The sequence below is a fragment of the Phyllobates terribilis genome, unplaced genomic scaffold, assembly GCF_046119375.1.
Source record: "Phyllobates terribilis strain yellow unplaced genomic scaffold, ASM4611937v1 Scaffold_12__6_contigs__length_324123572, whole genome shotgun sequence".
NCBI lineage: Eukaryota > Metazoa > Chordata > Amphibia > Anura > Dendrobatidae > Phyllobates > Phyllobates terribilis.
The window spans coordinates 24,258,975-24,331,063 of record NW_027362772.1 but is presented as its reverse complement, the minus strand read 5'-3'; the positions used below and the strand labels follow the sequence as shown (position 1 = coordinate 24,331,063).

At 46.4% G+C, this 72,089-nt stretch overlaps 1 long non-coding RNA gene across 1 annotated transcript; it reads left to right on the top strand.

Annotated features, from left to right (window-relative positions):
• The first annotated feature begins 24,300 nt into the window (after window positions 1-24,300).
• Window positions 24,301-67,960, top strand: LOC141172965 (uncharacterized). Its single transcript, XR_012252563.1, has 3 exons — window positions 24,301-24,434; window positions 67,741-67,801; window positions 67,913-67,960. It is a non-coding gene; the product is annotated as an uncharacterized lncRNA (long non-coding RNA).
• The last annotated feature ends 4,129 nt before the right edge of the window (window positions 67,961-72,089 follow it).

Below are 72,089 nucleotides of genomic sequence, written 5' to 3'. Positions count from 1 at the left end.
CAGTAGTGTTTAACTTTGGCGGCAAGATCAGTGATTGGTCGCGGCACATTTAATCACCGATTTGTGTGGCACATTTAAATAGCGGCCGCGACCAATTGGATGTCAGCACCGCTCCCCGGTCCTCCCTTCACACCCTAGCCGCATGGATGTCAGCGGCGCTGTTAAAAATCGCTGATTGATCGCTGGCGCTGCCCGCAACCAATCACCGATTTGGGCGCCAAATTTAAATATCAGCCGCGACCAATCACCGATTTGGGCGCCAAATTTAAATATCCTCCGCGACCAATCACCCATCTTGGCTCCACATTTAAACACCGCTGTACTGATTGGTCGCGGACGCTATTTAAATGTGGCGCCAAAATCGGTGATTGGTCGCGCCCAGCGTCGGCGACCAATCAGCACAGCGGTGATTAAATGTGGAGCCAAGATTGGTGATTGGTTGCGGCCGATATTTAAATTTGGCGCCCAAATCGGTGATTGGTCGCGGGCAGCGCCAGCGACCAATCAGCGATTTTTAACACAAATGTCCGGATCTTTGTAACACCATGCGGATACTGTGGGGACATCAGCGGCTAGGGTGTCAAGGGAGGACCGGGGAGCGGCGCTGCGGGTCGGGATACTTCTGCTGCGAGCAGTCGCTCATCTCCCGGCTTCTCGCAACGGAAGTATCCGACCAGGCAGCGGCGCTCCCCGGTCCTCACCAATACGATTAGCTGATTGGTCGCGCTCTCCGCACGCGACCAATCAGTGATCTTGGCGCTAAAGTTAAACACCGCTCTGCTGATTGGTCGCGGACGCTGCCTGCGACCAATCACTGATTTGGGCGCCACATTTAAATAGCGGCCGCGACCAATCAGCGAGCTTGGCGCCAAATTTAAACAACGCTCTGCTGATTGGTCGCGGACGCCAGACGCGTCCAATCAGTGAGATTGGCGCCAAATTTAAACAACGCTCTGCTGATTGGTCGCGGACTCCAGCCGCGACCAATCAGCGAGATTGGCGCCAAATTTAAACCCCGCTCTGCTAATTGGTCGCGGATGCCGGCCGCGACTAATCAGCATTATTGGCGCCAAATTTAAACACCACTCTGCTGATTGATCGCGGTCGCCGTCCGTGACCAATCAGTAGTATTGGCGCCAAATTTAAACCTTGCTCGGCTGATTGGTCACAGTTGCCTTCCGCGACCAATCAGCGATTTTGACGCCAAATTTAAACACCGCTCTGCTGATTGGTCGCGGCCGGCAATTGCGACCAATCAGCATTATTGGCGCCAAATTTAAACCCCGCTCTGCTGATTGGTCGCGACCGCCGGCCGCGACTAATCAACATTGTTGCCGCCAAATTTAAACACCGCTCTGCTGAATGGTCGAGGTCGTGACCAATCACCATTATTGGCGCCAAATTTAAACACCGCTTTGCTGATTGGTCGCGACCACAACCTATCAGCATTATTGGCGCAAAATTTAAACCCCGCTCTGCTGATTAGTCGCGACCGCCGGCCGTGACCAATCAGTGATATAGTCGCCAAATTTCAACACCGCTTTGCTGATTGGTCGCGGTTGCTGGCCGCGACCAGTCAGCGATTTTGGCGCCAAATTTAAACACCGCTCTGCTGATTGCGCCGGGTCTGCCGCATACATATTCTAGAATACCCGATGCGTTACAATCGGGCCACCATCTAGTTTCATGAAATAATTAAAAAAAAAAATTGACGTGGGGCTTCGCACTATATTTGTGTCCAGCCAGGTACAGCAGGCAGGAACGGGCTGCCTGCAACCACCAGCTGCCTATTTGTACCTGGCCAGACACAACAATATAGGGAAGCCCTTTTTTCCTTAATTATTTCATGAATTTCATGAAATAATTAAAAAAAAAAATACGTGGGGCTTCGCCCTATTTTTGTGTCCAGCCAGGTACAACTAGGCAGCTGGGGGCTGGAATCTGCAGTGCAGGGAGGCCCAAGCTTTCTGGGCCCCACCCGCTGCAAATTGCAGTCCGCAGCCACCCCGGAAAATGGCGCGTTCATAGAAGCGCCATCTTCTGGCGCTGTACCCAACTCATCCAGGGCCCTGGTGCGGTGGCTCACTGGGTTATAAAGGGGTTAGGGCCAGCTTGGCATTATCAGCTGGCCCTAAGCCCGAAATTCATGGGGTCACGCCAATATTAGACATGACCACCATGAATTTCTAGTAAAGTATTTAAAAAAACACAACACCCAGAAAAAAGTCCTTTAATTTAAATAAACACACAATTCTTTATTGTTCTAAATTAAACCATACTTACCGTCACGCCCATTCCATCTGAAGCCAACGATCTCCTGCAATAAAAGTAAAATAATAAAGCAACCTCATCCTTACCTTTCCATGGTTCCCACGACAGCTTCAGCTCTGCTACATCGAGATTACAGGCTGGACCGCAGGAGAACGCTGCCATCCAGCCTGTCATCCCGCAGACACTGAGAAGCGCAGGCATGCTTGCGCTCCTCAGTGTCTGGCTGTGACGGCATCCAGATGAGCCGAGGTCATGTCCAATGAACTCAGCTCACTTCATGCACGTCACTGACAGCGTGGCAAAATTCTCCTGCACTCAGCGCTTCAGCGTGAGAATTCTCTCACGCTCACTGCAAGCGCAGGAGAATTTTCCCACGCTGTCAGTGACGTGCATGAGGTGAGCTCATTCATGTCCATTGAACTCAGCTGACCTCATGTACGTCACTGACAGCGTGGGAGAATTCTCACGCTGAAGCGCTGAGTGCAGGAGAATTCTCCCACGCTGTCAGTGACGTGCATGAGGTGAGCCGAGTTCATTGTCGGCTCATCTGGATGCCGTCACAGCGAGACACTGAGGAGCGCAAGCATGCCTGCGCTTCTCAGTGTCTGCGGGATGACAGGCTGGATGGCAGCGTTCTGCTGCGGTCCAGCCTGTCATCTCGATGTAGCAGAGCTGAAGCTGTCGTGGGAACCATGGAAAGGTAAGGATGAGGTTGCTTTATTATTTTACTTTTATTGCAGGAGATCGTTGGCTTCAGCTGGAATGGGAGTGGTGGTAAGTATGGTTTAATTTAGAACAATAAAGGATTGTGTCTTTATTTCAATTAAAGGACTTTATTCTGGGTGTTTGTGTTTTTTTTAACTTTGACTATGGGGTTAGTAATGGGGGTGTCTTATAGACGCCTCTCCATTACTAACCTGGGCTTGATGTCAGCTGGCATTATAAGCTGACATCAACCCCAGCCCTATTACCCCACTGCCACCGCTACAGGGCAGTGGGAAGAGCGAGGCTAAGTGCCAGAATTGGGGCATTCTATGGATGCGCCATTTCTGGGGCGGCTGACGGCTGGTGTTTCTAGCCTGGGAGGGGGCCAATATTCATGGCACCCTTCCTGGGCTATTAATATCAGCCCCCAGCTGTCTGCCTAGCCTTTGCTAGCTATTAAAATAGGGGGGGCCCCACGTCATTTTTTTGGGGGGGGTCCCCCATTTTAATAGCTAGTAAAGGCTAGGTATTCCGCTGGGGGCTGATATTAGTAGCCTGGGAAGCTCCGTTGGTATTACCCCCTTCCCAGGCTTCAAACATCTGCCCCAGCGGTCTGCTTAACCTCCGCTAGAGCCTAAAATTACGGGGAACCCCACGCCAATTTTTTTTTAAATAAATCCTTTATTTTAACACTAAATGACAAGTACAGTAATCAACACTATCACTGTACTTCTTATATATGTGACTGACATGTTTCTCTCTATTTAATCTATGTGTGATGCTCTATTCCTTCTATTCTAAATTGTCGGGTACCGCTGCTGAAATGCCGGCTGGCTTTTTTAAAGAGACAGTGCATGAAAACACTATTATTTTTTTTAATAAATCCTTTACACTAAATGACAAGTACAGTAAGCAACACTGTCACTGTACTTCATATATATGTGACTGACATGTTTCTATCTATCTAATCTATGTGTGATTCTCTATTCTTTCTATTCCAAATTGTCGGGTACCGCTGCTGAATTGCCGGCCGGCTTTTTTAAAGAGACGGTGCATGAAAACACTAATATTTTTTTTGATAAATCCTTTACACTAAATGACAAGTACAGTAAGCAACACTGTCACTGTACTTCATATATATGTGGCTGACATGTTTCTATCTATCTAATCTATGTGTGAAGCTCTATTCTTTCGGTTCTAAATTGTCGGGTACCGGTGTATGCCGCTGCTGAATTGCTGGCTTTTCATGTTTCACTGTTGGCACTGTTCCCATCGATTTGGGCAATCACTGTAATGCCACAACCACCATGGCTGTGGCATTACAGTGAGTGGCAGACAATCCCTGCATGATTGGTGCTCTAAATAGCGCCAGACATGCAGGACACGCTTTTGGTGCATGAACAGTTATCGAACATAACCTCGAACAGCCGAATTTTTTGCAAATCGTTCGGGTTCGTCGAACAACTCGAACACCGCCCAAAACAGCTCGAATTTGAGATTGGCGAACAGTTCTAGTCGAACACCGCTCATCTCTACTAGTTAACGACATCTTCCGTGACCTCTTATATTCATGAGTGGTGGTGTACCTGGACGACATCTTGATCTTCTCTCCGGATCTACCCACACACCGGAGGGATGTTCGTCAGGTCCTTCTTAGGCTCAGGCAGAATCACCTATACGCAAAATTTGAGAAATGCCTCTTCGAGCAGACCTCTCTTCCATTCCTGGGCTATATTATCTCTAAGACTGGTCTACGGATGGACCCCGAGAAGGTCTCTGCCGTCTTCAAGTGGCCCCGACCGGAGGTGTTGAAGGCGATTCAGCGACTCCTGGGCTTCGCTAACTATTACCGCCTCTTCATCCCACATTTCTCTTCCCAGACTGCACCCATCTCTGCGCTCACCCGTAAGGGAGCAAATCCTAAGGAATGGACGTCCAAAGCGGAGGAGGCCTTCCTCTCCTTAAAACAAGCCTTCTCTTCTGCCCCGGTGCTGCACCGTCCGGATTGCAACAAACAGTTTGATGCTTCCTCTTCCGGAGCCGGAGCGGTGCTCACCCAGAAATCTCCGTCCGGGAAAATGGTAACCTGCGGCTTCTTCTCCAAGCTTTTCTTCTCATCCGAGAGCAACTATTCCATAGGAGACCGAGAACTGCTAGCCATCAAATTGGTGCTGGGGGAGTGGCGCTACCTGCTAGAGGGGGCTCTGCACCCGGTGGTCATCTACACTGACAACAAAAACCTGGCATATCTACAAAATGCCCAAAGATTCAATCCGCGTCAGGCCCGGTGGTTCTTCGCCCATTTCAACTTTACCCTGCATTACCGACCTGCGGACAAGAACGTTAAAGCCGACACTTTGTCCCGATCCTTCCTGTCTTCCGATCAAGAGGAGGAGCCTATGCATATCATCGATCCCTCCAAAGTGATGAATGTGGCTCCCTTGGACCTGTCTCGTCTCTCACCTGGTAAGACGTTTGTAGCGGTTCCAGATCGTAAGAAGGTTCTTCAGTGGGGTCATTCATCTAAACTAGCCGGCCATGCTGGCCAGAGGAAGACCTTCCTGCTCATTACCCGGCATTACTGGTGGCCTTCCCTGCGCAAGGATGTTGTAGACTTCGTCACGGCCTGTTCATCCTGTGCCCGCAACAAGGTTCCCAGACATCTTCCAGCCGGCCGTCTCCTGCCTCTTCCCGTACCTGCTGCCCCGTGGCAGCACATTGCTATGGACTTTATTACTGATCTCCCTGTTTTTGTCGGTTGTACTGTCATTTGGGTGGTCGCTGACCGCTTTTCTAAAATGGCCCACTTTATCCCTCTGCCTGGTCTCCCGTCTGCATCTGTGCTGGCTAAGGACTTCATCCATCACATCTTTCGTCTCCATGACCTACCCCTCCACATTGTGTCTGATCGCGGGGTCCAGTTTACTTCGCGCTGCTGGATGTCTCCATGGATTTCTCCTCTGCTTATCATCCTCAGTCCAATGGCCAAGTGGAACGTATTAATCAGATCCTTACCAGCTTCCTCCGGCACTTCGTCAACGCTCACCATACCAATTGGATAGAGCTCCTACCATGGGCCGAGTTCTCCTATAACAACCATGAGAGCGAATCTTCTTCCAAGTCCCCGTTCTTTGTGGTCTACGGTCAACATCCCCGTATTCCTTTTCCCATCTCCGCTTCAGTGGACAACCCTGCCGCGGAGTCTCTGGTCAGCGAATTTTCCACCATTTGGGAGGACACTAGATCTGCACTTCTTCAATCCTCCGAGCGGATGAAGAGACATGCTGATAAGAGAAGTCTGAATCCGCCTCAATTCCGTCCGGGAGACAAGGTTTGGCTCTCCTCCAAACATGTTCATCTCAAAATACCCTCCTATAAGTTGGTTCCACGGTTCATCGGTCCATTTGAAGTCCTCAAGCAAATCAATCCAGTGGCCTACAAGTTAAAACTCCTGGCCACCTTACGGATTCCCAACTCCTTCCACATATCTCTCCTCAAACCAGTTGTTCTTAATTCTTTTTCCGACAATCCAGGTATCTCCCCAGCTCTGGTCTCCACTGAGGACGTCTATGAGGTAGAGAACATTCTGGCCACCCAGCTCTTAAAGGGGCCGTGCACGTCTTCCTAAGGAGTCCCCGGCCAATGGCCGGAGGAGTTCTCATGTAAAAGGCACCTCCTCCAAAATGGAGGTGCCCGTGCAAGGTTGTAGCTCTGTGTTCTAAACTCTGCTTCAGCCCTCAGGTCCCTCTGCTAGTCTGACTATCAGTCCAGTCCGCCAGCCTGGCTACCAGTCCGGTCCGCCAGCCTGACTACCAGTCCAGTCCGCCAGCCTGACCATCAGTCCAGTCCGCCAGTCTGACCATCAGTCCAGTCCGCTAGTCTGACTACCAGTCCAGTCCGCCAGCCTGACTACCAGTCCAGTCCGCCAGCCTGACTACCTGTCTTTGCCAGCCAAGTACACTCTCCAGCCCGACGGTCTGCCTACGGTCCAAACCCGCCAGTCTGTCTATGGGCCAGGCTTGCCTGCCTACCCAGAGAATGTACAAGTTACCTGCCGTGCCTACCAGCCAGCCTACCTGGAGGCTCCTGCCAGTTACCTGTAGTGTCTGCCAGTCCGTCTACCCGGATCACCCGTCAGCCTGCCTGCCATGCTCATCTGCTGTACCGGTCAGTCCCTGCCTTCTGACCCGTGGGAGTCACCTGCTCTCATACAAGGACTGGCCCAGAGTAGCACCTGGTCCCTCTGCTCGGTCCTTCCCTGGTTCACGGAGTCGATTGAGCCGCCGTGCGACCTTGGTCAGTCTGAGTTGATACCTAGTTACGCCCCTCTGGTCCCTCCTTGCACCGCAGCACAGAGGTTCCACCACGCGGATCCGTAACATCTATGATCCAATGTTTTATTCCCGAGAAATCCACATTTTTATTAATATGTAATTGAACTGTTAAAATCTATGGGCCGGACATAGGTCTCCCTGAGACTCCACCTCCACAGATTATTTTAAATTAAAGGGGGCGTTACCATGTTATGTTTTGCTGAAATGATTCTTTTTTGATGGAAAATCCAATAAACTACTACATTTTTTTTATAAGAATTATTGTGACGTTTGCTTTGGCGTATCACATCTGGTAAGAGATCCTGAATAAATAAATATACAAAACTAGCTTTTACCCGCGGCTTCGCTCGCGTGGAATTTGGTCTGCCACATTAAGTTTCGTGACAGGTCATTTTAATAGTAAAAAAAAAATAATCTTAATAGTAAAAAAAAATAATCTTAATAGTAAAAGAAAATAATCTTATTTAGTTACTCGTACATCCAAAATTTCAAATGTCTAACTTCAGAACTGACGGATTCCATACAATCTTTGAACCCCTATAATATGAAGAGGGAAACTCTTGAGGGTGGAATTATCAAAATTCCTTTCTTAGTGCTCATTTAAGCTATAATAGAACCTATCTGCAAATTTCAAGATGCTCAGTTCAGTGGTTTCGGCTGTGCGTTGACCGCTAGGTGTGTCAGTCAATCAGGTTTACAGTTTTATATAATCTTCGCCTGTATGGTGTGTTTATAAAAAGTAGCCCTATGTCCTTCCCCAGGCTTGAAATTATCCATATCAAATTTCATCACAAACGGATTACTAAACACTGATTAATAAACAGGACGGACTGAAGTTACTTGCGTTTAATATTGTTCGTGTTAGTAAAGAATTAGTATGTAATTGGAATAATGGACATCTGCAGGTAATTTATCTATGTGTTTTTACTGCAATATACTCCTGTAAACTATGTTATTTGATTTCTTTCGTTCAGCGAAAATATGTAGATTTTGCGATTTAGAAACACAGGGCGTGCGTAAATGTATCCCCGCTACCTTCAAAGGTCGCCCTTGCGATTTTTGATGGTCATTGAAAATGCAACTTTAAGTGGGAACTGCAAACGTTTGAAATTAAAGGGTAAGTTATTGGGTATTATTGGGATGCGTGGTATAAGAATATTTTCACCCTTAGCTTCTCCAGTTAAAATTGTGGCCTTTACAATGTGCCTGCCTAGTTCAGTGACTCGCAATCTAGTGCCATTACATAATCTCGGGGCGTCCAAGTTGCGCATTAACAAAACGGGTATACCGACCTTTAATTCGAGCTTATGAGATGGGACTCCGGATAGCTCCAAAGAGTTAAGAAACTCCACGGGGTAGCTCGTACAGTCTTCAGATGACATGACTGTGTCGATGGAGTTGTAGGTTGTTGCATCGCTGGTTACTTGGTCCAAGATAATTTTATTGATTTTCGCAACTGTTTCATTTCTTGGTGCTAGTATAGTTCTTTCACATAGCCAATTTTCATCGTGGATGTTTTGTTGCAAATTTGGAAAAACTTGAGCAATAAGTGCGTCTTCCGAATCCACAACATGACAAAATTGGTTAGTGAATAGAATCATACCTTCTTCGGCAGTTTCGACTCGACCTTCACCGATCTCGAGCAGTTTCTCAGCGTACGCGCATGCATGTTGGTGGTGAGGTGCAGTTTTTCAACTTTGGTCCATAAATATGAGGATTTCAGACATACGTTAATTTCGTCTGCTGCAGTGCCTCGCTCGATGACAGGCAAAGTTTGCCTAAAGTCCCCAGCCAATAAAACAACCACACCACCCATTATTGTTTGTTTACTGTGTAAGTCTTGTAGACAACGATCAAGAGCTTCGATGGCGCGTTGTGTGACATTGTGCACTCGTCCCACACGATTAGTTTGCACTGTTGCAACAGGAGGCCACGGGCGCTGCTCTTGCTGATATTACACGATGGGGTTTCTTCGTTCACCAGATTAACAGCTAATTTAAAGACTGAATGTGCCGTCCGTCCACCGCTTAGCAATGTTGCAGCAATTCCAGAGGAAGCCACAGCTAATGCAACGTTATGACCGCTACGAATTTTTGCTAAAAGTAAATTAAGCAAGAAAGTTTTTCCTGTACCACCCGGGGCATCAAGGAAAAAAAGTCCGACTTCACCATTCTCAACTCTTCCTACTATTTTGTGATAAATCTCTCTTTGATCAGGTAGCAAACGTGGCCGTCTAACTGGTTGGTATCATAGCTTAGCTCTTTTAACAACTCGTTCAACAGCTCTCCTCTACACCGCAGTGAGGGTAGACCAAAATCGGACAATTTCTTTCCAGAAATTATTAATATTTTGTCCTCGATAAGCCCCAACACCTCATTGAAACAGAGATCATCGTTAACGTGATCCATTCTTTCAAATCTGTGCATGATATCCTCTGATAACGCATACTTGTGCCAGAGTTGCAGAGGATTGGATAAACCGCAAGTGCATATCAATATGGCAAACAGCTCTCTTATTTGCGCCGGGGAGCGACATAGCACGGCCTCTTCTAAGGTGGTATCCCAGTGGTTATCATCTTCCAACAACCCCATCTTCTCACACACCTGCCGAAAAGTTGCAAGTTCTTGACCTTCAAATGTTTTTAAATCCGAGAAGTTGGTTGGACCCCTTATTACATTCAGCAGCATACGCAAGCAATAACATTCAAAATTGCTAACGTGCACCGTGTAAATGCGACCTAGAGCGTCTCCTGCCTTCACACCTGGCCAGCCATCGACAGGTGTTCCTTGTAAACGATGTTTCCATTGCTTCCGTGCCACATTCCAAGTATAGTAGCGAGGCACGTCAATGTAAAGTAATGTTTTTGCAAACGTATCACTTTGGCACAACAGGAAAAATGCAGTTAGTGTAGTTTTAGGTGGTGCTTCTAATCTCTCTCTAAAATTATTTTCCGTAAAGTAAACCCTCTCGCCATTGGGTAAATGAATCACGAGATGAGTGACGGTTGGGTGTCTCTCGTGCAGAGGCAGACCTAAGATCCGCCACGCTGCTTTGTTACTACTAACATATCGGCCGGTTCTAAAGGTCTGCACCTCATCTCTTGGGTCAATGTTAACATTCCCTTGCTGGCGGATGTTAAAAATAGCCTGGTCGCTACTAGTGTTGAGCCACCCCCGTAGTGTTCGAGTTCGGTTCGGTTCGTCGAACACCCGTGTGTTCGCCGAACTGTTCGTCGAACTGTTCGTCGAACACCTTCGAACACCGTTAAAACCAATGGCAGGCAAACAAAAACACATAGAAACACATAGAAAACACCTTCAAAGGTGTCCAAAAGCTGACAAACTGCTCAGAAGACACAACTAACACATGGAAAAGTGACAAGTACATATAGTCATGCGAAAAGAAAAGAGGTGGAGGAGTAAAAGGAGGGGGAGACACAGATATAGGCATGTCATGCCCTTCTAAAATCCAAAAAGTGAGAAGCCGAGACGGCCAGTCCGCTCCTGCCCGTGCCACCTCCGTGTCGCCGGGTTTGTGCCAGAGCCGCGGTGAACCCTGACGGCCAGCCCCCCTCTCCCAATACTGGTGCCTGTCCGCTGGTGGGTCGAGAGAGCCCCCCTGTGGTGGAGGCAGCTCTAAGCTTTTTAATTTAAATTGTCCCTCTAATTTGAATGAATACACTTTAAATCCATTTACAAGGATTTATTGGAGGGCAAGTCTCATGCCAGCAGCCGCGTAATTCCAGCTCCAGTAGCGTCCACTAAAGCTGCTGCAGTTAAAAAGCTTTTATAAGGATCGAGCTCGGCTGTCCACCGCAAGGCATCCTAGTGCCAGTCCCAGCCCCTATGCCTTGGGGTGCCTCCTGATGCTCTTCACTAAGTATCCCGTGGTCCCGAAGCATTTCCTTTGAAAAAATTAAGTGTCCAAACTACAGGTGGTGTAGCTTGCTTAACAGCCGGGATAATCCGCTGACTAGCAGACACTGCTACTAGGCACAAAGTATTTCCTGGGCTAGATGCAGTTAAAAATTTGTAAGTAGATACTCTCGTTGGATGCTGAGAAAGCATTCCATAGAGTCTCCTGGCACGCCATATATGATTCTCTTAAAAGGCTTGGGGTAGGGGTCTAGGGGACCCTTTTATAGCCAAAATCACGGCCCTGTATCACAATACGTCACCTAGGCTGAAGATAAATGGAACTGTAGCACCGAGGGCTCGGTTGCTACAGACGTATTGCACCTCACCCAGAGGTGTGATATCTCACTCTCAGATAAGGATGGAGTGTGGATCAGGACCCGACACCTGCATGCATTACACCACATTGCCGTGGGGCAGGGCGACCAATATGCCCCTGAGATGGGCACGACAGTCCCTGTCCCTGGCTGGAGTGGGGGGAGAGAACACTGAGGAAGGGGAACCCTGCAGTGCAGGAGCAGGGAGGAAGCAGTTCCTGGGTGCATTGAGAAGGGAGTATAAAAGGTGGGCACCATCTTAGTTCAGTGCAGAGAAGTCTGAGCAGAAGTGGCAGGGAGCAGGGGCTCTGCATGAGCTCTGCTCCGGAGGCGGGCCTAGTAACAGAGGCCCAGGCCTGCAAGAGGGAGAAGGAAGGAAGAGGAGCGGAGAAGGCTCCAGGAACGAGGAATGAAGGGATCCCAGGGGTGCGGACGGGCGAGTCGCCACCGCACGCCCGAATCCACCTGCGTGGAGGGGTCAGGCCAAAGGGGGAGACCGGTCCCCGAACTAGTGGAGGCAGGAAACGACCCTCAGCTAGAAACCGGAGGCTCTGACATTTTATGTGGCGCAGCCCCTTGCTCCACCCGCTAGGAAGGCACCACATAGGGTCAGGGAAACTGGCGCCAAGTTTACCAAGAGGAGGCCCGAGGCAGCCGGACAGAAGTGTTGGTAAGAAAGGCCAGACAAAGGACACACAAAGGGGGTCCTGTGAAGCGCTCCAAAGTTATCTGGGAGTTGTCTGAGCCCCTCACCTGGTGAGCACAGTACGACGTGGGCAGCCGTTACCTGCAGACGTGGTCTGGATAATAAGAACTGTGAGTAAAGGCCCTGAACTGCATCACTGACTCCGTGTTGTTACTGCTGCTGCCCTGCACCATCACCCCCATCCTCCGCATACACTGCCCTGAGGCTATACTCCTCCCGTGGGGAGTTATGCTACGCTCTGCTGCACCCACAACACCAGCCTTAGCGGTCTGCCCTGTAGCGGCGGTTCACTCTGACCGCAATCCACGGGTGGCGTAGTCGGACATTTAAACATCAAAACCACATAAATAGTTCCGCCACTGGTTTGACCGCCCTGAGCCACGGAACCGGATCGCCGCCACGAAGACTACAACCACCAGCATCCACCAAAAAGGGTCCGGCTCCGGGTGTCCCAAGGCCCAGGGGGTGCGTCAGAACATTTTCATCACCTTTCACAATCACCAATGGGACAAGGCAGGGATGTCCTCTGTCCCCTCTCTTATACATCCTAGTGACGGAGCACCTGCTCTCATCAATTCGCCATAACCCCAATATTAGGTGGATTGAGGTGGGAGGCACCGAGTACAAGTGCTCTCTATTTGCTGATGATGTCCTAGTATATATCACTCAATCACATATATCCATCCATGCTGTTATGGCTGAAATAGATCACTTTGTTACATGGTCAAATTTTAAAATCAATGCAGCGAAGTCTGAGGCCTCGATGTCTCCCTCCCTAAATCCATATAGGATTCCATCCAGTCCAACTTTCCCTTTGCCTGGCCCTCACAGGGTATCAAATACTTAGGAATTCCTATTCATAGAGACCTCTCCCATCTATGTTATCTTAATTTTGGGCCCTTTATTGAACAATTCCATACAGACCACGGTTGGCAAGTTAGAACTGTAAGATTCACTACGTGAACCACTGGTGTTTTGTGGAAAAGCACATGTACACTGCGTTCCAAATTATTATGCAAAAAGTGTTTAGGAGTGATAAGGGAAGAATTTGTTTGTTTGTCAGTTAAACTCATTGATGGTGATGTGTGTCAGGGCTCTTTATATCACTGTAAGCAATTGCAGACACCTGTGCTAATTAGTTTGGCAGGTGTGTCCAATGAAAGGCAAGACTACTTAAGAAGGCTCTCTCACATTATTAAGCAGCCTACATTTTCTGCCAAAATGGGAAAGAAAAAGGATGCTGAGAAGCAACAAATTGTGGAGTGTTTAGGTCAAGGCATGACTACAATCAACATTGTGCGATGATCAGGATGAAGTGTCTTGGCAATCAAGAAGTATGTAGCTGATTCACAGTACACACGTGTGCGTGCTGATAAGGGCAAATTGAGGACTCTTTCCTACAGGCAATTACGTCAGGTTGAAACAGCAGCGGCAAAAAAGCCTTGTCATAGCAGCAGACAAGTTTTTGAAGCTGCTTGTGCCTCCAACGTCCCCCGAACAACAAGATGCAGGGTCCTTCAGAGGTTTGCAGCTGTGCATATGCCATCCTGTCGACCTCCTCTATCCACTTCACACAAGCAGAAACGGCTCCAGTGGGCCAAACATTACATGAAGACTGATTTCAAAACTGTTTTGTTCACGGATGAGTGCCGTGCAGCGCTCGATGGTCCAGATGAATGGAGTGGAGGATGGCTGGTTGATGGACACCCCACGCAAACACGGCTACAGCGCCAACAAGGAGGAGGTGGAGTAATGTTTTGGGCTGGAATCATGGGGAGAGAGATTGTCGGCCCCTTTAGGATCCCTGAAGGCGCTAAAGATGAACTCCATAATGTATGTGGATTTTCTCAAACAGCACTTCCTGCCATGGTTCAAGAAGAAGAACCGTGTATTTCACAGCATGATCATTTTTCTGCATGATAATGCACCATCTCATGCTGCACATAAAACATCTGCATCTCTGGCTGATATGGGCATAAAAGGGGACAAACTTATAGTGTGACCCCCATGCTCACCTGACCTCTACCCCATTCAGAACCTTTGGAGCATCATTAAAAGGAGTGTCTATGATGGCGGGAGGCAGTTCACATCTAAGCAACAGCTCTGGGAGGGTATTCTGTCCTCATGCAAAACAATTGAAGCAGAAACCATCCAAAACCTGACAAATTCAATGGACGAGAGAGTTCAGAAGCTCCTTTCGAACAAGGGGTCCTATGTGAAAATGTAACATCACCTAGAATAAAGTTTTGAGTTGAAAACTGTTTGATTTCAGTTTCTAACAACCTGCTAATGCTTATAATTTCAAAAATGACCATTTTTTTGGTCTTTATTAAAATGAAAAGGTTGATCGAAAAGTTTGGGGGATCTAAGAGTGTGGCAACCCAGTAGTCATGATTACTTCGAATTCTGACAATATGAGGGTCATGCTGCAGGTAGTGCAGCAAGAAGGCACTTATGTGTCTTGCGCATCTCGGAGCCCCAAAATTATTTTCCGGGCTAGATGCAGCTAAAAATTATTTTTAATTTTAAATCTGGTGAAGCTTATTATAGATGGCCTAATAGGATCAGTGCTGCACACTGCTACAAAGCCCAAATTATTTTCCAGTCAAGATACAGATAAACATGATTAGTAATTTGAAAGCTTAAAACGGTTGGTAGGGTGATTTTAACCAATCATCAAGCTTTTACTCTCCCCAGGATGACACAGGGGTAGAAAAGTCGTTTCGGATCCATGATTTGTTCATCTTTATGAACGTGAGTCTGTCTACATTATCAGTGGAGAGCCGCGTGCGCTTATCTGTCAGCACACCACCAGCAGCGCTGAACACACGTTCAGACAGAACGCTGGCTGCGGGGCATGACAAGATCTCCAAGGCGTAAGTGGCTAGCTCCGGCCATTTATCCAGATTGGAAGCCCAAAAAGAGCAAGGGTCCAGTGACACAGTCGTGGCTTCAATGTTTACTTGGAGATACTCCTGTACCATCGTCTCTAGGCGTTGACTATGTGTCAGACTTCTTGTCTCCTGTGGCCTTGCAAAGGATGGGCTAAAAAAGTGGTGAAATGATTCCGCAAAATTGATGTTACCAGCAGATACTGTGGTTCTGTTACGGTTTGAGTGCTGAACACTTGACGGTCCCACGGTTGGCAAGTTGGAACTGTGAGATTCACTACGTGCACCACTGGTATTTTGTGGAAAAGCACATGTAAGATTCTGCAACAGTCTCTGCTGATACTCCTGCATGCGTGCATCCCTTTCTATGGCAGGAATAATTTCTGCAAATTTACTTTTGTACCGGGGATCTAACAGTGTGGCAACCCAGTAGTCAGGATTATTTCTAATTCTCACAATTCGAGGGTCATGTTGCAGGTAGTGCAGCAAGAAGGCACTCATGTGTGTTGCGCATCCAGGAGCACCAAGTCCCTGTTGTGTTGGTGGCGAGGTAGCAATCATGCTTCCTTCCTCTGTCCTCTCCCCCCAACCTCGCACAACAGAAATGTGATCAAGGTCTCCCTCATCTGATGAGTCTTCCATCAGTTCGTCCTCCACTTCTTCCTGGGCTCCTGCACCTTCCTCACTAGTTTGGCTGCTACCATGCGCCCTGGTAAAATCATCTCCCCCACCCTCACATGCCTGCCGCCTTGGTGTTGCCGACCGTCTGGACCTTGCAGATGTTAGCCCTTCCGCATACAACTCCTCCTCCTCTACTTCCTCCACCTCCTCTTGTGCCACCACCTGACTCCGAATTCTGTTTAACATGTGCTCCAGCATGTAAATCACCGGAATAGTCATGCTGATAATGGCATCGTCAGCACTAAACATCTTCGTCGCCATTTCAAAACTGTGCAGAAGGGTGCATAGGTCCCTGATCTGAGACCACTCCTCCAGCGTGATTTGCCCCACCTCTGAATCTCGTTGGCCCAGGCTATACGTCAGAACGTATTGCACCAGGGCTTGTCGGTGCTGCCACAGTCGCTGCAACATGTGCAGAGTTGAATTCCACCGGGTAGGCACATCGCATTTTAGCCGGTGAAGTGGCAGGCCCAACGACTTCTGTAGAGATGTAAGTCGCTGAGCTGCGGGATGCGAACGGCGGAAGTGAGCACACAGCGACCGTGCCCTCTGCAGAAGGCCATCTAGTCTGGGATAGTGGGCTAAAAATTGCTGGACAACCAGGTTCAACACGTGAGCCATACAAGGCACGTGTGTGACATTGCCCCGGCGAAGGGCCGCACCCAGGTTTGCAGCATTGTCGCACACGGCCTTCCCTGGTTTCAGGTCCAGTGGAGACAACCATTCATGAAATTGGTTCTCCAGAGCTGACCACAACTCCTCAGCTGTGTGACTCACATTTCCCAGACATTTCAATGTAAAAACCGCCTGATGACGTTGAGCCCTACTGCCAGCATAGTAAGGAGGTGTGCAGGATCCCTTCTGCGCAGTTAGAAAGCTTGTGGCATGACCAGACAGGCTTTGGGTGCAGGTGGAAGACCGAGAGGAGGTTGAGGAGGCAGAAGCAGTGGAGGAAAAATGACATAAAGAGGATTGACGCACAACTCGTGGGGACGGCAAGACTTGGACAGCAGCCCCTTGTCCTGCTGTCACCATAGTTACCCAGTGCCAAGTCAGCAACATGTAACGCCCCTGTCCATGCCTACTCGTCCAAGTGTCTGTGGTGAAATGCACCCTGTCACACACAGAGTTTCTCAAAGAAGCGGTGATGTTGTGTGCGACATGCTGGTGGAGCGCAGGCACACCTTTCTTTGAGAAGTAGTGCCGACTGGGCATCTGGTACTGGGGCACTGCGACGGACATAAGGTCTCGAAAATCCTCTGTGTCCACCAGGCGGAAAGGCAGCATTTCTGTAGCCAAGAGCTTGCAGATGGTGAAATTCAACCTCTTAGCTTTCTCATGGCTAGGAGGAAATGGTCTTTTACTTGTCCACATCTGAGGGACCGAGGGCTGGCTATTGTGCTTAGACGGGGTTGATAAGGGTGTCCCCGGCAAACTGCCGGTCTGTGAGGAAGATGCAGGCGGACATGTTAGGTTGCCTTGATCCAAAGGTGGTGCTATCGATGTCGGACAGCGCTCAAGACCAGCTGGTGTTACCACCTCCAAAGAAAATGATGACCTGCCAATCACGCTGGCTGTTGCGGGTAAAGAGGTGGCAGGTCTGCGCCCCAAAACAGGTGTGACTGCTGTCCCCCCAGTCACAGAGGATGAAGAGGCCGCGGATGCACAAGATATGGCAGACGGTGGTTGGCCCGGCCGGCTAGACCGCATTGTAGCACACTGAGCTTCCCACTGCAACTTATGCTTCATGTCCATGTGCCGGTTCATGCATGAAGTACTCAAACTATGTATTTTTTGGCCTCTACTTAGCTTTTGCTGACAAATGTTACAGATAACACGAGTTGGGTCATCTTTATCGATCTGAAAAAATGCCCAGGCTATGCAAGGCTTAGCACCCATGCGACCTGAAGAGCCACCACGACTTGTGGTGAGAGGCAGAGTTGTGTTTGAGGATGCAGTTGTTGACGTGCTTCCAGTACTACGTCTCTGTCCAGGAAGGCGCAACCTGACCTCGTCGTCACTAGCATCTTCCTCCACCTCCTCTGCTGACCTCATCTCTTGGCTGACTGTGGGTTGACAGTAAATGGGATCTCCGACCTCATCATCATCACCCTGTGCGTTATCACACCCGTCGTCCTCAGAGCCAACCTGTTCCTGCCCTGACAAAAAACTAAAGTTGTCGCTCCAATCAGGTATTTGAGTCTTATCATCGTCTTCCTCATTGTCTCCACCAACAGGAGTTACAGTTTGGGAATGAGGGTCTACATTATGGTCAGAACCTTCTGCGTCTGGTCCTGGATCCGACTCATAAAGATTCTGGGCATCAGTGCAGATCATTTCCTCGTCTGGATTCACAGAAGCGCTGGAGTCGACCTCTGATTCCCAGGCTATAGTATGAGTAAACAGCTCTGCAGACTCAACCATCTGTTCTACCTCATACTCAGACGGGCAGCTGGAGATTTGGGAGCTGTGAGGAAGCAAGTGCGATTTGGGTGACACCTTTGAGGACTGGAGTATTTGTGATGTTGAAGTTGATGTGGAGGAGAGCCCACTTAAAGGAGCACTTGATATCCGTTGAAGCACCTGCTGTTTTTGTGCCTCATCTGGAATTTGTAGCGATTGGCGTGGCCGTAAGAAAGGGATCTTATCACATTGTCCGCTAAAAGAAGTAGACATTTTAGTTTGGCTGGAAGATGGTCTTTCTTCTGCACCTACCCCACGGACACAACCTTTTTTCCCCTTCCCAACACGCCTATTCCCCTTTCCACCAGCAGCAGGCCTTTTTCCACTCATTTTGGTGGTTAACTAATTCACAACTCTGGAGTTGTTTGCACAAAAAAACAATGGATGGTAACCGAGCAGAGCTGAGTGGCCAAACTGTGGTATTAGGCCAAAACTATTGGCTGGGTTAGATGCAGAAAAAAATTATTTTTAATTTGCAACCTGATGGAGGTCAGTATAGATGGACTAATAGACCAAGTCCCACACACCGCTAGAAGCCCAAATATTTTTTCAGAGCTAGATGCAGAAAATTTTTTTATTCAATTTGCAACCTGATGGAGGTCAGTATAGATGGACTAATAGACCAAGTCCCACACACTGCTAGAAGCCCAAATATTTTTTCAGAGCTAGATGCAGAAAAAAATTATTTTTAATTTGCAACCTGATGGAGGTCAGTATAGATGGACTAATAGACCAAGTCCCACACACCGCTAGAAGCCCAAATATTTTTTCAGAGCTAGATGCAGAAAAAAATTATTTTTAATTTGCAACCTGATGGAGGTCAGTATAGATGGACTAATAGACCAAGTCCCACACACCGCTAGAAGCCCAAATATTTTTTCAGAGCTAGATGCAGAAAATTTTTTTATTCAATTTGCAACCTGATGGAGGTCAGTATAGATGGACTAATAGACCAAGTCCCACACACTGCTAGAAGCCCAAATATTTTTTCAGAGCTAGATGCAGAAAAAAATTATTTTTAATTTGCAACCTGATGGAGGTCAGTATAGATGGACTAATAGACCAAGTCCCACACACCGCTAGAAGCCCAAATATTTTTTCAGAGCTAGATGCAGAAAAAAATTATTTTTAATTTGCAACCTGATGGAGGTCAGTATAGATGGACTAATAGACCAAGTCCCACACACCGCTAGAAGCCCAAATATTTTTTCAGAGCTAGATGCAGAAAAAAATTATATTCAATTTGCAACCTGCTGGACGTCAGTATAGAAGGACTAATAGAACAAGTCCCACACACTGCTAGAAGCCCAAATATTTTTTCAGAGCTAAATGAAGAAAAAAATTATTTTTAATTTGCAACCTGATGGAGGTCAGTATAGATGGACTAATAGACCAAGTCCCACACACTGCTAGAAGCCCAAATATTTTTTCAGAGCTAGATGCAGAAAAAAATTATATTCAGTTTGCAACCTGATGGAGGTCAGTATAGATGGACTAATAGAATGATGCTATGCCCAAAAGATTTTACTTCACTAGGTGCAGTAAAAAAATTGGTATTCTATACACAGGTGGTATATCTTGCAACACAGATAGGCTACTCCACTGACTAACACACTCTGCAATAGGCCAAAAAGGATTAGCTTTGCTAGATTCAGCCAAATGCTGTGAAAAAAACTTGCACAGCACTGGCACAGACCTGCCTGGCAAAAACTGATAGGAACTGATGTAACCTAGTCCTGAAAAGGACTCCAATTACAATTAGTCTTTACTCCCACAATCTATCTATTTAAGAGCACAGACCTGCCTGATAAAAGTCGTAGGAAATGCTGTAACCTAGTCCTTAAAAGGACTGCAATCACAACTATTCCCTACTCCCAAGCTATCTGTATATTTGTGCGAAAATTGGCTTGAAATTAACAAGGTATAGCGCACACAGCAACAGCGGTGCCGTCTAACACGCAGCTGCAGCAGTGAGAAAATGGTGGCGACGGGGAAAATGGCTTGGTCTTATAGGGCAAGGACATGTGACATACACTGCCAATCACACATGCCCTTGCTTGTGTGAAAAAAAGCACTTCGCTCCGTGTGTGCGCTGCTGATAGGCTGACAGATTGCACCTCCCCACTGCAAATGCGGGAAAGAGAAAAAAAAATGGAGATCTTCATTGTTCCTGCAGAGATCCATCCCCTGCCCCTCCCCCCGCCCCGCTGTACACTCAAACTGCGTATTAACATTAATTTTCATCATTACTGAGAAAAAATCCAGTTATGATTTTGGTGCACGAACAGTTATCGAACATAACCTCGAACAGCCGAATTTTTCTCAAATTGTTCGTGTTCGCCGACCGGCTCGAACACCACCCAAAACAGCTCGAATTTGAGATTGGCGAACAGTTCGAGTAGAACAACGCTCATCTCTAGTCGCTACCCTTATTAATATATTTACAAATATATTTTATCGCCTGTACCGTATTACAGAACTCTACATTTAAATGAGAATTAAAATTTTTTGATAAGAGTGGAGAATATTTGACCACCCAGCTATTGTCCACCAATATTTCCTGTGGTCCTCTACGGGTTTTTATAATCGTCGTGCGTCCACCATTCTCTGGTGCTCTGCGCCTGTACAAAGGATAACCTTTGTCATTGGTTTGAGTATCTTTTAAAAGCTTCCTCGGATATTTTTTGGTACATTTTCCTTCCTTCATGCATGGCGATGAAGAATTGAATGTACCACATGGCCCGTGAATCATATTCTTTGTCACTGTATCATAGAGCTTTTGATCGGTTTCTGGGTTTGGTATCTCAGCACATATGATTTCGTCAATTTGGTTCGGATGCAATTTTTCCTTTAACCACAGCACTCGATCGAGTACATGAAGCATTGCATATCACCAAATATGTTACCTTTTGTAAGTAGAGCTACCAACTTCTGTACTTTTATTCTAAATACTCGAGCTGTTAAGTCATGTCTGTCCGTTGAATTTTGACCAGCCATAAGCTCTTTGGTGATTTCTGGCCAAGCGGGGTTGCAAGTCATTGTAATAAATAAATCAGGCCTCCCATAATTACGTACGTATGTGAACGCATCTTGTGTGTATTCGTGTACGTATCTCGGGCTATTTACAAATGATGACGGGAGAATCACCATCTGACCTAAGTTATTTGGATCCAAATCCGCATCATTTCTTATTGCATCTTGCAAGTGAATATAATTTTCTGCGCGCAGTTTTTTTTGATTTAAAGAAATGAACCTTAAGCGCTCACTTTCCATCTTTACATACATGTCGACCAGAAACTGATGAAGTAGGAGCCTACACTTAAGCATCAAATTAAAATCGCTGCGACGGACCATCAAGTGAAAGGCATAAAAATCTTTGCAGGACACCTTGGCATTGCTTGTTTGGTAATTGGATTTATCTGAGGAATATCAATGCTGTACCCCTCTTGTCCTTTCCAAAAAATTATTGGGTACTCGAGAGCGTCATAGAATCTATGTGTATCGGGAACCCTAGTGAGCATGCCATCGCGCGGCTGCACAACGATGTCCCGAGACACAGTTTGTTCGCTACTAACTATTACAGCAGCTATTTCATTTGTAGTAGGGGCATTGAATCGTCTCTCATGTTGACCACGTGGTACACGGTCTGGGTGAATCACTACTTTGAAATGATCGTCACTGATCATTCTGTCTATAGCCGTTTTAAATTCATGCACCAAAATGTTGTGGTCGTGAAGTACTCGTTGTAATTTTTTAACTATGTTTCTATCTACGCTTTGCACGCACTCAGTACGCCTGTTGATTTGTTCTTCTTCGTCATCTATGAAATAAACTTGTAAAAATTGTGGTTGCGAAATGGACGTAGGAATTAAAGAACCGATACGGTGGTATACTTGTCCTTGTATTGTAAAGGTCGGGCAAAACCCTGGCATTGAGACAATTTGATCTGCTCCAAAAGACGTCATATGAAAGCACATGTTGTATTTTCTTATATTATTTAGAAAAAGGCGAGATTCATCAGTTTCATTAGAGAAAAGCTCTTTTAAAGGTTGAAGTGGCTCGTCTATATAAGGAAGAGCTACTTTCCCGCCCAAACAACACATACCTGCTGCTTCCTCTTTCCACTTAAGAGCTCCGCAATATTTGCAATCTATGGTCATTGCTTCTATTTTTATAAGCTTGTGAGTTTCATAATCAAGAGTCTCGTCATACTCAAATGCAGCTTTATTAAACAATATCCATGTATTTCTTGTAAATGTGTAACGTCGCTGTGCTGCCCTTTCAGCAACAGTGCGTCTGCGAGATTCGGCCATTTCACAAGTTTCAGTGGCTCTTTGGGACGCCATGTAAGTCGCTTGCTGCTGACGTCGAGCTTGGGACTGTTCTGGAGTTTCAGCAGCCCGTTGAGACGCCAGATACTCCGCATGCTGTTCACGTCGGGCTTGGGACTGTTCTGGAGTTTCAGCAGCCCGTTGAGACGCCAGATACTCCGCATACTGTTCACGTCGGGCTTGGGACTGTTCTGGAGTTTCAGCAGCCCGTTGAGACGCCAGATACTCCGCATGCTGTTCACGTCGGGCTTGGGACTGTTCTGGAGTTTCAGCAGCCCGTTGAGACGCCAGATACTCCGCATGCTGTTCACGTCGGGCTTGGGACTGTTCTTGAGTTTCAGCAGCCCGTTGAGACGCCAGATACTCCGCATGCTGTTCACGTCGGGCTTGGGACTGTTCTTGAGTTTCAGCAGCCCGTTGAGATGCCAAAAACTCCGCATTCCGTTCACGTCGGGCTTGGGATTGTTCTGGAGTTTCAGCAGCCCGTTGAGACGCCAGATACTCCGCATACTGTTCACGTCGGGCTTGGGACTGTTCTGGAGTTTCAGCAGCCCGTTGAGACGCCAGATACTCCGCATGCTGTTCACGTCGGGCTTGGGACTGTTCTGGAGTTTCAGCAGCCCGTTGAGACGCCAGATACTCCGCATGCTGTTCACGTCGGGCTTGGGACTGTTCTTGAGTTTCAGCAGCCCGTTGAGACGCCAGATACTCCGCATGCTGTTCACGTCGGGCTTGGGACTGTTCTTGAGTTTCAGCAGCCCGTTGAGATGCCAAAAACTCCGCATTCCGTTCACGTCGGGCTTGGGATTGTTCTGGAGTTTCAGCAGCCCGTTGAGATGCCAGATACTCCGCATGCTGTTCACGTCGGGCTTGGGATTGTTCTGGAGTTTCAGCAGCCCGTTGAGACGCCAGATACTCCGCATTCCGTTCACGTCGGGCTTGGGACTGTTCTTGAGTTTCAGCAGCCCGTTGAGACGCCAGATACTCCGCATGCTGTTCACGTCGGGCTTGGGACTGTTCTTGAGTTTCAGCAGCCCGTTGAGATGCCAGATACTCCGCATGCTGTTCACGTCGGGCTTGGGACTGTTCTTGAGTTTCAGCAGCCCGTTGAGACGCCAGATACTCCGCATGCTGTTCACGTCGGGCTTGGGATTGTTCTGGAGTCTCTGCAGCTCTATGTGCCGCACAACGCACCGCCTGCTCAAGCCTTCGTTGCTCGGCTTGTTGAGACGTCTCATCACGTCTAATTATTTTCATAGTTCGGGCTTTATTAGAGCTTTGCGAAATGTTAGACTTACGCTTTTGCGGCATTTTTATTAGTACTAATTACAAAATAGGTACTTAGTAAAGTTCAAACAAAATACTAAAACAATCTAATTAGTTATATTACGATCGCTGTACAGACATATCAGTTGTATATGACTGGTCTATGAGGAGCAGCTGTGGCGCGGTTACCCATAGCAACCATTCCCAGTGCTCTGTGGGAGCTGAGAGCAGCCTGCTGGTGCTGTGGGTGACATGGTCTATGAGGAGCAGCTGTGGCGCGGTTACCCATAGCAACCATTCCCAGTGCTCTGTGGGAGCTGAGAGCAGCCTGCTGGTGCTGTGGGTGACATGCTGCGCTGCACACACACAGGGCTGTGCTGCACACAGGAGGGGAGGACGCCATTTGTATAGCGCTGCTGCCGGTGCTGTCAGGCTGCAGTGTGTGCATCCTCCATGGAGCCGCGCTCAGGTTACTGCCCCTCCCCGTGTGTGAGTCACTTCCCCTCCGCCCAGGTGAGGCGCTCGGAACTTTCCCGGCTGCAGCAGCTAGCGCAGGTGAGCGCATGTTTTATTATACGGTGTTATGTGGAGGGACAATGGCGGCGGGGACCACCTGTGTGAGGACAATGACGGCCCAGTGCCCCCGGGCAACCTGCAGGAGGAAGCCTCACACTCCCCCCGGGCTGTGGGTGCGGGCAGGCCGTGCTGGGACGTGTAGTTCCCTAGTAAGCTGTTCCTGACATATGGGCTGTTTTCTGGGCTATTTTTTTTTTTTTTTTTTTTAAGTCTGAGAAAATGTCATAAATGATCCTTCTCCATTCAGCTGTTTCCAGAGTGTAATGTATCAGGGTGAGCTCATGACTGACAGCTGCCAAAGTTTCTAGGAAATGTCAGTCCCTGGGGGTCGTGTGTGAACCCCCTGTGCCACACTTGTACCTAGCCACGGTATATGATCACCCCTGTATTCTGACTGTGGACAGGCGGCAACTGTGACCTCACTATACAATGATCCACTATGGGCAAATGATTGTATTATCAATCTCTTCTGACTGCTGTAAATCAGCCATTTAAATATCACCTGTGTATGTGTGTATACAGTGGCATGTAAAAGTTTGGGCACCCCTGGTCAAAGTTAGTGTTATTGTGAACAGTTAAGCAAGTTGAAGATGAAATGATCTCTAAAAGGCCTGAAGTTAAAGATAACAGATTTCCTTTGTATTTTAGGCAAAAAATATATAATTTTTAATCTTTTACATTTTAAAAATGACGAAAAAGGAAAATGGACCAATGCAAAAGTTTGGGCATCCTACATGGTTAGTACCTAGTAGCACCCCCTTTTGAAAGTATCACAGCTTGTAAAAGCTTTTTGTAGCAAGACAAGAGTCTTTCAATTCTTGTTTGAGGGATTTTCATCCATTCTTCCTTGGAAAATCCTTCCAGTTCTGTGAGATTCCTTGGTCATCTTGCATGCACTGCTATTTTGAGGTCTAGCCACAGATTTTCATTGATGTTCAGAAGAGGGGACTGTGAGGGCCATTGTAAAACCTTCAGCTTGCACCTTTTGAGGTAGCCTATTGTGGATTTTGATGTTTGTTTAGGATCATTAACCATTTATAGAAGCCATCCTCTTTTCAACTTCAGCTTTTTTACAGATGGTGTTATGTTTGCATCAAGAATTTGTTGAAATTTCATTGAATCCATTGTTCCCTCTACCCGTGAAATGTCCCCTGTACCATCGGCTGCAACACAACCCCAAAGCATGATTGATGCACCCCCATGCTTAATAGTTGGCGAGATGTTATTTTCCTGAAATTTGGTGGCCTTTTTTCTCCACACATACCTTTGATCATTGTGGCCAAAGACTTCTATTTTAACCTTTTCGGTCGACAGAACTTGTTTCCAAAATGTATCAGGCTTGTTTAGATGTTCTTTTGCATACTTCTGACGCTGAATTTCATGGTGAGGCTGCAGGAGAGGTTTTCTTCTGATCACTCGTCCATGAAGGTCATATTTGTGCAGGTGTCTCTGAACAGTAGAACAATGAATCACAAGGCTAGAGTCTGCTAAATCTTTCTGTAGGTCTTTTGAGGTTAAGCGGGGGTTCTGATTTGCCTCTCTAGCAATCGTACGAACAGCTCTCACTGAAATTTTGCTTCGTCTTCCAGACCTTATCTTGACCTTCACGGTTCCTGTTAACTGCTATTTCTTAATTACATTTCAAACTGAGGAAAGGGCAACTTGAAAACACTTTGCTATCTTCTTTTAGCCTTCTCCTGCTTTATGGGCCTCCACCATTTTCATTTTCAGAGTGCTAGGCAGCTGCTTAGAATGACCCATGGCTGCTGTTTTTTGGCATAAAGTTAGAGGAGGCTTGGCTTTTATAAAGCTGGGAAATTTTCATCACCTGGCATCTCCTAACGTTGGTAGTGAACAAGCCATAACCCTAACAGGCTAATTAAGGTCAGAAACCTCGGTCAAAATTATCAAAGCACACAAGTCTCCAAGGGTGCCCAAACTTTTGCATAGGCCCATTTCCCTTATTGTAATTTCTTAAAATGAAAAAAAAAGACAATATATATATTTATTTGCCTAAAATACAACTGAAATATGTCATCTTTAACAATATGCCTTTTAGAGATCATTTCATCTTCAACTTGCTTAACTGTTCACAATAACAGTGATTTTGACCAGGGGTGCCCAAACTTTTACATGCCACTGTATAAGATAGCTCTCAGAGGCCAGATTTTTTTCCGACTTAATTGACATGTATCGTTATATTACGACCAAAATTACATAAAATCATTACAAATTGTAGTCTATATGTTATTCCGATGTATAATCTATATTACTGTAAAGTTTCATGCAAATCCGTCCAGTAGTTTTTTCGTGAAAGAGTAACAAACATACATACTCACAAACTTTCGCATTTATAATATTAGTAGGATAAGCATATCTAACAATGACCTAGACGGCTTAGTGAGGGTTAATCTTACTGACATATTCCCTTAAAAGGTTTCTTGAAATCCAACATGCCCAACCATTCCATTCACCAACATATATTGTTAATGGAAAGACACGACATCCACATACATTTCCCTCATTCTGTTTGGATGGTTCTGTGCAAATATCAACTACATTCAGGTGGTAGAGCAATTTAACCCTTTAATGACTCATATTTTTTCCCTAATTTTTTTACAGTGGCTTTCAAAAGAATTCATCCCCTTGGTCTTTTACCTACTTTGTTACATTACAACCTGTGTTTAAATATTTTTGTATCCTCAGCTCCCTCATATCCTGGGATGTAAATAATAAGCTGAATGTTCATTGTTACTGTGGTTCAATGAATGTTTAATAAATAACACAACCCTTTGTTAAGATTTTGTAGGATGTTTTTGCAGCATCATTTTCACTTATATGAATTCTTTGGGCTAATCCTGACTGTCTCAGTCAGTCCACTAGTAGTTTACCCAACCAGAAAACACTCAGACCATAGAGTAGCCAGTCTGTTACAATGTGCAGGTCAGTTGCTCACTTTTAGGACTGAAGCGCTCACCAAAATTTTACATTTTCTTTGGCTGTAACTTAAACAAAAATGCATTGAAATTGGAATCTATTCTATGATGAACACATCTATCCTCAGCTCCCTGATATCCAAGGGTGTAAATAATAAAATGAAAATTTAGTTCTACCCTGTTTCAATGGATGTTTAATAAATAACAACCCTCCATTGTATCCTTTGATCAGATTTGTTGCATCTTTGTGCAGCCAGAATAAAGTTTTACTTTTAATACCTGTTCACATCACAGGCTGAAGCAGTTTTACAGGAAATATTTGCACATTTGTAGCAGAGTATCTCTGACTCCTACACGTTCCTGTAGAAATAACCTTCCTCAAAGTCAACAGAGCTCCCAACTCCCAGCATCCATCACCCATCTCACACACACCAAGGAACCCAGGGCCCCCTGACCACATACAGTTAGACTTCAGAAATCGCCACACATCCACATTACTGATGTCACTGCTCAGCAATGCAACCAGATGTAGCAGAGCGGCTCATAAGGGGACATCAGCATTATGGATTAATGGCGGACAGGTGAGAATTACTTTGATTTTTGATTTTGATTTTTATGTTAATAAATGGGATAAAAAGTGAAACTGTAGGGAGTGTTTTGTTCAGTTAAAGGACTTTTTTTCTGTGTGTGTCTACTTGGTTAGTAATGGGGTGTCTGACACACGCTTCTCCATTACTAACCTCTGCACATAATGTCAGCGGACATACAACAGCTGACATCAACCACAAAACCATTACACCACTTGCCAACGCACCAGGGCAAGTGGGAAGAGCCAAAGCTAGGCGCCAGAATTTGAGCATCTAATGAATGCACCATTTCTGGGGTGGCTGAGGGCTGATGATATTAGTCTGGGAGGGGGCCAATATCCATGGGCCCTTCTCAGTCTATTAAGATCAGCCCGCAGCTGTCTATTTAGCCTTTGCTGGTTATGAAAAATAGGAGGGACCCAACATCAGTCTCTTGGGGGTCCCCATTTTTAATAATCAGTAAAGGCTATGCAGACAGCTATGAGCTGTCGATGGATATTGGCCCATTCCCAGAATAATAACACCAGCCCCCAGCTGTCTGCTTTCCCTCAGCTGGTTATTAAAATTAGGGGGGACCTCATGTCATCTTTTTAATTTATTTATTTATTTATTTAACAAGTACAGCAAAATACACACCAATGTTAATATTATTTCACAGCCTCCAGATGTTCCAGCAGCTGGAAACTCCAGAAAGCTTAAAGTTTCCCTTAAAGTCTCCCTTAAGGTTTCCGGGCCTCACAGCTGCAAGAGACCCAGTGGCCTTGAACTCTGGTAACCTTTAAGGTTACTTGATTTCACAAACACAGGGTCTCACTGCATTTTGAATGCCAGACTAAAGAGTGCCAGAGTGCCGAATGCCGGACTCGCTGTCGTTCATCAATCTGGCACTGTCACTGCGCAGCGTGAGAGCCAGCTGCTATGAACTCAGGTGACCTTACGGTAAGGTTATCTCAGTTCACAGTGGCGCTGTCATCATGAGAACCGGAAAATGTGAACTGAGATAACCTTACTGATGTCACATCAGTGCATATCACTCGCAACACCCAGCAGTCGCTGCAACTCCAGTGTATGGAGTTGTGTTCTTTGAATGGAGCGCCATATACTGGATGTAGCAGAAATGGCATTGTTATGGCACCTCATTATTATGGATTATCTGTAGACAGATGAAAATTACTTTGATATTTTATTTTTATGTTAATAAATGGTAAAAAGAGGGTAATTGTCGGGGAGTGTTTTGTTCAATTACAGGACTTTTTCTGTGTGCGTCTTTCTTACTTTTAATTATGGGGTTAGTAATGGGTGTGTCTGACAGATGCCTCTCCATTACTAACCCTTTAGCTTGATGTCAGGGGACATAAAGCAGCTGACATCAACCCCAAAACCATTTGCCAATGCACCAGGATAAGTGCGAAGAGCCAAGGCTAAGTGCCAGAATTGACGCATTTAATGGATGAGCCATTTCTGTGGTGGCTGAGGACTGATGTTATTAGTCTGGGAGGAGGCCAATATCCATTGCCCCTTCTCAGCCTATTAATATCAGCCCACAGCTGTCTGTTTAGCCTTTGCTGGTTATTAAAAATAGGGGGTACTACAAGCCATTTTTCAAAATTATTTAAATAAATTATTTAAAAAACACGGCATTGGGTCCCCCCCATTTTTCATAACCAGACAAGCTAAAGCAGACAGATGGGGGCTGATAGTAATAGGCTGGGAAGGGACCATGGATGTTTGCTCGCTCCCAAACCAAGAACACCAGCCACCCAGAAATGACACATCCATTAGATGGCACTTAGCCTCTGCTCTTCCTGCTTGCCCTACATCAGCCCGCAGCTGTCTGTTTAGCCTTTTATGGTTGTTAAACATAGGGGGGACCCAATGTAATTTTTTTGTGGTCCCCCCATTTTAATAACCAGTGAAAACTATGCAGACAGCTGTGAGCTGATATTAATAGCCTGGGAAGCTTCATAGATATTGGCCCCTTCCCAGAATAATAACACCAGCCCTCAGCTGTCTGCTTTCCCTCAGCTGGTTAGTAAAAATAAGGGGGACCCGATATCTTCTTTTATCATATTTACTTATTAGGTAAATAAATGTACAGTAAACTACACACGCAGTACACTAATTATATATCTCAACATCAAAGAGTTGTAAACCTGGGCAGGGGTAAAGTGTCGAAGAAGGCCCAATGTGGAGACAAACAAAAACAAGTGAGCACAAATTATACACAGACACCTCCAAGAAAACAATCAAACGAACGAGAAAAATGTGAAAAAAACAGTGGACTTGGATAGAAGTATTCATGCTTACTTACCTCACTCATGGTCCCTTTGTTCCTGCAGTAATTCTTCAAGGATATTAAGTGCCTGTTGCTCAGTAGTCATTGTAAAAATGTCATCATGAGTTTATTTTGGAGAAAATCTTCTTGTATATCAATTTTCTGCCAAATAGGTGAAGGTCTTTTATGACTGAAAATCGATCAAACCTGGTGGTGGGAGAAAAGGTTAGACCCAACTGAGTATGTCAACTTGATCCTGTATTAGTACAACATCTGATAGGTTAATTTTCTTCAAAGCATTAGAACTTTGGTTGGTTGTAGGTTTCGGATCTTGGCCTTTCTTTCTCTATGGTTGTAGTATGAGTCCACCTAACGTTTTCTAGTTCTGAATGGATAAATCCTAATACTGCTTGCAGATACATTTGATTCGGTACTCATTGATTCCAAAGAGTGGGTAGAAAATGAACGGCGTGGTTGAATGTTCATTGACTTCCAGTGCTAAACCTTGTTATTCTGGAAGTCAGATAAATCTCGTTGGAATTTCTTACTTTTAACTGTTTGAAGTTCCTGGTCCCATTCATCGAGATTAGTATCGAGTTCCTTCTTAAATATTTTAATTTCTTCTGAAGAGAGGTCAGTAATCAGTTGTTGTTGTAATGTGGAAATTTCCAGTTCTAGAGAAGTAATTGTTTGACAGTTACTGTATGTGAGATTAATAGTTCCAAAAACTTCATAGAACATGAAGTACAAGATTCCTCCCACTCTTCATCCTCAATAGGGAATGCAGGAATAACCTGTATATGAAGCCCTTGGGGGATCATTACAGTATGGACATAATTTTCCAGTGAAATCTTGTTCCACCAGGTGCGTTGCTTTTCAGTAAAATATTCTTAAGAGAGTCCTTTTAAGCCCTCCTCTGTGCAACATCAGGTGTTTTCAAGTTGGAATGACTGAATACGATATCCAGTTTAGATAACCAGGATTCGTCTCTGGTTCGAAAATCCATATCATCAATCGGGATTTACAAAGATCTGTGAATGGGCAGAGAAACATATATAGACATCAAAGAGTTGTCAACCCGGGTAAGAATAGGCACTAACAGCTATAACAATACCAAGAACAAAAAATGTGCCAGGACAATAATAATTAAGACTTGATTAAAAATAGATGGATTTTATCGAGTACAACATAACATAAAACATATACCGGTAATAAAATTGGTGTTTGAACAACTGTAAGAACCGCAATAAAACAAAATTACACAGTTGAACAAACGGTGCCCCACCTTAGATAGCTAAACAGACCATGGTAGCTGATCGCAATCGCCAGACCATGGAGCAATTGTTGCCTATTCAAACGATAAACATGTTGAAAAAGGAGGAAACATGAGTATAAAGGCATAAAAGACATTATTTTACTCAATGAAAATTACATAACAAAGTTTACAAAATATTACATCACAAAGAGGGGGTATAAAGTGCAAGGTGCCGGGTGTTAGACCCCTCCTGTTTGTTTTTGTTTCTATCTTGTGTTTTGCGGTCACGTGACCATCTTCCTATATATTCCAGCTCCGCCCTTCTGGCTTTGCTGGACTTCAGTGTTGTTTTGACTGTCTCTCTAGCCAGGTGCTTTTGTGCCTATCTATCTCTAGTTTACTTGGTCCTCTGGGACCTCTAGTACTTTTTGTCAGTTTATCTTTTGCTCTGCAACAACTTCTGTTAGGAGGTGTCCCATTTTTGTCCCAGTCCTTAGTTCCTTTAGGGACCCCTCCCTTTCTCTATAGGTTTCCGTTCAGACTAGCCGAGGACGAAGGCGGGTCTGTTCACTAGGAACAGTCAGCCCGCTACAACGTAGGGGCTCAGCTTAGTCTTACTGTAGGGACAGCTCTCCCCATCTTTCCTTAGCCTATGTTGCAGATCATAACACCGGGCATAGAAAAGACACATGGGCGATGGGCCAGAGCATGTAGATATATATATATATCTCCGTATGGATATTAATGGTGGGTGTGGGAAGTTATATCGTGGGAATCGCCATTAATAAGCTGCTTTAGGCTAAAAAAGCCCTAGTGGGCTGGAATATACAGGCATTCCCACCTCACATATCATATATCACCTTTCCCTGGTTAGATCATAGGTAACACTCACCAGGAGATTCAAATTCTGGAGCCCTCAGACCACTGTGACCATACTGAGATCGCGGTAATGGTAACAGCGCGCCCCGACGCGCGTTTCGCCTATCTTTCTCAAGAGGCGCATGTCAGCAAGCGCCAGAAGGACCTTCTTTAAATACGCCCATACGTGGTCATGTGACCGTGAATCAAAGGATGACCTATTGGAGGCAAGCGGTGTGTGCGCCCGCAGCCCTGCCCCCCCCCGCCGCACGAGCTCACAGGAACGCGCCTGGGACAGAGAGACAGCAGGGCCCGGGCATGGGGGAGTGGAGGACCGCGGCGCATGCGCACAACCCCCTGAGGTAGATGGCAGTGACAAAAGTCCTCACAGATCCCAATATCAAAGAGAGAGGCGGAAGATCACCAAGGGGTCCCAGTATAAAAGGCACTAATTGAATAAAGAGTGCCTGTTATGGATGCATGCGTGCACATACACTGATGCATGGGCAACCAAAAAGAGACGATAACAGTGGGGCACCCCCATCAAACTCAAAACGTGCACTAATAAGACAAAAAAGTGGTAAAGGTATATGTCATGAGGTCAGCAATGTCCAGTAGAGATCAAGCATATCTGGGAGGAGGCATATCCAAATCATCTTCTAAGAGGGTCAGGTCACACCCCAAATCCAAACTCAGGGCAGAGGTCAGGCACTATAGAACTTGTTGAAATTGTTGGCACTAAATATAGAAAGTGAAGGAAAAAGGGGAAAAAAATAATAAAATAAATAAAAACAACAAGCTAAAAACATCACCGCAGCCAGATCTAAAAGTCCAGAGCGGGAGGAACAGGAGAGCACCAAAAGCACGATCATAGATTAGAGAAAAGATGAGAATCCCAAATTTTCGTTTAGACCACGCGGGGCCATGGTATCCAGATTGATAATCCATCTTGCCTCTTTCTGGGCCAGAAGTTGTTTGGCATTTCCGCTGCGAGAGCCCAACTGTACCACGTCTATACCATGCACCTTCAGAGTACGCGGGTCACAATTGTGGACCGCTCTGAAGTGACATGGCAATGTCTTGAGCTCTCGGGGATCTGTCACTGACTTGGCTGCACCTATGTCCCGCACATGTTCCCGCACTCTAATTCTCAACTCTATAGTAGTTAGACCAACATAGATCGTTTGGCAACCACACGTGGCGTAATACACCACATTGGTCCAGGCGCATGAAATAAATTTAGAGATCTTAAAAGTGCGGGAACGATCACATGAAGTAAGAGAGGTACAGCGAAGGACATTGGTGCACGCCACGCAGTGACCACAGGGAAAGGAGCCCACCATGGGACAGCGTGACCCAAAAGGGATTAGATGGAGGAGGGACATAATGGCTAGAGACAAGGAGATCACCCAGGTTGTTGGCACGTCTGGCCGTCATAAGTGGGTAATCACCCACATAATCCCTTAGGGAGGGCTCCATGCTGAGAATATTCCAATGTCGGGTGAGGACCCTCCTCATGGTTCCCCACTCATGATTGAATGTGGAGATGAAGCAGGTCCTCTCAGGGGTCTGCTGTTGTAGCCGTCGTGCGGGTACAAGAGATGACTGCGGGGAGTACTACGTGCCCTTCCATAGCCACGACCGATGCATCTATTACTATAGCCCCTCTGTCTGGCTGTCTGAACCGGTCAGCCGACTCTGCAGCCTGCTTTTCAAAGATGGAATCGGTAGAACATATATGCCTTACTCTCAGGAACTGTCTGACTGTCCGACCGGGACGGCCCTAATCGTCGATGAGTTATGCGCAGAGGCAGCATGGATCAAAGAATTGACTGCAGTGGGCTTTCTGAAGACGTCAGTCTGGATGAGGGAGTGTGAGTCCACCTCCAGAGTGACGTCAAGAAAGTCCATGCGTTGATGGTGATAAGTACACGTTAATTTGATCCCCCAAGTGTTCATATTAAGCTGCCTCATAAATTCATTGAGCTCCCCCACCGTCCCCCGCCAAAAAAGCAAAATGTCATCAATGTATCTGAGCCATGACATGACCTGGTCAGCACCCCACACGACCTCGTCACCAAAAATGTCCCTCTCCCATGCTTCCAGAAAGAGGTTGGTGTACGAAGGCGCGCAGGCCGCCCCCATGACCGTGCCACGCCGCTGCAGATACACCGTATCTTTAAATAAAAAATAATTGTGGCAGAGGACGAAGTGGAGGAGCTCAAGGATAAACTCACTCGATGGGCAGTCCAGGTCGGAGGTCCCCAAGAAAAGGCGGGCTGCTGAGAGGCCCAAGTCATGACTGATACAAGTATATAGGCTTTCCATATCGGCCGTGACCATGATAGTACCAACCTCCAGAAGGACCCCGTTGTGATGAAAGCCGGCCGGTGGGTGCAGCTCTCTGGCGCCCCCTTACCTCTCAGGTCAGTCAAGGTACTGCACCTAGAGAAAGTAGTGCCCGGAAGCTGCAACCAGCGCAGGGAACACGGTAGTGTGTTATCCCTTCAACGTCACTAAACCGTAACGTCACTACACAGCACAACTCGCTAGCGCCCTCTCAGCCTCAGGTCAGTCAAGGAACTGCACCTAGGATAAGCGGTCGCCAGGGAGACTGTCCTGTAACCTACTGGGTATCGGGGCCCTCTGTAGTGAGGGCGGTATATATATCTTCCTTGGCCGCGCCAGGAATATATATATCTGAACCTCCGACCGTCACTACCAGCCTTCCCCAATCCCCAGTTGGTATGCTGCCACCAGTCCCTATTTTAGATATACGCCCAGTCCGTGAATGGGCCTATATCGGGTCAGGAACCAACCCTGGGTAGCGTTTTTGGCTTGAGCCGAGCTCACACGGACGTGCGTTCGTTATGCAGAATAAAAGGCAGGCCCACAATTACTTGAGGTAATTGATTATAATAATACACTAGATACACGATATACAACTAAATATACACAGGTATAAGGTCAGGCTAAACTATACAACAATGGAATACAACACACAGAATCACCACAGCATATCAGTTACCGGTTTCTTGATTTTCTTGTGACGCAGGGAGAGGATTCTGCGGTCGCAGGCACGGTTCTTTGTTACAGGCTGAGGCCTACCACCGCATGGTCAAACTGCTCCTCCCCTTGGTGGCCTCAGCTGGTGCTCAGATGTTCAGCACACCACTCTTGGGTCAAAAACTGACTTGTCTCTTGTCTGTCCTGCTATCTTACCTGCCCCGTCCCGCCCACTGCTGGTGAGGTCAGCTGGCTCAGTCTCCACCCTCAGGTCTAACTTCGATCAGAAGCCCAAATTCTATGGAACCCAATAACTTCTTCTGGGATGGTCTCATGATACCCCCAGGGGTTCCCATGGATTCGGGCCGCCGCAACCGACCTTTTGATATCAATTATGATACCATACGGTCCTCAGGAATGGCTCCGCGCTATATCTTGGCTTCCAGAGCACGTACAAACGTCTACCGCGGAGGCTTGTGTGCGCAATGGCTCCGGGACGCCGTGATATTTTTTTATTGGCCCATCCCATGCAACATGCGTGTACTTTTCATGTTTCTATATCTTATGCCTCCATGCTTGTGACAGACAAAGAAACTAGTCCTATGGGACAAATGGTCAGGTACAGATAGACGAAGCACCCCCCCCTGCTGGCTGTGTTTCCTCTCGAAGTCTTTGAAGCTCCTAGCATTCAAGTGTTAAGTAGGCTTCTTATCTTACAGGAGCCTGGATGGGGGGAAACTATCTAGTTGACGTTTTAACAGAAGGTCCCAAGGGTGGGGGCTGCTGAAGTGTGGCCATCCCTGGATATGATTTATCATTACCAAGATGGCGGCTACAGGTTCATCACACCTCCCCCTATACGAGGGCGCGAGGGGGTAGCACATTCCTGTGTTCCCCCGTGCGTCCTTCTGCACCCTCCCCTTGCCGGGATAACCCGTCAGCGTTACCGTGGTCACGGCCTCTTCTGTGGCGAATGGAGAAGTGGTACTGCTGGAGAGCGAGGCTCCAGCGTAGCAACCTGCCATTCGACCCAGAGACCGTGTGTAACCAGCTGAGGGGGTTGTGGTCCGTCTCCACGGTGAAATGGCTCCCGTACAAGTAGGGCTGCAGACGCTGCAGGGCCCATACAATTGCCAGGCATTCTTTTTCCACCGTGGAGTAAGCCACCTCCCGGGGCAGTAGCTTCCTGCTCAGGTACAAGACAGGATGTTCCTGGCCTGTCGTGTTGACCTGACTTAGCACAGCACCGAGGCCAAAGTCACTGGCGTCGGTCTGTACCACAAACGGCCGGTCGAAGTCGGCAGCTTGCAGTACAGGGGAGCTACTTAGGGCGGCCTTGAGTGCCCCGAAAGCTGTCTCGCAGGCGACTGTCCAGTCGACTGCGACGGGCAGCTTCTTCTTGGTGAGGTCCGTCAGGGGCTTGGCCAGGGTGCTATAGTGTGGGACGAACCTCCTATAGTACCCGGCGGTCCCCAAGAAGGACATCACCTGCTTTTTGGTCCTAGGAGTGGGCCAGGATGCGATGGCATCCACTTTCCCAGGTTCTGGCTTCAGAACCCCCCCGCCTACCCGGTGACCCAGGTAGAGGACCTCACTCATGCCCAGCTGGCACTTTTCCGGCTTGATGGTCAAGCCTGCCCGGTGGATCCGACCGAGCACCTGCCGCAGGTGCTCTAGGTGATCCTCCCAAGTGGGACTGAAGACTGCAATATCGTCCAAGTACGCAGCCGCGTACCCTTCAAGTCCCTCAAGCAGCGTATTGACCATCCGCTGAAAAGTGGCAGGGGCATTCTTCATGCCGAATGGCATCACTGTGGACTCGTACAGTCCAAAAGGGGTGATAAAGGCAGAGCGTTCCCTTGCCGCGGGGGTCAGAGGAATCTGCCAGTACCCCCGGCTCAGATCCATGATGGTCAGGTACTTAGCCCCGGCCATCCGATCGAGCAGGTCATCGATGCGTGGTATGGGGAACGCATCGGTGGCCGTTACAGCGTTGAGCCCCCGGTAGTCCACGCAGAACCGTGTAGTTCGGTCCTTCTTTGGTACGAGGACTACAGGCGAGGCCCACGCGCTGCTGGATGCCTGGATCACCCCCAGCTTCAGCATCTCGTCTATCTCTTGGCGCATGTTTCCCTGCACCTCGAAAGAGACCCGATATGCTGAACGCCGGATCGGCGGGTGATCGCCAGTGTCCACGTCGTGGACAGCCATCTCAGTCCTTCCGGGCAGGCTGCTGAACAGCCCCCGGAAGGGGTGCAGGGTGGTCCCCAGCTGGGACCGTTGGTCCTCCGTGAGCTGGTGGCCAACCCCCACATCCTCGATGGACCCACCCGCCTTGGCTTGGGTGAGCAGATCCAGGAGGGTTTCTACCTCTCCTTCCTCGGGAAGGTTGCACACTGGGTGGGCAGTCGCTTCCCGCTCATGATGAGCCTTCATCATGTTCACGTGGAAGGCCTTCCTCCTTCCACGGGCGTGATCCAGGGTGACCAGATAGGTGACGGCATTGAGTTTCTGGTGCACGAAGTAGGGACCTTCCCAGGCTGCCTGAAGCTTGTTCTGTGGTACGGGGACCAGTACCCACACCTTTTGACCCACCTGGTAGGTCCTCTCACAAGCATTCTGGTCGTACCACCGCTTCTGCTCGGCCTGGGCCTGGGCCATATTGTCCTGCACCAGCTTTGCCAAGGCCATCATCCTGTCCCGGTGGCGCACGACATACTCGATGACCGACACCTCGGGGGTGGCCAAATCCCCTTCCCATGCTTCCTTCACCAGAGCCAGGGGGCCCCGTACCCGTCGCCCGTACAGGAGCTCAAAGGGGGAGAACCCCGTTGAGGACTGCGGAACCTCCCGGTAAGCAAATAGGAGGTGTGGGAGGTAACGCTCCCAGTCTCTCCCGTGGGAGTCGACCAACATCTTAAGCATCTGCTTTAAGGTGCCATTGAACCGCTCACACAGGCCATTAGTCTGTGGGTGATACGGGCTGGCCACCAGATGTTGCACCTGCATTTGCTTACAGAGGGACTCCATCAGCCGCGACATGAACTGGGTCCCTCGGTCGGTGAGCATTTCTTGGGGGAAACCCACTCTGGAGAAGATCTCCAGTAAGGCGGTAGCCACCTTGTCGGCCCGAATGGACGACAAAGCTACCGCTTCCGGGTACCGGGTGGCATAGTCCACTACCGTGAGTATGAAGCATTTCCCGGAGTGGCTGGGAGTGGACAGAGGTCCAATAAGATCCACAGCGACCCTCGAGAAAGGCTCTTCGATGATTGGCAGAGTTACCAGTGGGGCTTTGGGGCGCGGCCCCGCCTTCCCCACCCTCTGACAGGTGTCACACGAACGGCAGTAGGCACCCACCGCGGCTCCCATCCCAGGCCAGTAGAAATGCTGAGCTATCCTGGCCTTGGTTTTAGCGATCCCTAGGTGTCCGGCCATCGGAATCTCGTGTGCGATCCGCAACAATTCCGCCCTGAATGGATAGGGTACCACTAACTGTCGGTCCCTGGGCCACGCCTCCGGTGAACCCTGCTGGACCGTTACCCGGTACAGCCGTCCCTGGTCCCAGACCACACGCTCGCAGTCTGACTCCATGGGAGGCTGTGCCGCCTGTTCCTTGAGAGCTTTCAGGCTGTCGTCTGCTTCCAACGCAGCCTGAAATTCCTGACTTGATGTGGCCAGAATCGACGAAACTGCCACATCCTCTGTCAGCCCCTCCGGGCATGTCACCTGGCCGCTGTCTGACCCGGCAGACACTTGGTCAGAAGTGGGGAAGCCGTCGGACCTCTGCAAGGCTCCTTGGGCTCCGGCGCTCCCACTCCTGGTGACAGCGGCTATGACCGCTGTGACCGTGGGTAGTGCCCGCTTCCCCTCTGTTTCTGACCAAGCCGCCCGATCAGGCAGGCTTCCTAGGCCTTTGGACATCTCGGATGTGGGGAACTCCTGCCCTGGGGTCTTACCTGGCGGCTCCTCTCTTGGGACACCCCCACCCCCCATGGCCTGTTCCTTCCCCTGCAGTGGGCCTATACTCAGCAGCCTGGATACCCCTGGGAGCCCTACACTGCCGGTAGCTGCCCCCCTCTCCATCCCTGAGCTTCCCTCTACAGAATCCTGCCCGCCCCCTCCCTCACCGGAGGACAAGAGGTCACGGCACGCCGGCTGAGCACCTCTGCGGGCATCCCCACACTCCCCACCTGCTTTCACTAACCCTGTTTGTGTTGTGTCTGTGCAGGTGTTACCCTCAGGTTTCACTCCCTCCTCCTCAGCAGGACACACACTACATACAACATGGTTGGCATTAGCAGCAGACAAATCAATACACTCTTGGGGGGCCGAACTTGGGGGTTCAGAGGGTACATACTGCGATACTAGACGCCCCAAGTCGGTCCCTAATAAAACATTTGCGGGAATATTTGGCGTTACTCCCACCTCCCGCATCCCCCTTCCGGCACCCCAGTCCAAATACACCATGGCAACGGGAAGTGCCGGCTCCACGCCTCCAACCCCGGAGACGGAAAGAGTCTTTCCTGGTACCAAGTCCTGGGGGGACACCACCTCAGGCCGTACCAGTGTTCGTTCAGCGCCCGTGTCCCGCAGTCCCATGACCGCAGAACGGCCTATGGTGACGGGTTGGATGTTGTCCAGGGACCTACCACCACCCCCTCCCACACACAAAACATTGGGCGCTCTCTGGGACTGGGATGGGGTCTTTTGGCGCTGGGGACACTCAGCCCTAAAGTGTCCTGGTTTGTTGCATAGATGACAACGTCTTACGTCTGGTCCTTGCCTGGAGAGGGCAACAGGGGGATACACCCCTTGTGTTCTAGGGGCCGGGGAAACAGGGGCATGACTGGGCTTACCCCCTCTCCAGGTGCTGCTGGCAGACTTCTTCAGCTCAGGCGCCCTGTTATTGGCATACTCGTCTGCCAGGGCGGCTGTAGCAGAAGCCCCTGTTGGTTTTCGGTCACGGAGGAACTGTCGGAGGTCCTCTGGGCAGTTCCACAAGAACTGCTCCGTGACGAACAGTTCCTGGACCTCCTGGCGGGTAGTAAGCGCTAGACCCGAGGTCCAGTGCTCTGCGGCTCTCAACAGCGCCCGCATATGATCGGTCCAGGTGTCCTTGGGGCCACGCAGCAGGCTCCGGAACTTCTGGCGGTACGACTCGGGAGTGAGGTTGTACTGCCGGATCAGGGCCCGCTTGATGCAGTCGTAGTTCTGTACCTCCCCGGCAGGTAAGTCCCCCAAGGCATCCAGGGACTTACCCCTCAAACGGGGGGTCAGGTATCTGGCCCACTGATCCCGGGCCAGATGGTGCTGAAGACAGGTCCGTTCAAATGCCACCAGAAAGGAGTCCAGGTCCCCATCCTTCTCCAGTAGAGGGAAGTCCTCAGCTCGGACTTTGGACGACTTGGTCTCCTGATGGGTTGGTTGCTCTAGCGGAAGCCCCCGCTGGGCCAGGTCCAGTTGGTGCTGGCGCTCCGCAGCTCGCTCTGCACGCTCCGCAGCCTCCCGGCGCTCTGCAGCTTCACGCTCCGCAGCCTCCCGGCGCTCCGCAGCTTCGCGCTCCTCCTCCGCTGCCTTCTCTGATGCTGCCAGGAGGGTTTTGTAGACGGCATCGCCATGAGACTGGAGACTTGCCATAGCCGCTTGTAAAAGGGCTTGTGATCTGGACAGGCTGGGCTGGGTAGGTGGTGGGCAGCCCACTGCGGGACCGTATACTGGGGACTGGCTCCCTGAGGTGCCCGGGCTGGACTCCTCCTCGCCATGAGTAACAATGTCCTCCCCTCCTGCCACACGGACCGTAGCATTAGCCTCCTGCAGGGTCTTGCTCCTGGTGCCGTCTGCCATCTTGGTAACCGACACCGCTGCAACCCTGAGTTTGCACACACCTTGTTATACTTTTAGCCTGACCGTCTAACGTTGGGCTGACCTTAAGACTCCAGCAGTGGAAGTTACCACTGGCAGTCTTTAGTGCCTGGGAGTAGGGGTCCCACAACACTATTATTCTGCAATCCCACCGCTCTGCCACCAATGTGATGAAAGCCGGCCGGTGGGTGCAGCTCTCTGGCGCCCCCTTACCTCTCAGGTCAGTCAAGGTACTGCACCTAGAGAAAGTAGTGCCCGGAAGCTGCAACCAGCGCAGGGAACACGGTAGTGTGTTATCCCTTCAACGTCACTAAACCGTAACGTCACTACACAGCACAACTCGCTAGCGCCCTCTTAGCCTCAGGTCAGTCAAGGAACTGCACCTAGGATAAGCGGTCGCCAGGGAGACTGTCCTGTAACCTACTGGGTATCGGGGCCCTCTGTAGTGAGGGCGGTATATATATCTTCCTTGGCCGCGCCAGGAATATATATATCTGAACCTCCGACCGTCACTACCAGCCTTCCCCAATCCCCAGTTGGTATGCTGCCACCAGTCCCTATTTTAGATATACGCCCAGTCCGTGAATGGGCCTATATCGGGTCAGGAACCAACCCTGGGTAGCGTTTTTGGCTTGAGCCGAGCTCACACGGACGTGCGTTCGTTATGCAGAATAAAAGGCAGGCCCACAATTACTTGAGGTAATTGATTATAATAATACACTAGATACACGATATACAACTAAATATACACAGGTATAAGGTCAGGCTAAACTATACAACAATGGAATACAACACACAGAATCACCACAGCATATCAGTTACCGGTTTCTTGATTTTCTTGTGACGCAGGGAGAGGATTCTGCGGTCGCAGGCACGGTTCTTTGTTACAGGCTGAGGCCTACCACCGCATGGTCAAACTGCTCCTCCCCTTGGTGGCCTCAGCTGGTGCTCAGATGTTCAGCACACCACTCTTGGGTCAAAAACTGACTTGTCTCTTGTCTGTCCTGCTATCTTACCTGCCCCGTCCCGCCCACTGCTGGTGAGGTCAGCTGGCTCAGTCTCCACCCTCAGGTCTAACTTCGATCAGAAGCCCAAATTCTATGGAACCCAATAACTTCTTCTGGGATGGTCTCATGATACCCCCAGGGGTTCCCATGGATTCGGGCCGCCGCAACCGACCTTTTGATATCAATTATGATACCATACGGTCCTCAGGAATGGCTCCGCGCTATATCTTGGCTTCCAGAGCACGTACAAACGTCTACCGCGGAGGCTTGTGTGCGCAATGGCTCCGGGACGCCGTGATATTTTTTTATTGGCCCATCCCATGCAACATGCGTGTACTTTTCATGTTTCTATATCTTATGCCTCCATGCTTGTGACAGACAAAGAAACTAGTCCTATGGGACAAATGGTCAGGTACAGATAGACGAAGCACCCCCCCCTGCTGGCTGTGTTTCCTCTCGAAGTCTTTGAAGCTCCTAGCATTCAAGTGTTAAGTAGGCTTCTTATCTTACAGGAGCCTGGATGGGGGGAAACTATCTAGTTGACGTTTTAACAGAAGGTCCCAAGGGTGGGGGCTGCTGAAGTGTGGCCATCCCTGGATATGATTTATCATTACCAAGATGGCGGCTACAGGTTCATCACACCCGTCAACCCTGGTCAGGATGTCCGTCGTGTCTTTAGTATATGATGGGAGTTTCTCCATCAAAGGTCTCAGGTGGCTGTCAATATATTGGCAAATAGAGCCACACAAACCACCCAGACCTGACACGATCGGACGGCCCGGTGGGTTGATGGTGTCCTTATGAATTTTTGGAAGCAGGTAGAAAGTAGCTTTTTTTGGAAAGAGCACGGTTAAGGCCTCCACAGTCTTCTTGTCTATTGTACCCCTCTCGCAGGCCCGTGCCAGAATTCCCTGGTGGGCAGCAGAGAAGGAAGCTGTAGGATTGTAAGACAACTTAGAGTAGGTCTCCCTATCTCTAAGTTGACGTAAAGCCTCTTTCTCATATTTCTGATAGGGCCACAGGACGATATTCCCTCCCTTGTCCGCCAGTTTAATAACAGTGTCGTGGAGATATTGTAATTGGTGTATAGCGGTGCGTTGTGCAAATGTCAAGTTATCGTATCTCCTCCGTGTTGGTAGTTTCTTAAAATCCCGCAACCAGATGTACAAAAATCTCCACTGCCGGACTTAGGGACAAGGGAGGGAACCTCGTCGATTTCGGAAGCCTAGATTGCGGTAACCCACCTGTAGAGAGAGCTTCCTGCTCCTGGAGGAGATCCTCCAAATTCTGTAAGGCCTCCTTCTCTTCTGCTGTCATGGAACTGGAATCACCACCCGACCTGGAATGAAGTTTTTTAAGTATTAATTTTTGAGCAAACAGATGGAGGTCCTTTAGGGCCGTAAAATAATCAAATGCATTAGTAGGTGCAAAAGAAAGGCCCATACTAAGGACCTCCATCTGAGTCTCAGTCAGTACATGGGTAGTCAAATTAACAACACGGAGCCCCCCCGGGGGTCACCAACCTGAAACGGGGTGGTGCGTTTCCTCCTGCCATTTGGCCTGGTCTGGATTCATGATATTGTTTGTGTTGATGGTCCAGAATGAGAATCAATATTATTGGCCATTACAGGGTCCTCATTCGAGGTCCCTGAGGCAATGGATGTAGATCTGGAGCGTGAATGTGAATTGTTCCTAAATCTCGGTCCAGGTCTCTCTGCTGGTAATCTCCATTTATAAACTTTACGGGAATGCTTATCCTGAATATCACGTTGGAATTTCTTGCTCTTGGTGGCTTGTATCTCTTTTACCCATTTTTGGCACTCAGAATCAATCTCCTCATTCAATCTTTTAATCTCATCATTGGCATCTCTTTTTTAATCTGACCCTGAAGTGAGTCGATTTCCGTCTCCATCTCAAGGAGAGATGATTCATTGTGTTCTTTTAGGAGGTCAAGAAACCCCAAGGAGCAGGTATCAACCAATGCTTCCCATTTGTCCTTAAAAGAATCATCATCAATTGTAAAAGAAGGAAAAATTTTAATGCGTAGGCCTCTGGGAATTAGGGCCCTCTCAATATATTTTTTCAAGAAGGCATGGTTCCACCAGGTGCGGGTCCTACGCTTAAATAGTCCACACGGAGATACATATATCTACATGTTCTGGCCCATATTTCCTTACTATTGCCGGCACCTTGCACTTTATACCCCCTCTTTGTGATGTAATATTTTGTAAACTTTGTTATGTAATTTTCATTGAATAAAATAATGTCTTTTATGCCTTTATATTCATGTTTCCTCCTTTTTCAACAAAATTACACAGTTGTGGGATGACACAAATGAGCACATATATGAAATTATTGTATTATTTAAGTAAAGTGTATAGCATATGAGCAGTCACCCAACAACAAATGAACATCTAGTAATTACATGTAATACAACCTACAGATACATATAGTGAAATATCAAATGCAGAGTATAATAACTTGCAAGCATACTCACTCACCAAACACCTGACGCGCGTTTCACAGACTTCTTGGATGAGTCGTCACTGCGCTCTTGGGGTAATTTTAGTTGGCTGGCCACTCCTGGGAAGGTTCACCACTGTTCCATGTTTTCGCCATTTGTGGATAATGGCTCTCACTGTGGTTCGCTGGAGTCCTAAAGCTTTAGAAATGGCTTTATAACATTTTGAAGACTGATAGATCTCATTTACTTTGTTTCTCATTTGTTCCTGAATTTTTTGGGATCACAGCATGATGTCTAGCCTTTGAGGATCTTTTGGTCTGCTTTACTTTGTCAGGCAGGTCCTATTTAAGTGATTTCTTGATTGAGAACATATGTGGCAGTAATCAGGCCTGTGTGTGGCTAGGGAAATTGTACTCAGCTTCCCAAAGATGTGGTAAACTACAGTTCATTTATGTTTTAGGGTGAGGTGGGGGGGGGCAATCACGTTTTCACACAGGACCCTGTAGGTTTGGATTTCTTTTTCCCTTAATAATAAAGTTCTTCATTTAAAAACTGCATTTTGTCATTACTTGTGTTATCTTTATCTAATATTTAAATTTGTTTTGTGATCTGAAACAATTAATTGTGACAAACATGCAAAAGAATACGAAATCAGGAAGGGGGCAAACACTCTTTCACACCACTGTGTGTAACACTCCAAAAAAGTGATGATACATTTTTCTGGATTCAATTACTCATCCATAGAGTATTACATGCTTCGTGGTACATTGCGGTGTTATATAACACTCCAAAAAGAGTTGAAAAGTGGATTGAATTTGTCATCCATACACTTTTAAGTGCTTTGTGTTACTTTACTGTGGTATTAAAGTCCAAAAAAAAATGCTTTGACTGCTACAGGTGACCAATTTTTTTTAAATTAAAAATAAACTTGGTTTCAAGAGACCTAGCAATTAGAGGTAAGGGATAGGGAAGTGGAAGTGCTGATGATGATGATGGTGCACGCAGATGCCGAGGACGTGGGGCAGGTGCGACTACGCCTGTTGCTGGAGCACAAGAAACACGCCATCCACAACACATGGCTTCCTGTCCCACTTTGCAGGGAGGCACGGGACACCACCTATGAAGCCAGAGCAGTGCAAACAGATGGTTGGTTGGATAGCAGATAATGCTTCCAGCATGCTGGCCAGCACCACTCAGTCTTCCACACGGTCCACTCTCACCAACATACAGTCTGGATCACTTAATCCTCACCCTGATCCTCCTTCCTCCCACCATGTCGAGTCAAAGGAGACCAGTGATCCCACACTAGGACACTCCGAGTAGCTCTTTACAACATAATTTCTTGATTGTGGTCTCTCAACCTGCATGTTCCAAGAGGGACAGGAGGAGATGCTATTTAGTGATGCACAAACCTTAAAGCAGCCACGGACACAAGGATGACATTAAGGAACGGCAAATTTTGTCTAAGAAGGAAGATGATGATAAGTCACAGTTGCCGATAAGTCAAGTTGTTGTTAAGTCACCAAGACAGGAGGGCCAGGGTGCGGCAGTAGAAGAGGAGTGACCCAACTTGGGAAGCTGGTATGCAGAGCGAGGCCAGCAGCACTGAGGGAATGGGATCGGCATTACCGAAACAGGCAGGAAGAGACAATGGAGTTAAAAGTGGGAGAAGGCGGGCAACTGTTCCGCAGAGCACCGACAATTTCTCTATCTAAGAATTCGGTATTCCCCCGTCTGGGACTTTTTTAAAGAGAGTTCTGAGACAAAAAAAGGTCATTTGCAACCTGTGCCATGCCAAGATTAGCAGGGGCCTGACCACTGAGAGCCAATCCACCACCAGCATGATCAGGCATATGTCATATAAGCACCCGACTCGGTGGGCCGAACGCCTGGGTCCACGATTGGTGCTAGTGGGTGACACCACTGCCTCTTTCCCTGTGCTAGGTGCTTCCCAATCACCTGTCCATGACACTAGTGCAGATGCCTCCCACCTTGCACCTGTCTTTGCACATTCTGAATCACCATCATCATGCACTTCCAAATCCTTGTCCCAGCACAGCGTTCAGCTGTCTCTACCCCAGGCCTTACAATGAAAGAGGAAGTTTCCATCCACCCAGTTACAGGACCAAATGCTAAATGGGAACATATCCAGGCTGCTTGCCGTGGAAATGTTGCAGTTTAGGCTTGTTGACCCTGAGAATTTCCACCAACTCATGGCGGCAACCATCCCTTGGTACTTGGTCCCCAGCCGCCACTTTTTCTCCCAGTGTGGTGTCCCAGCCTTGTACCAGCACGTGTTCAGGAACATCACCCATGCCCTTATCAATGCAGTTACTCGGATTGTCCACTTAATGACCGACATGTTGACAAGCGCTTGTGGGACGCTATATTTCCCTGACGGCACTCTGGGGGAACATTTTGGAGGCCAGGGTCGAGTCCACCCTGGCATGGCACATTTGCTACCGATGCAGAGAATTGCTGGCCCTACATCTATCAGGGTTTCATCCACCTCCTACACCAGTTTCTGCACCCCCTCCTGCCCCTACTCATCCCCCAGTTCCGATGTGTTATCTCAGAGCACATCGTCCATATCAGCTGGAAGCTGGAAGCTCTGCAGCACTGCCTCAGCAAAGCGGAAACAGGCTCTGCTGAAGCTAACTTGTCAAGCAGACAAACCGTACACCACAGCAGAGTTACTTAGAGGAATAACAGACAAGACAGATCAGTAGTTCCCGCCACTGAACCTCCAACCAGACATGGTCATGTGTGATAATGGGTGTAACCTGGTGGCTACTGTGAAGCTTGGCAAACTCACACATGTACCATGCTTGGCCCACATGCTTAACTTGTTAGTTCAGCAGTTTCTGGAAACATACCCAGATTTGTCAGAGCTTCTGGTCAAGGTAAACTGCGTCATCATACATTTCCGCAAGTTGGCTACAGCTGAGGCGGAGAGGTTTTCTAAAATGGTGCTATGCCAAAAGGTCATTGTGGAAGTTTAGTTGAAAAAATTCCCATCAGACGACGCTAGCGGCAGGGAGCAAGCTTCCTTGCCAAACCAAGGAGGAGAGGCGAGGGAGAGACACAACAGAGGCAGGGGTACACCGTCAAAGGCCTGGGCCAATTTCATGAAAATCATCCCAGCATCCAGGGCCTGATGACCGGGTATTTTTGACAAGAAGAGAAAAGTTTTTAAAGATGGTCAAGCAATACCTGGCCGACCAAACAGCCAACTCCTTAATTCATCTGTGACTTTCAACCATTGGGTCTCAAATCTGGACAGCTTTCATGAGCTGTCCCTCTATGCCTTGGAGATGTTGTGCTGCCCTGCCGCTAGCATCTTGTCTGAGCGGGTTTTTAGTGCGGCCGGGGGATCATAACAAACAGAGAATGCAAACAGGCTCACTCTGATAAAAATGAACAAAGCCTGGATTAGCCCTCACTTTTCCACACCACCAGATAACAGCAGCACATAAAGTGTTTTTAATGTTCAATATTTGAATGAGGCCCACAAGTTGTTGCCTTCAAGGGTGCATGGATGACCCTCCTTATATTGTTTTCTGGTTTTGCACTTTCTGCAAAGCCTTTATAAGTGAAGAAGTACATCAACTACACTTTTAAAATATTTATGTTCAAATTTTTTTTCTGGATTCAATTAGTCATCCATAAAGTTAAATGTGGTTATTGTTACATTACGGTTGTATGTAAAACTTACAAAAAGCATTGAATTTTTTTCATGGATTCAATTACTCATCCATAGAGTATTACGTACTCTGTGGTATATTTCTGTGATATATATAACACTACAAAAAAGCATTCAAACATTTTTATGGATTGAATTAGTAATCCATTCAGTGTAACGTGTTTAGCGGGCGACAAGGCATCAAAGATGTCAGAATCCCGCGAGACTCCCAAGAGAGCGACATGAGGAATATCAGAGCCAGACAAAGCTGGCGAGATAGCGGAGGTGATTGCTTTCCCAGAACCACCAAGGCCCGAACGCATGCCACAGCCTTCACAGCTGGGGTTCTTGCGGACTGCAGATAGGAGAGCCAGGATCCCTCAACTAGTGAGCGGACTGCGGGGCCTAAACTGGTCAGAAGAGAGAAGGATGCGAGCCCGGACCACGGCTGGAGAAATGCTAGTGGGCCCGCTAGCCGCAAGGTACTAACAGTTGGCATCCCGGGGGAGGTCTCTACGTACGACCGGCAGCAGAGATGGGGGTCCATAGAAGAGTTTGGGACCCGTCATCACATCTCGTTCAACCAGCAGGCAGAAGAGACAGAACACTTTGCCTCAAAGGCTTCCAGAGGTGATGGCTGGAACCAGGGTCACGTTCCTCAAAATGGCTGGTCAACATCGCTAGTATGAGGTGGGTGTGATCTGAGAAGGAAGTGAGCAGCATGAACCCTTCTTGAGAAATGAATGGGCCTGGGAGAGGCAGCTACCACCCCCAAAGGATCGTACTGTCCTTGGGATTCTCCACCATCTATGCTGGAGCAGGCGATGGTGCAGGTGACACAGGGGGCTGTCACCCATTTCTTCATGTCGGGGGCTCTGGCAGTACCTGAAGCTGGGTCACTTACAGCCCAGGCACCTGGGAATCGAGCTCCAGGAAGCAGGTGGAAGCAGTGCCCCCAGCCTTCCCAGGAAGAAGAAGTGGACACCTGAAGAGGATTACTGTATTACCCTCCTGTTCATTTTTTACTGGCTTTGCACTTTCTGCAAAGCGTTTTAGTGTAGGAGTACATCAACTACACTTTCAAAATATTTACTTTCAAAATTTTTAGCTGGATTCATTTAGTCATCCATACAGTTTTACGCGGTTATTGTTACATTATGGTGCTATCTAAAACTCAAAAAAAAGTTCAAAATTTTTCCTGATTCAATTAGTCATCCATATAGTTTAACATTGTTTGGGTAAAATTATGACTGATTAAAATTTTTACAAAACCACTTGGCCTGGTACAGTACACGATATTTTTTTATTCCAAAAATTGACTATTGACATATATACTGCAGAACTTGAGAAAAGTGAAAAGAGCGGCATTTACACATGTAAAATAAACCAATTATTTTAGTTCTTAAAACCTTAAAACCTGACATACAAAGATAAAAACTGACATGTTTCTGGCGTCCTGGACGCCCTTATTCATAGCATAGTAATGAAATCATCACAATGGTCCTGGTTTTAAGTGAAACACAGGCAATCACAAAGTGGCTGAAAATGACGTGGGTGATTAGCAAGTGTGCAAGAACGTACAACATGCAAAAATATAAAAAAAATGAACAATCAATGTATAGAAAGAATATTGCTCCTTTAGTTAATTCCTCTGGGATGTTTGCTGTCCTAATTCAACCCAATACATGAACATGTAATGATATACAAAAAGGATCAATCAATATGTATATAAAAGAGATCGCTCCTATAATTCTTACCTCTAGGGTATTTGCTGTCTAAGTTTAATATCCAAAACGCTTCTCGCAGCATAAGGCGTTTTTGCCAACTATCTCCTCTAGGAGGTTATGGCACTCTTTCAATACCAAAGAATATTAGGTGAATTGAGTCCCCATTGAGCATGGTAACAAAATGTTTGACAGCACCAGAGTAAGATCCATTTTTTGGGATATACAGTAAGTGTTCGGAGATCCGCTGTTCTAATTTTCTAGGGTACACGCCACATATTGTATTTTACATAAATCACAAAAAATAGAATATACCACATGGTGGGTACTAAGATTCATGAATTCCTTGATATGATGAATATCTCCTTTGGAAGAATAAAAACTTTTAGTTTTGTCCTCAGCAAAGTTGCACATGTTTCCATTGCACTTAAAAAAACCCTTGGGTATTAGTCAACAGGTTTTTCTAGTTGGACTTTGGGACAGGCTCAGTGAAAGCATGTTGCCCAGAGTCCGACTTCTTTTTGCCACAAACCTACAGCCCTGGGATATAATTTTTCTGAATGTGACATCCTGATTGATGAGTGGAAGATTTTTTTGGATAATATTTTTGACTTGACTATACAGAAGGCTGTGGAAAAAGTAACAGGTGCTTCATTAGTCATATCTGATGGAATGTTTTTCTCGTAAGGTAGGAGTTGTTTTGTTTTTAGCTTTGGTGAATGAACCCCCAATTAACTGACTTCCATATCCCCTTTCTCGCAATCTACTGTGTACAAGGAAGCAGTTGTCATCTGAACAAGTGCGTCTGGCACGTAACATTTCTCCATAAGGGAAAGCCCTAGTAATGTGTTTAGGGTGCCAGCTTGTTGATTGGAGAATAGTATTGCCAGATATGCTCTTCCTGTACAGAGATGTATGTACACGATCGGCAATGTAATATTCTTCAACAGAAATATCCAAGAATGAGATTTGATTGGAAAGTGGATCAGCCGCGAACTTCAAATTAATTGTATTGTCATTTAAATATAGAAAAAATTCAGAGAATTTCAGCATGATTCCCACCCAAACCAGGAGGAGGTCATCTACATAACGACCATACCACCTGATGTGGGTGGAAAAAGGGGTTGTCAGAGTGGAAAATGAATTTCTCCTTCCACCAAGCCATATATAGTATGGTGAGGGAGAGGGAAAATTTTGCGCCCATAGGTGCTCCTACTGTTTGTAAGAAAAATGTTGAATTAAACATGAAGTAATTGTGTTTCAACAAATAATTAGTAATGAGTGAGCATGCTTGCTACTGCTCGGTGCTCAACCGAGCATCTCACTGCTCGAGATGCTCGGCGCTCACCGAGTATTTCCGGGGTTGCTCGGCGGGAGCTCGGGTCCCCTCCCTGCATGTTTGGCGCTCTTTAGAGCGCCAATCAACATGCAGGGATTGCCTGCCACTCACTGTAATGCCGTAGCCATGTTTGTTGTGGCATTACAGTGATTAGCTGGCCGCACAGCGTCATCAGGTCTATATCAGACCGGGCGCCGCCATGCTCGTCACAGTCACTCCGGATCAGAAAGGGTAGGGAGAGCTGCTGCTGAGCTAGGGAGAGATTAGCTTGTGTATTAGGTAGTGTAGGAAGAAAAACCGTACATTACACATATCCATCTTAACAAACAGTCCTTTTGAGGACTAATCCATCTGCAGAGATATCAGGCAGGCAGTGTTTATAGGCAGGCAGGGTATATAGCAGACTGCAGTGCATATAGCACAAGAGGCTCCATTCCAATTCTGCCTTCTGCTGCTGTTAGATATTTCTATACAAAGGCCCAGGTCTCAGGGACCAAGAATACTTTTTTTTGGATCCTAATCCTCATTATTTGCTTAAAAAGCAATCCAGAGAACACTGTTTTTCTGCTCCATTTGCTTTTTGGCACTGCAGAATACAGCCAGGTCCTTTCCATATTACACCACTAGAAATCCAGCTATTTAAAACTGTGTTTTCTCCGTCAAACCACCCTGTCTTCGTCAAACCATCACTACCACCACCACCCTGTCTTCCACACGGTCAAGTCTCAGTAGCCATGAGTCTGGACCACATATTCCTTTCCCTGATCCTCCTTCCTCCCACCATGCTGAGTGCCCGGAGAAAACTGATCCCACACTTGGACACTCTGAAGAGCTGTTCATTTCTCCATTTATAGATACGGGCCTCTTGCCCAGTCCACTTGAAGCGGGGCAAGAGGAGATCGCGTGTAGCGATGCTCAAATATTTGATCAGCTACGGTCACATGAAGGCGACGGTGGGAAAGTGTCACAAGAGGTGGACGATGATGAGACACAATTGCCAGAGAGTCAGGAGGAGGACCAGGGTGCGGAAGAGGAAGACGAGGTGGTGGATGATATAGTAACTGACCCAACCTGGCAGGAGGACATGCAGAGCGAGGACAGCAGCACACAGAGGGAGGGAGGCAGAGCACCCCAACAGGCAGGAAGAAGCAGTGTGGTGGCCGCAGACAGAAGGCAGGCAACCGTTCCCCATAACACCAACACGAAGGAAGTTGCCAGTACAACTGTTAGGTCTTCCCGAGACTGGTTGTATTTTAAAGACTCTGCCAATAACCCCCAAAAGGCCATTTGCACCACCTGCCAGGCCAGCATCAGCAGGGGTGGCAAAACGACCAGCCTGATCACCACCAGCATGATCAGGCACATGGCAGCAAATCACCCTACTTTCTGGGCCAAACCCCAGGGTCCAGGAACAATGTCTGCGGGTGGCACCATTGCTTCTTCCGCTGTTGTGTATGCAAGCCAATCCCCTGTCCATGGTGCATGCGAAGATGCCTCCTGTCCTGCACCTGTCGTTGCGCACTCTCAAGTAGAAGCATCAGGAAGCACGTCCATGTCCTTGTCCCAGCACAGCCTTCAGTTGTCCATACCCCAGTCCTTGGAACGCAAGCGCAAATATGCAGCCAACGCCCCACAGGCCACACTACTAAATTCTCAAATTTCACAACTGCTTGCCATCGAAATGTTGCCTTTTAGGCTCATGGAGACGGAAGAATTCCACAAACTGATGGCGGCGGCAGTCCCTCGGTACTCGGTCCCCAGCCGCCACTATTTCTCCCACTGTGCCGTCCCCGCATTACACTAGCACGTGTCCCAAAACATTAGCCGTGCCCTCAACAACGCAGTTACCGGGAAAGTCCACCTAACCACGGACACATGGACAAGTGCTTGTGGGCAGGGATGGTACATCTCGCTGATGGCACACTGGGTTATCATAGTGGAAGCCGGGACCCAGTCGGACCTTGGGACGGAACATGTCTGCCCGACGCCAAGGATAGTGGGCCCTAGGTCAATCAGGGTTGCCCTCACGGTCTACAGCTCCTGCACCTCATTGTCCTCAGCATCCTCCTCTTCTTCAGCCTCCATCTCCGAAATGACCACATCAGTCACAAGCTGGAAGCACTGCAGCACTGCCTCGGCCAAGCGGCAACAGGCTGTGCTGAAACTAATATGCTTAGGTGACAAACCGCACAATGCTGAAGAGTTGTGGACAGCTCTGAAAGAGCAGGCAGATCTGTGGCTCACACCGCTGAACCTACAGCCAGGCATGGTCGTGTGTGACAATGGCCGGAACCTGGTGGCGGCTCTGAGATGAGGCGAGCTCACACACGTACCATGCCTGGCCCATGTGCTTAACTTCGTGGTTCAGCGGTTTCTCAAATCCTACCCGGAGCTGCCAGATCTGCTTGTTAAAGTACGCCGCCTGTGTATCCATTTTATAAAGTCAGCTACTGCTTCCGCCGCCCTTGCAGTGTTTCAGCAGCATTTGCAGCTTCCGGCTCACAGACTGGTGTGTGATGTCCCCACGCATTGGAACTCTACACTGCAGATGTTGGGAAGGATTTGTGAGCAGAAGAGGGCAGTTGTTGAGTACCATTATCAACAAGGCGGTCGGTATTCAGTTCAGACTCCATACATAAGACCTCAGGAGTGGACATGGATGTCAGATATATGTACCATCCTCCAAAACTTTGAGGTCTCCACCATGATGGTGAGCGGCGATGATGCCATATTTAGCATCACCATCCCTCTTCTCTGTCTTCTGAAACGCTCTCTGCTCACAATCAAAGAGGATTTGCGGAGCACGATGAGATGGAGCAAGGAACCATACAGGGTGATTACACACAGCCAAGCCTCATCTCATCCCAACATGGATTGGGTGACCATGAGGAAGAGGAGGAGGAGGAAGGACAGGAGCTAGTTTTATGCACTATAGACGGTACTACCTGTACAGCTGTCATACCATCTGTTCAGCATGGATGGCCAGAGGACAGAGAGGAGGAGGAGGAGAGCATGGTCAGTCATCCTCTTGGTGAGGACACGGAAGTCTTGCCTGTTAGTAGTCTGGCACGCATGGCTGAGTTTATGTTACGCTGCCTTTCCCATGACCCTCGTGTTCTCTAAATTTTGGGTGACAGTTGATGAAACTTCTAGACCCACGCTACAAGGAGAACTTTATATCTCTTATTCCTGAGGCGGACAGGTCTACAAAAATGGGGCTGTACCAGAAGGCCCTTGTTGCGGAACTATTAAAAAAATTCCCATCTGAAAACGCTGGCGGCAGAGGGCACACTTCGTTGGACAACCATGGAGTACAGCCGAGAGAGACACAACTTCAATCCAGCAGAGGCAGCGGAACACTGTCAAAGTTCTGGGACAGTTTTCTCAGACCCTCCCATCGCACAGGCCCTGAGGCGTGGGGTACTCTCACAAGGAGTGCAAAGTTTGGGAAGATGCTGAGGGAGTACCTTGCCAACCGTACCAACGTTCTCCGCGATTCCTCTGTGCCTTATAATTATTGGGTATCCAAGCTGGATACGTGGAATGAACTGGCTCTCTATGTCTTGGAGGTCCTGGCCTGCCCTGCCACCAGCGTTTTATCAGAGCTGGTTTTTAGTGCCGCTGGTGGAATTATAGCTGATAAGCGCATCCGCCTGTCAACTGAAAATGCTGACAGCCTGACTCTTATAAAAATGAACAAGGGCTGGATTGGGCCAGACTTCTCAACACCACTGAATGATAGCAGCGTAACATAAACTCAAATCCAGTGGCTTTTCTTGGGAGGTGTATTGCCATGCACCTTTTCACACCCACACATGGGTATACGCTTCCAGATTTTGTCTATTTGCTCTTGTCCTCCTCCTTCTCCTCATCCTCCACCATCATATCACCAGGGTGACTGTGGTCCGTGATGCAACACCCACATAATTTTTTTAAAGGGTGTTTATGATGCCCGTAAAAAAAATTTTTTATGCAGTATGTTCATGTATACCCCCAGGGGTAAATGATTGTCAGCCCATACACTTAGTGCATAGGCATTACAAGTATAGGAGGCCAGCTCCTTTCTAATGGGAACATTTTTTGATGAGGCCCGCCTCCACGTCTCTTCCAAGGGACATTGAAGTGCCTCCAAATTTTAGGCAGCCCTTACATTCACTGCATAGGCCGACACTATGGGAGACTCTCTCCTTTCTAATGGGAATTTGTCATTACTGTGGCCCTTCTCTAAGTGTCTTTAAATTCTTAGAGGGGTTTTTCCTAAATTTGGTCAGCCGTTGGACTCACTGCATACCCTATAACTGCATAGCAGACCCTCTCCTTTCTAATGGGAATTTGTCGTTACTGTGGCCCTGCTCTATGTCTCTTTAAATTGTTAGTGGGGTTTTTCCTAAATTTGGTCAGCCTTTGGACTCACTGCATACCCTATAACTGTATAGCAAACCCTCTCCTTTCTAATGGGAACATGTCGTACTTGTTACTGTGGCCCTGCTCTATGTCTCTTTAAATTCTTAGTGGGTTTTTTCCTAAATTTGGTCAGCCGTTAGACTCACTGCAAACCCTATAACTGTATAGCAGACTCTCTCCTTTCTAATGGGAATTTGTCGCTATTGTGGCCCTGCTTTATGTGTCTTTAATTTCTTAGTGGGGTTTTTCCTAAATTTGGTCAGCCGTTGGACTCACTGCATACCCTATAACTGTATAGCAGACTCTCTCCTTTCTAATGGGAACATGTCGTACTCGTTACTGTGGCACTGCTCTATGTGTCTTTCAGAGTCCCTCCATCATTAATGAAACAGGATGTGTCTGATGATGTGTCACACACCACTTTGCCAGATAAGGTTGTAAAATGTTAAAATGACATTTCCCGGTGAATGCATTTGCCTTAAAAAATAACATAAAAAAAAAAAAAACAGTAGGATCTTTCTTTAGTATAAAAACAGAGTTGCCAATGTAACCTCAATGTAATCACATTGTTCAGCTCCTGCATCTCCTCCTCCATCTCCGAAATGACCCCAAGCTGAAAGCACTGCAGCACAGCCTTGGCCAAGCGGCAACAGGCTGTGCTGAAGATAACATGCTTAATGCTTGGGTGACAAACCACTGAGAAGCTGTTTCAGATTGAAAAACATTGGGCCCACCACATGATTTGATTCTGAGGGCTCACCTTTCTCCCCCGCTCAAGAGCCCCATAGCTACTGCAAAGTTAGCACTATCATGGGTAATGTTGTGGGACCCGTGATTGTGGAAGGCGGAGACGACACCAGGAGAAACAGTGGCGGCTGGGGACCGAGTATGGACACCCGGCCGCCGCCAGCATGAGGTTATGAAAAGCTTCCGCCTCCACGAGCCTAAAAGGCCACATTTCAAGTGAAAGCAGCTTTAAAGGACTTCCTGGGAGAAATGATAGCTGGGTAGATATGGTTTCCCAATTCCTTTCACCAAGCTAAAGAATATGGCTGTGGTGAAATACAACTCAGCTAAAAAAGCTGTGGACTGGCTCCGTACTGTCCCTGACGACATTCACCTGTCCACGTGTTTGTGGTTAGGCGGTCCTTCCCAGTAAGTGCACTGGGGAGGGTACGGATAATGTTGTGGGACCAGTGCTTGTGGAAGGCGGAGACGACACTGGAAGAAACAGTGGCGGCTGGGGACTGAGTATGGACACCCGGCCGACGCCGGCATGAGGTTATGAAAAGCTTCCGCCTCCACAAGCCTAAAAGGCCACATTTCACGTGCAAGCAGCTGTCAAAAATTTGGCAATATAGTATTGCAGCAGCCTGTGGGTGGGTGGGTGGCTGGCTGCATACTTGCGCTTGCATTCCAAGGAATAGGGTAGGGACAACTGAACGCTACACTGGGACAAGGACATGGACGGTGATTGTTGCAAGTCTGCAACGACAGGTGCATGGCGGGAGGCATCTTCGCATGTGTCAAGGATCACTTATGATGGGCAAACTTTTAGGCAGTGATCTGGGAGTCAGGGATGCTTCCAGAGGTCTTCCCCATGCTGTTCCCTTGTCTTTTCAGCACTGTATGCATGTGTCTGATGATGTGTCACACACCACATGGCCAGATAAGGTTGTAAAATGTTAAAATGACATTTCCCAGTGAATGCATTTGTCTTGGTTGAAAGCAATGCAAAAGTGCAAAAATGCATCAAAAACGCTATGTATGAACATAGTCCAAGGTGTGGAGGAGCATTTTTGTTTTTGTATATTTATTTTGCCTTATATTCAAGTCATTATCCTGGAAAGGATGTTCCTTAACATATTTCCCAGGAAAATTCATTTTGGTTTAGTTTTTGTATGTTTTATTGTGAGTCCGTAAAAGTGACGTAATACCTCTGATAACATTGTTGACAGCAGTGATCTGGGAGTCAGAAATGCTTCCAGAGGTCTTTCCCATGCTGTTCTCATGTCATTTGAGCACTGTTCCCACCGACTTGGGCAATTTTTAGGCCCTCTGCAGACCGCCGGGGGGAGCCGACTGAAAAACGCTCGAGTTTCCCATAGACTTACATTGGGCTCATTGCTTGGGTCGAGCACCCGAGTAATCCAATGTGCTCGACCCGAGCATTTTAGTGCTTGCCCATCAATAATGACAACCCTTTTTCCACTCACATCAGGTGGTATGGTCGGTTTGTAGACGACCTCCTCCTCGTGTGGGTGGGAATCACACTGAAATTCTCTGAATTTTTTCTATATTTAAATGACAATACAATTAATTTGAAGTTCACGGCTGATCCACTTTCCAATCAAATCTAATTTTTAGATATTTCTCTTGAAGGTGATTACATTGCCGATCGTGTAAATACATCTCTGCGCAGGAAGAGTATATCCGGCAATACTATTCTCCAATAGACAAGTTGTCACCCTAAATACACTACTAGGGCTTTCCCCTATGGAGAAATGTTACATGCCAGACGCACTTGTTCAGATGACAACTGTTTTCTTGCGGAGTGTAATGTTGTACAAAGTACATTTTGAGAAAAGGGATATGGAAGTCAGTTAATTGGGGGGTACATTCACCAAAGCTAAAAACAAAACAACTCCTACCTAACAAGAAAAACTTTGCATCAGATATGACTAATGAAGCACCTGTTACTTTTTCCACAGCCTTCTATATAGTCAAGTCAAAAACATTATCCAAAAAAATCTTCCACTCATCAATCAGGATGTCACATTCAAAAAAATTATATCTCAGGGCTGTAGGTTTGTGGCAAAAAGAAGTCGGACTCTGGGCAACATGCTTTCACTGAGCCTGTCCCAAAGTCCAACTAGAAAAACCTGTTAGTTAATTCCCAAGGTTCTTTTTAAATGCAATGGAAGCCGCTGTAACATGTGCACCTTTGCTGCGGACAAAACTAAAAGTTTTAATTCTTCCCAAGAAGATATTCATCATATCCAGGAATTCATCAATTGCTATACCCACCATCTATTCTTTGTGATTTATATAAAATACAATATGTGACATGCACCCTAGAAAATGGAAACAGAGAATTTTCTGAACACTTAAGTAATATATCCCAAAAAAATGGATCTTACTCTGGTGCTGTCAAACATTTTGTTACCATGCACAATGGGGACTCAACGCACCTAATATTCTTTGGTATTGAAAGAGTGCCATAACCTCCTAGAGGAGATAGTTGACAAAAACGCCTTATGATGCGAGAAGCGTTTTGGATATTAAACTTAGACAGCAAATACCCTAGAGGTAAGAATTATAGGAGCGATCTCTTTTATATACATATTGATTGATCACTTTTTGTATATCATTACATGTTTCATGTCTTTGGTTGAATGAGGACAGCAAACATCCCAGAGGAATTAACTAAAGGAGCAATATTCTTTCTATACATTGATTGTTCATTTTTGGTATATCTTTGCATGTTGTACGTTCTTGCACACCTGCTAATCACCCACGTCATTTTCAGCCACTTTGTGATTGGCTGTGTTTCGCTTAAAACAGGACCATTGTGATGATTTCATTACTATGCTATGAATAAGGGCGTCCAGGATGCCAGAAAGTTCTCATTTTTTATCTTTGTATGTCGGGTTTTAAGGTTTGAAGAGCTAAAATAATTGGTTTATTTTGCCTGTGGAAGTGCCGCTCCTTTCACTTTTCTACTGTCTCTGAGCCACACCAGCTGGAGCTACGGCACCTACCGGTTCTTCTCCCATGGATTTGAAATCTGCAAAGCATAGTAGGCTCCGATTCCTTTTTCTACTGTAGAACTACTATGTGAAATTTAGTTGGTTTGAAATAAAAGCAAAAATCGGCTACTACAGGTGTAGAAATTTGGTTCTTGAAAAATTGACTAATACCATCAAGATTTTTTTTTACAACATAGATATTTTGTCACACAGTATTCTTTTAGTTAACAATCTTTTCAGTAAAAGATGTTTCATTTCTTGCAAACTGTAGAGATAAAAAAATATAAAATAATAGAGACAAAAAGGTAGGTTAGTTGTCATATATAGAATCATAGAATCCTAGAATGGTAGAGTTGGAGGGGACCTCCTGGGTCATCTGGTCCAACCCCCTGCTCAAAGCAGGATTCACTAAATCATCTCAGACAGATGTCTGTCCAGCCTCTGTTTGAAGACGTCCATTGAAGGAGAACTCACCACCTCTCGTGGCAGCCTGTTCCACTCATTAATCACCCTAACTGTCAAAAAGTTTTTTCTAATATCTAATCTGTGTCTCCTCCCATTCAGTTTCATCCCATTGCTTATAGTCTTTCCTTGTGCAAATGAGAATAAAGATGATCCTTCTACAATGTGACAGCCCTTGACATATTTGCAGACAGCTATTAAGTCTCCTCTCAGTCTTCTTTTTTGCAAGCTAAACATTCCCAAATTCTGTAACCGTTCCTCATAGGACATGGTTTGCAGACCGGTCACCATTCTGGTCGCTCTTCTCTGAACTTGCTCCAGTTGGTCGATGTCTTTTTTAAAATGTGGTGCCCAAAACTGGACGCAGTATTCCAGATGAGGTCTGACCAAAGAGGAGCAAAGTCCGATAATGACTTCACGTGATCTAGACTGTATGCTTCTGTTAATACAACCCATAATTGTATTTGCCTTTTTTGCTGCTGCTTCACACTGTTGACTCATGTTCAGTCTATGATCTATTAGTATACCTAAGTCTTTTTCACATGTACTGTTGCTTAGCTCTATTCCTCCCATTTTGTATATGCTTTTTTCAGTTTTATTGCCCAGATGTAGTACTTTGCATTTTTCCCTGTTAAAAACCATTCTGTTAGTTACTGCCCGCTGCTCCAGTTTATTTAGGTCTTTTTGAATCCTCTCTCTCTCTCTCTTCTCTAGTATTAGCTATCCCTCCTAGCTTTGTGTCATCAGCAAATTTAATCAGTTTACCCTCAATTCCTTCATCTAAATCATTGATAAAGATGTTGAACAATACAGGTCCCAAGACAGAGCCCTGTGGTACCCCACTTGAGACATTCATCCAACTGGATGTGAAGCCATTTACGACCACTCTTTGAGTCCGAACACTAAGCCAGATATGAATCCACCTAACAGTTGCCTTGTCCATTCCATACTTGGTAATTTTTTCAATAAGGATGGTGTGAGATATTTTGTCAAATGCTTTGCTTTGTTTTGTTTGTTTTGTTTTGTTTGTTTTTGTTTTGTTTTGTTTTGCTTTGGTTTGTGGGAAATTTCGGCACACTGGGTGAACATTGTGGAAGCTGGGTCCGAGTCCCACCCTGGCACGGCACATGTGCTACCGACCCCAAGGATTGCTGATTCTACTTCTCTCAGGGTTTCCTCCACCTCGTAAACCAGTTCCTACTCCCCCGCCTGCTCCTCCTCATCCTTCATCTCTGATGTCCTATCTTAGAGCATGTCATCCACATCAGCTGGAACCTGGAAGCTCTGCAACACTGCCTCAGGGAAGGGGCAACAGGCTCTGCTGAAGCTAATTTGTCTAAGAGACCAAATTCACACCACGTCAGAGTTAATAAGGAATAACAGACCAGATAGATCTGTGGTTCTCACCGTTGAACCTCCAACCAGGCATGGTCGTGTGTGATAATGGGCGTAACCTGGTGGTGGCTATGAAGCTTGGCAACTCACACATGTTCCACACTTGGCACACGTGCTCAACTTGGTAGTTCATCAGTTTCTGAAAACATACCCAGATTTGCCAGAGCTTCTGGTAAAAGTATGCCACGTCAGCACCCATTTCTGAAAGTCAGCTATAGCTGACTGCGCTCTGGCAGTGCTGCAGAAGCGCATGCAAGTGCCAGCTCACCAACTGGTGTGCAACATTATCACATACTCGAACTCCACACTGCATATGCTGGCAATGCTTTGTGAACAGCAGAGGCCAGTTGTGGAATTCCAGCTCCAACACGCCCGTCAGTATTCTGGTCAGCCTCCACACATAACAACTGAAGAGTGAGCATGGATGTCTGACATTTGTGTGGTTCATCAAGATTTTGAGGACTCCACAAAAATAGTGAGTGATGATGATGCCATAATCAGCACAATTATCCTGCTTCTGTGACTACTTAAACAGTCACTGTTCACAAATAATTAAACATGAAGCTATGCATGTGGACCATGAGCAGATGGAGGAAGACATGAGATAGGGAGATACTACCCAGCCCAGCCTCATCTCATCTGCTCAGCACGCAACAGGGGCTAGTACACACACAAGCTTGGTCCTGTCTCTCCGACTTGGATGGGCTAAGGAGGGGAAAGAGGATGAGAGGGAGAGTAGTCATCATGGTGGAGACAGGAAGTGTTGACTATAGGACCTTGGCACATATGGCAGCTTTATGTACTGCTTTCTTTCCCGTGACCCTCACATTACATTCTCTTTCTTGGCCAAAAGAGTACTGGTTGCTCACCCTGCTAGACCACGCTACAAGAAGAAGCCTGCATCTCTCCTTCTTGAGGGGAAGAGGTCTACTAAAATGATTCTATACGAGAAGGCCATTGTGTAAAATATATTGAAAAAATTCCCATCAAACAACACTAGTGGCAGGGAGCAAGCTTCCTTGCACAACCAAGGAGGAAAGGTGAGGGAGTCACACACCAGGTACAGCAGAGGCAGGGGTACACTGTCAAAGGCATGGGCCAATTTCATGAAACCCTCCCAGTGTCCATGCCCTGATTACCGGGTAATTTTGACAAGGATGGAAAAGTTTTTAAAGATGGTCAAGCAATACCTGGCCGACCAAACCAGCATACTCCCTAATTCCTCTGTGACCTTCAACTATTGGGTCTCAAATCTGGACACCTGGCATGAGCTGTCCCTCTATGCCTTGAAGGTGTTGTGCTGCCTGCCGCTAGCGTCATGTCTGAGCTGGTTTTTCGTGCCATTAGGGGGGTCATAACAGAGAGGCGCTTTTGCCTGTCAACAGAAAATGCAGACAGGCTCACTCTGATAAAAATGAAAAAAGCTTGCATTAGACCCGACTTTTCCACACCACCAGATGACAGCAGCACATAAAGTATTTTATGTTCCATATTTGAATGAGGCCCGTCAGTTGTTGCCTTCTAGGGTGTATGGATGACTTTGTGCAAAGCCTTTATGAGTGTAGAAATACTACAACTACACTTTCTTAATTTTTTTATGAGGCACTCCAGTTGTTGCCTTCAAGGGTCCAAGACTTCTCTCGTGCCGCGCCAGTTGGTGCCTTCAAGGGTCCAAGACTTCTCTTGTGCCGCACCAGTTTTCTGGAATACACTGCCCCAAACGATCCAACTGATATCTAGCCCCCATGTCTTCAAATGTGCTTTAAAAACACATCTGTTTAGACAAGCCTATCACCTTAAGTCACCAACCTAACTCTCCCTTGTTCAATCCTAAATATTAATCTTAATCTGCCCCTGCGTATTCATCTGTCTCCACATCCGCCAATCACCAAATACCAGATGGTAACTGCCCTTAGACAGATACTGGCTGATGACCATGTTCTTCCTATTGTGTCCCCCCCATTTCCATACAGATTGTAAGCTTACGAGCAGCCGGACCCTCACTCCTCATGTAACTGATGAAATGTGATACATTGTATTGTTTATATTGTCTGTACATGTCCCTACTTAATTGTAAAGTGCTGCGGAATATGTTGGCGCTATATAAATAAAAATTATTATTTTTATTATGGATGACCCTGCTTGTAATTTCTGACAGGCTTTGCACTTAGTGCATAGCCTTTATGAGTCTGTGAGTACCACTACATGACAATTTGTACTGAATATGAATGATGCCCCCCTTTATGTCTAATACAGGGTGTATCTGAGTCCCTCTGAGTCCCTAATTGTTGGTAGTTCTTGCTTCCTTCATAAATTACACTGAAATTTCCAATTTTGTAATAAAAAGTACAATTTTGGTTTACTTAAATTATTATTTTTTTAAATCCTTTTTAAATTTTGCCTAACATGGATTCATTATACAGGAAAAAATGTTTCTTAACATTTTTTTTCCTTTAAACTCCCAAGTTCTTTTCGATTTTGAATGTTTTATTGTCAGTCATTAAAGTGGAGTAAAAGTGTGAAAGCATTGTTCTCAGCAGTTATCTGGAAATCAGAGATGTTTCCAGGGGTCTTTCCCATACTGTTTTCCTTCCATTCGACACCTTTTCCATCCATTTCAACATTTTCAATGACCCCCAGACCTCCTTGTAGGGTCTACCTGAAAAAATGCTTGGATTTCCCATTGACTCCATTATACTCGTTACTCAAAACGAGCAAAAATTTTGATGCTCGCTCATCTCTTTTTTCTACAATACTTTCCAGTTTACATAATCCTTTGTTAATTAAACACATCCTGGTTGTTTACTACAGTGTATCAGTGTGGTACAATGTATTAGTCTGACATACACAGTGTCACTGAGTTGACCACAATTCATAGTAAGATTGTTGGATTACTATCACTCCGGGGCATCGTCAATGTATTGCCGGGAGAAATTCATATTTTTTAGAAGGATCTGTCATTTTTCTCTGATTTCCCTGATTTCTCATCTATTCTTCCACTGTTGGTTTTTCACCTTTTTTTGGCTTCTTCTGACATTGATCTGAATTTCAGCTCGCAGTGACAGTTATTAACACCAGAAATTCCAGTTTCCCAGATTCTGTATCTCCCTCTGGCTATTGGAGGCACCAGATAAAAGGAGAGAGCTCTGGGTTTTTGGACATGTTGCTGATTTGACTGAAGGTCGAACTTACAAAAGTGGAGAGTAAGTCTGTCATTTCTGTTACCATCGGTTTTATGGTTATTACTGATATACGAAAGGCTGGTAGAGGGTGACCAACTAGACCATTTTCCAAGGCTCCCTGTTTCCAATGGGGGTCGAAAGACTTGTAGTTTTGGGGGCATTGAGTGTCAGTAATCTCTTGGAAATACACTGCATACTCATTTGGATATGGATGACTTGTTTGGCAGTATTATATAGGCCTTTTTGGCAGTATTATATAGGCATTATTTGGCAGTATTATATAGGCATTTTTGGCAGTATTATTTGAGCAGTGATTGGCTATATTTTTAGGGCATTATTTGGCGGTGTCACTTGAGGACTGAACTGTAGCATTACATGTGTTGTATAGCACTATTATTTGATCTGTGAATGGCAGCATTATACAGGATTAGGACAGCAGTATTGTTTGAGTGATGATTAGAAGCCTTACTTGGGCATTGTATGGCAGAATTATTTGAGCACTGGAACGCAGCATTATATATCCATTCAATGGCAGTTTTCTGTGATATAAAATTTATAGTAGCATCAAGAAAGAAGGCATTATTTGACAGTATTATTTAAATACTTAAAGGCAGTATTTATGGCCACCGTAGGCAATATTATTTGACATTGTACTGCAATATTTTGGTATTAATTCATATGGGGTTTTAAATTCACTTGCTTCCCAGCTAGGTTTTCTTTTACCTGGGGCAAAGGCTCAGTTTTTTGCTTTCCCTATATCTAGTTACTACCTCTGACCCGAGCGCCAATGGTCTCCAGAGTCCCCTGCAGTACCACTGATAAAACCAGCCATACTTCTAAGTAGGGATGGGCGAACCCGAACAGTAAAGTTCGGGGTCCGCACCAAACACCTATTGTCCGTGCACGGACCCCGAACATGGACTTCTCCAGGATGTCCATGTTACTGTTCGGGTTTGGCAGCCTGAATAAAGCTTGTGAAAAGGCTGCAGCTAAGCCAATTCAACAAACTTTGCTGTGTGGGCACTTCCGGCTCAATTACAGCCATGTCAAATATTGGCATAGCTGTGATTGGCCAGATCGCTTTGTACAAGAATAAATAAATAAAAAAAAAAGACATGCAGTTTCATCTATGCTTGGTAAGCAGCCCCCGGCTGTCAGCTTTAGCTTGGCTGGTTATCAAAAATAGAGGGGTCCCATGCTATTTTGTTTAAATTATTTAAATAAATAATTAAAAAAAAATGGCTTTGGATCCCCTTCATAATTGATAACAGGCCAAGCTAAAGCAGACAGCTGGGGGCTGGTATTCTCAGACTGGGAAGGGGCCATGTATATTGTGTCCCCCCCAGCCTAAAAATAGCAGCCCACAGCCGCCCCGGAAAAGGTGAATCCATTACATGCGCCAACACTGGCGTTTTGCCTGGCTCTTCCCACTTGCCCTGGTGAGTTGACAAGTAAGGTAAGAGTATTGGGGTTGATGTCAGCTTTGTAATGCCAGCTGACATCAAGCCCAGGGGTTAGTAATGGAGAGGCGTGTATCAGACACCCCCATTATTAACCCATACTCAAATGTAATAAAGACAGACAATGTGTGTCTCTTTATTACTTTTGACTATGGGGTTAGTAATGGGGGTGTCTTACAGACGCCTCTCCATTACTAACCTTTGGGCTTGATATCAACTAACATTACAAAGCTGACATCAACCCCAATACTCTAACCTTACTTGTCACCTCACCAGGGCAAGTGGGAAGAGCTGATGCTAAGCACCAGAATTGGTGTTTCTAATGGATGCGGCATTCCTCGGGCGGCTGAAGGCTGATGTTCTTAATCTGTGCGGGGGCCAATATCCATGGCCCCTTCTTAGGATATTAATATCAGCTCACAGCTGTCTGTTTAGCCTTTCCTGGTTATTAAATATAGGGGGTACCCCTCGTCATTTTTTTGGGGGTCCTCCCTTGTAATAACCAGTAAAGATTACACAGACAGCTGTGAGATGATAATAATAGCTTGGGAAGCTCCATGTTTATTACCCCCTTGCCAGACTACAAACATCAGGTCTCAACTGTCGCCTTTCCCTCAGCTGGTTAAGAAAAATATGGGGGACCGCACGCCATCTTTTTCTTTTAATTCTTTAATTATTAGCTAAATATATGTACAGTAAACTACACACGCACTGCACATATTATCTATCTGTCTATCTATCTATCTATCTATCTATCTATCTATCTATCTATCGATCTATCTATCTATCTATCTATCTATCTATCTATCTATTATTATCTATATATCTGTCTCAGTATATAGAATTGTTTTATTAGTTAGAAAACTAGCTTGAAATGACATAGAGGATTACTGTATGTAAAACCCGATGTTAAAAACGCATTGCATGCGCATGTCATACAGATGTCATACGGATGGAAGGTGGGAAAAATCGCATTGCACTCGCATAACACTCACATAACACTCGTCCTGCTTTTCCGGAACAACATTGGACTGATTTTATTTATGCTGATGAGTGTGGGCCCTAATTCTCATTTATTAGAAGTTGCAAAGTCCGGATTGTAGGAAATTGTGAATCATTGTTTGATAAGGACAGAGCGGTGAGAGAGGAGACAATGTGGCCATGTTGTTTTACTATTTAAATACATCAATGCTGTGTACACATCTTCACACATACAAAGCTTAAAATCTAGTTTAACATTATGTCTCCACCCCGGCACATAATATATAAAATCATATTGGGTCTGATCGATTTGACTACACAAAGCTTTTACTCCAGCCCCAATGTCATCCCTTTCAGATACACTTTCTCACTTGGTCAGGTGGAGCAGATCACTAAGTTGGATAATACTCCATTTTGAAAAAAAATCCATAAAATACCGAATTTGTTTGCTTGCTCACGCATTTCGGACCATATCTAATATGTACACAAATTTGGACTTGTTTTTCTTGCCCTGCTATAGATAAATGGGGGGTAAAAGTAGAAGTGACCCCAAAGACCTAGTGCTTGGGAGGGCACAAAATGACTAAATAGAATATTTACCAACATCAGGACAATCAGGACTTTATTAATAAATATTATCTTTTCCCCTTTCAGTATTTTGGATAGAGCTTGGTCAACATGAAGATCGCGTTGGTGACTTCATTGCTGCTGCTGGGTAAGTGCTATAAAAAAAATAAATAAATATATAAAACTGCTCAAAAACAACCAAAATAGTAATGAAAAATATCAATAAAAATGTGTTCTTTTTTTCGTTTTTTTGTTGCAGTTTTAATTTCAGTGCACCAATCAGTGGAGTCAGGTAAAATATATTTTTTACACTGTTTTTTGTATTATATACATCTGATTTTGTGATAAGTGTTAAAATATTCCAAACTGACAATATATTAAACAAATTCCCCAAAATTTGAATAATCTGGTAAGATTTTATCAAAGAAAAAAGGGGTAAAATTAATGACGACGGAAAAATATAGAGCTCAATCAGTAAGAATTTGAGATTAGAAATGACCTGTAACAATGTATGAAAATAGTAGCTAGAACCTGTGTGTGCACTGTAGCTGTGTGTACACTGTGGGGACATCATACTGTGTTTGGGGGGGGTACCATACTGTATGGGGGGCACTGTGGGGGTCATGAAAAGGGTACAATATTGTGTGGGAACATTAACGGGCTTAACTAGGAGCAATATTTCTGTGTGGGCACATATAAAGGATGTTGAGGGTGAGGTTAGGTTACTGACTTGGCATAAAATAAAAATTGTCAAGCCGCTATATGTGTCCCTCTTTCTTATCTTTCGTAATGCAAGGAAATAGAAGACGATTTCTGCACTCATCCACTATGCGGACAATCAAACAAGCAAGCTCCGGGGAGTCACTGTCACTACCCAGCGCCTGCACAATAGAACCTTGCAGCGCAGTGCACAGGCAGATGGGACCGGGAGGAAACAAAGCGTGCTCCATGTGAGCTCTATGTGAGCAGCACTTTGTGCATGCCCAGCAAGAGGGGGAGCACAGTGCACGTCACAGGACCCTGTGACGCGTAGGGGACGGAGGGAATATGATAATGAAGCATATAGGCGGGGATTTGGGGGAATAATAAGCACATAGGCGGGGATTGCTTGGCGTCCCCTGGAGTTCATAGTGCCAAGCCTGTACAAAATTTTCTCTGCAATCAAACCTCTACTATGGGCCATACAGGTATGTATAGATTTACTTTTTAGTGACGAGAGAGCACTAAAATGCTCAGGTGCTCGTTGCTCGGGTAGAGCACATTGGAATACTCGGGTGCTCAACCCGAGCAACGAGCCCAATGTAAGTCTATGGGAAACTCGAGCATTTTTCAGACGGCTCCCACGGGCGGTCTGCAGAGAGCCTAAAAATTGCCCAAATCGATGGGTGTCGTCACTGCATTCTTGGTCTTCTATCCTTTGGATTACGATATCGGAGAGATGAAGACACAGGACAGGATGTTTGTGTCTAAACATACTCTAACCTTTATTACAAAACACAGGGCTAATATACACCCTGAAGGCAGGAAACGGATTTGCCATATATGGTTCGATTATACAGTTTAGCTGAACAAGCGAAAAAAGCTAGTTTCTGTATGCTTTAAAATATTTAATTAGACTTATCTGGTTACCAAGGCCACACTATTTTCTTGCAAGAACACATTATTGCTACAAAAAGAAACATCTGGCCAGGGAGGACGACACGTTATCTTTTTAGCAAGGACACACTATTGATACAAGAAGGAACATTTCAGCTTGCTGTTTTTTTACCTAAAATAACTGTCAGACTTATATAGCATAGATGGGGCCTTTAAACTTGAGGGACTCCATCTTCTGCTATAACATTCCATCCTTTTGTTCCTTCATTTATCAATACGAATCTCTATGTTTTATTTTAGTACAACGCTGAATACACATTAGTAAAAGCTTAAAAACCAAATAAACCGCAAGACACATTAGCAAAACCTGTAAAATAGCTTGTACTATACCAGCCAACCACCCACCGATACCTTTAAACCAATTTGCGGGATTTAGAAAGGAAAAGGTGTTTGCCCACCAGGAATCCTGATTCTTGAGGTTGGCCTCATCATAAAGCTTCCTTAATTTTACCACATCTTCCAACTTATGCTTCAGCGTCAGTACACTAGAATTGTCTATGTAATGGCAGCATGCGGGCCCTATTATCTGGCACATCCCTCCTTGTGCTGCTGTTAAATAATCTAGTACAAGGGTATGTTGGTTCGTGACAATAATCAATTGATTCTGTACTGCAAGAGATCCGTTAACTACTTCTAAAATATCCCAAATCTGATCATCAAGATAGTCTGTAGCTTCTACTAATTTATCCCACGTTTGTGTCAACATAGGGTATATAAACAATGCACTGAAAAATTTGTTTACCCCTCCCATTTGAACTATATGGGGTCTCCCACTTGGTCTTTCTTTATTGTCTGCTGATCGCTTATGCAGTGTATGTTTTGGGATACACAAAGGATCTAGCTGGTCTGGAGTAACAATATAAGTTGCGGGGGTCAATCTGGCTAAGGTACAAGTTCCTGTTACTCCTACTGGGAGCCACTTGAAAGCCTTGTCTCCACATACCCAATACATGGATGCGGGGAGATTCCATAATGCTGACTATTGCAGTATTAAACGGTGAACTAAGTCAACAAACTTAGAAACATTTGACATCATACACCACCCAGGCTGCTGACCTAAGGGAGAACAATAGCCAGCATCAGGATTGCCACACGTAGGTGTACCTTTCTGATAACTTGAGCTTTCATTACACTGTAGATTGCCAGGTATTTTGGCACAGGTATCACTTGTCCCGTTTTTAAAATAGACATTATTCACCCAATAAGAAGTGTGTAGATATCTTTCCAACAGGGAAGGTTTAAAGGCATCACTACTGTCTGAGGTGGGCTTGAAACTTACTTTTAACCCTTGTTGTGGTATCTTACCAAAATCAGTAATTTTTGTTTTGTTTCGAGGTACCCACTCCCCTCCTTTAAATGCTAAATACAACCTGGGAATTATTTGACCCGTCAGGTTCCCTTGCCACCACGGAAATTCTGTCCATCCTACTACGGGAATCCCAACAGTGGTATTCCACAGTCTCTGTGTGGCATTATTGGCCCAAGTATCTGAACAGTTCACCCAAAAGTTTATCCCTTCCCATGAGACTGGGACAGCAAGAAAGGGTATGCTAGTGGACGTCACAGGGGCATGTGTACATATCCAACAATTAGCAATGGTCTGGTTTTGCTCCTTTAGTCCATCGATTAGAGCAAGATGGTGTCTAATGAATCTATTGTCGTCTCCATCTGTGGCGCTAAACCTAGTCCATGCACCTGTGGTTGAAAGTATGCAGGTAAGTATAAACAATGTCATAATTCTTTGTCCGCTGGTTCTCCTAGTATCTTTTTGCAATGGGATGCGTGGATCCAGGTCTCTTTTCCCTCTAGCTTAACGGCTGTACTTGTGGTCAGCAGAACTTGAAAGGGTCCGTCAAACCGTGGATCTAGGCTTTTCCTCACGTGTCTTTTTATAACCACCCAGTCTCCAGGTTGCAGCGTATGGCTGCTAGAGTCTTGATCTGGATCTGGAAGAGAAGTGAAGACATTATCATGTACTTGCTTAATCTTTTTGTGTAAAGCCCTCACATAGGAACTTAGCACATGGTTGTTCATTTCTAATGCTTGCGGATAGAAACACCCTAGGCTGGGTACGTTGCCAAACAATATCTCATATGGAGAGAGTCCAGTCTTTTTATTAGGCGTGTATCTTACTGAAAACAGAGCAAGCAGTAAACAGTCCGGCCATGGTTTTCCTGTCTCAGCCATGGCTTTCTGAATTTTTAATTTCAATGTCCCATTCAGTCTTTCCACTTTACCACTACTTTGCGGGTGATATGGGGTGTGGAATGCTTGTTGAATTCCTAGAGCTGACATGACTTCATTCATTATTTCACCTGTGAAGTGTGTACCTCTGTCACTCTCAATTACCTCTGGTACCCCATACCTGCAGACCACCTCCGCAAGCAGTTTCTTTGCGGTTGCCGCAGCCGTGGCTTTGGCAATCGGGAAAGCCTCTGGCCATCCTGAGAACAAATCAATACAGACCAACACATATTCCCATGATCCTGACTTTGGCAGCTGAATATAATCAATTTGCAGTCTCTGGAATGGATAGAGGGGCCGGGGTGTGTGTTTGGGTGGTGTTTTAACTACTCTACCCTGATTATGTGTAGCACATATCATGCACCCTTGTACCAGGTTTTCAATACAGGTGGAGAATCCTGGTGCCACCCAATGTTTCTGCATCACACTCATCACACCCGTTTTAGATTGGTGTGTCGGCCCATGTAGTATCTGGGCAGCTGCCGGGCACAGTGCCCTTGGAAGGCATCGTCGTGTCCCTTTCCCCCATACCCCAT